The following is a 72,089-nucleotide window of genomic DNA, read 5'->3' as shown; positions in this document are numbered from 1 at the left end:
AATACTATATATTGCAATTAGCTAAAACTTTAAAACTAAGTCTGACCTCCAAATTCTGACTTCACTACATAGGTACGTTAAAACAAGAATGTCATTAGTCATAATACTGATTACACTGTAAATAAATTATATTTTGATGATATTTTTTTTTTTTTAATACCTATTCTAGTCAGTTAGGTTTTTTTGTTTTATATTATTCATATATTTCATTTTAATACGTTTTATGATTCAATAATGTGAACAATAGTTTTATATCATAGAATGTAGGCGTAATTATGAATTTGTATAAGGGAGTGGAGAGACATTTTTTTAAACACATAATACTATATACTAAATAAATTAAATAAATATAATAAATACAAAATTTAAAAGTACAGTGAATAATGGTAGCTGTGAATATAGGTAGGTACTATCTTATCAAAAATCCCAAAACCTAATAGATTTTGCTTTAAAATTGTACACAATTTAGTACCTTTACAAAATATGCAATATTATAATATACCCTAATACTAACCTACCTACATTTTTTTTAGATTTTTTTTGAAACATACATATTTCAACGATTTAAGACTTAAATCATTATTTTGAAAGTTATTTCCTTTATAAGTTGGCGAATTTACGTATTTTATAGAGTCTATAAAATTTATGAAAATGAAATGCTGTGAGCACTTTTACAATTTATTTGCTTATTAAAATTACTGTCAAAAAGTATTTGAGTACCATGCTAGTATTTAATAAATTGTTAAAAAATAATATTTAAAATATTCACCAAAAAATAATTTTTCTTATGTATTTTAAATTCAAGTATTTAATAATATTTATTTTTATCCATTTTTTCCTACATTTTATTAACCGACATATTATGGGTTTTTTTTTTATAAAACATTTCCTCTTCTTAATATCAGTCAAGGATTGTTTGAGGATTTTGGCAGTGGAATTTAAATTATTTATTTAATAGTATTTAAAAAATATTAATCATAAATCATATGTACTTTATAACTACCCAACCTTTTTTTTTATTGAAACATACGTATTTCAACAAGTTTAGAAAAATGGTGCAAAATAAATTTGCGGAAATCATTATTTTGGAATTTATATCAATCCAAAGTTTACAAATCTAAGTTTATACGCATACGCACAACACTGTACTTAACTACAAAACTCAGTTCCATAAATTACAGCTGCAAGCGCTGTATAAATTTGATAACCGTGATATACCAGGCGGCAGTGGCACCAAAATATTTATTAACCTATGACAATATTGTCATAGGTGATTTTAGTAGGTGAGGGATTACCTTTGTCATTCTATATTTATTTTATGAAAATTTGTTGAATAGACAACATAAAAACTATACTTGGTGTATGGTAAGGAATAGGTGGGTGTTAAAATTTTATGTGAAGGTGTCTAGGTAAAAATTTTTTTTATAAAGGTGATTTCCTTAGTGTTTCACCAATGATCCTTCTGCGTAATGATGAAAAATTATTTTAAAATTAATAAAAATTGAAATATAATTAATTATACATAGGTAATAATATATTTTTCTGCCGTGTAGATTTGTTTTTTTTTTTTTGTTTACAAGCCTGAAGTCTGTATACCTAAGTTTATCGAGACAGGCGAGACCGTTTTCGACCAAAAACGTACCCTTCCCTTTTCGGCCGATTCACTTTTCGACCAAATTTAAAAAACGTCGATTCCCTTTTCGACCAAAATCGTACCCTTCCCTTTTCGGCCGATTCACTTTTCGACCAAAACAAAAAGTTTTGTAATATGATATGTAGAATAAATAATTGATATATAATTTTTGTTAAATAGAATACCAATATATTAACATTTTTTTTTTTTATTACGATTATTACGATTTATTATATACGATCGGTGATCGTCGACTGTGATTGTTACTATCATAATATATAGTTATATCAGTATAATATGTAGTATGTACCTGCAAGACTGATTGTTATACGTATTGTAGAGAGTCACTATCTTTCTTAATATTATATTATACACATTACTATTAGACTTAATATTATTGATAAAAATTGTATATTATTATGTTATTGTTTTTATAAAATATTATGCACAGTGTGACATATTAACACAAAACTAATGTTAATAATATATAGGTATTCTTATATTTTATTTTACAACATTTTATGTAACTTAAACTTTAAATAATTTTTAAAATTATTATTGCCACAATTTTACAAAAATTATATACCAATTATTTTATTTATTTTACATATCATATTACAAAACTTTTTGTTCTGGTCGAAAAGTGAATCGGCCGAAGAGGGAAGGGTACGTTTTTGGTCGAAAACAGCTATGCACATCGAGACGGCACAATAAATAAAAATATAGTTTTCAGTGTTAAAACACACACGAATAAATTATTGTTGTTTTATTAATACAAAAACACTCACATAAAACTAAAAAATCTTTGTGGCAAGAGTACTCTTGTACTCTACCTATGAACCTCACGTTATAAAATTGTCTCAGACTATTGCTGAATAGCCCGAATAGCCCAACAAATTGAAAAATAAATGAAATTTCAAACATTTTAAAAATTAAATTTATTAGTTAAAATATATCATCATTTTTATTTTTATTCTGTCTTAAAAATGTACCAAAAAATAAATTAATAATCTCACCAAATTTAAATATATTAAAAGGATGAGAACCACTGGTTAGGTTAGGTACATAATATATATTATATGTAATATAATAATATGTTAGTTTATACACCAGTCTAACAGTAAATATTTCATACACTGACCGTTAATCTGTGGAATAAATAAAATAATATTGTTTGTAAAAATTATTGAATTATAAAATATATGAAAATGAAATGTATTATTTGTATTACAGAGAGCACTTATACAATTTGTTTGCTTATTAACAGTGTTGTATAACATACTTTTAAAAAGTATTTGAGTACCTGCCTAGTATTTAATAAACTATTAACAATATTCTCCAAAAAATAATTTTTCTTACGTTTTTCCTATTTAAGTTTTAAACATTATTTATTTTCACTATTAGTAAGTATATAGATTTTAATAACTGAATTATAGGTTTTTTTATTATCAAAGATCCGCACCAATCCACCTTTGAAATCATGCATCAAATGCTATTTGTGCTTAGTTTCTACACTAATCGAACAGTAACTTTACATACTTACTCCGACCGTTTATCTGTGGCAGGGGTGAAATTAAAGGTGGGTGAGAGAGTTTGATAGATTTCCCCAGAACCTTAATAACATCGTATACAAGAAAATAAGGCTTTCTTTTATAAACCGTGTAAGTAGCTACCTTCATTATACTATGATACGAACAAAATAAATTTAATATTTTGAATAAATTCACTTTATAAGTTATAACTTATTACCCAGCATTATTTTTTTTTTGAAACATATGTATTTCAACAAGTTAAGAACAATGGTGTAAAATTTATTTCCGGAAATTATTATTTTGGAATTCAAATCATTTCGAAGTTGCGATATTAAGTTTATACGCAAATGCACAACACTGAAATTTACTGCCACACTTATAGAGAAATTTGATTTCTTTACGTATTTTAACAAGTTAATAATGATAGCGAAATCACAATTTGCACATTCAGAGAGTCAAATTATTTCTATAACAAATTAAACTTTGACATTAAAAAAAAAAAAATTAACACATTTTTGACTTAATCAAAATATTATTTATTTGCACCTCATAAACAGTATTATGACTACCTTGTTCTAAATCTTATGATATTATATAGTTATAGTAGGTTTGATCATAATATTTTTATTAAATTATTTTTGGGGAATATTTTAAATACTATTTTTTATCAGCTTATTATATACTAGGTAGGTACTAAAATACTTTTTGATAGTATTTTTAATAAGCAAACAAATTGTATTAGTGCTCACTGTATTGACGTATAACTTTTAATTTTCATAAAATGTGTAGTTCAATAATTTTTACAAATAATATAGATGCTATAATTTTTATTCCACAGATCGGTCGGTGTAAGAAAGTATGATTATTGATCGGCCTATTCGATCTTTGTAAAAACTAACATATTATATAATATATTATATATCATCCTTTTAATATTTGCGTACCACCTGCACTGTTTGAAAATTGTTATGTAGGTATCACTAAATTTAAATTAATTCTATCACTAAACTTGAATTTAGAGTGAACTTGGGTTGAATTTTTATTTATTAGTAGCTACGAAATTATGATATTGTATTAGCATTTAATGCATACCAATAAATTATATAAATTATATATGCACGATTATTATTTATATTATTAAAAATATCAAATAAACAAAATAATATTTAGTCAATAATAATGCATTCAATTTAAAAGGAGACTTACTTATAGTGTACCACCATATGATTAAAAATTATATTAAAGCGTATGAAAATGAAATATAATTATATACAATAATACATTTTTCTGCTGTGTAGAATTTTATTTATTGTTGCTCGCTTTTGCGTTTATACGTGTAAATATGCGTGTGGACAATGTTTATACAACCATATACCATTTACAGTGTAAATAAATAAAATGTTGATGAAGTCAAAATTGTGTTTTTTTTTTTTTCAATACCTTATCTAGTTTAATGCCTTGTAGAAATAAGATGACTCGCTGATTGTGCACATTTTGATCATTATTTACTCGTTGAAATACTTATAGAAATAAAAAATCAAAACTCTCTATAAGCGTTGCAGTAAAGTAGAGTGTTATGCTTGTGCGTATACGTTAAAAATTAAAATCACAAACTTAATAATTATTTTATTAATAAATAATTATTTACACAAATGGTTTTGTACCATAATTGTTATGAACTCATTGAAATACATGTTTAAAATAAAAATTGTAATTGCATATCTGGAGCATTAGAGGAACCCCTATTCCAAATTTCAAGTCGCTATATATACCTACTATAATAGCTTACGCTGGGTAAACAACGGTAGTTATTGAGTAGGTACCTAGGTATATTTTGGTTTCAGGACAAGATAGTTTTTTCGCAAGTGTGAGTACCATGTAGGTAAATAGTTGTATAAACATATACCACACGTATATTTACACGTATAAACGCAAAATTGAGCAACAATAAATACAATTCTACATGGCAGATAAATATATTATTATATATAATAATATTTCATTTTCATACATCTTAATATAATTTTTCATCATTTGGTGGTACGCTATAAGTAAGTCTCCTTTTAAATTTAATGAATGATTATTGACATTAAATATTATTTGGTTTATTTGATATTGTGGTATCACCCGTATTAGACAATACGCGGTAAACCAACTATCGCCCTAATCTAGCCCTTAGATTATCTACGGTTCCTACGCTTTTTAATTGTTTAGATTTGCATAGTTCAATAAGTTCTGATTTTTTATGTGAATAAATATCTGTTAATTTAGTAATTTTCGAACCTAAGGCTATAAGCTCTTCGTCATTCATATCATATTAAGATTTAATTGAATTAAAGAAAAATTTTGTAATGAAAGAAGTTGATTTTTATTAATTTTATACTTAACAATAACTACTTAATTTTTGAATAATTTAAGAATTAAAATTAAAATATATTTTTTTTTTTGAAATAAACTAAATACAATTTTGAAGGGCGAACGAAAATTAAACTAATAAAAAATTATTTAAATTATTAAAAAAATAATCTACAATCCTAATATTAATATGTAAGTATATTACAAAACGTTGCTCACCTTGGCGTATATGTGTAGACGCACGGTTAGCAAAATTGTTTCCACGCGGCACAAACGTTGTCTTGTCGGTAAGACAAAAATCGAACGCGTATTTGTTAGTAAATCGGTATACACGCACACAATTGCGTTCTGGGTTTCTACTGTACCCAAAACTCTTATAACTGTTATTTTAACTTGTAAAGCACTAAAAATTTGCTCCCGGTTACACTACCAGAAATGTACAATTAGTCGCACTTCACTTGTACAAAAAACAACAAAAATTATATATTGGTGTACTCACGAGGTACAAGCGTTGCTTTTTCCGTAAGAAAAATTTATCGAACGCGTATGTGTTACTCACTCGGTATACACACGCACAAAATTGCGTTCTGGGTTACTACTGCACCCCAAATACACACAAAAACTATATTTTACTTTAACAGGTAAAAACACTAAACTTGCTCCGGGTTTTACTACCCAAAACGTATACAATTGTCGTACTTCACTTGTACAAAAAAAATTGGTGTGCCAAGGGAATTTTTCTCAGACCACACGTAAAAACTGTTGTACTTCTCGTACATAAACACTTCGAAAAATTAAACGTGCCAAGGTTGAGGTACCAGGGCACACGCACAAAAAAAATAAAAATGTCTCCGCCCCTGAATAAGAACCCCGTTGGGCGCCACTCTGTGGTATCACCCGTATTAGACAATACGCGGTAAACCAACTATCGCCTTACCCTCGTATTCTCTAGTTAATGACACTCTCTAAAGTTAATTAGAATGGCACTGTTAACTCGTTGAGGTGCTTGTCAATTCTTAGTTCGTTCCTATCTAGTTGGAATGACTCAAAGATTACATATACCTTGGCACTATTCAGTTTAATAAAACTTCATTGACACATAGTACGTATATCCCGGCGCTGTTCCTATAAAAGGTAAGAACGTAAGAATGACTAAAATAATGTTTAACTCGGGTTTTCAGGTCGGAAACACTTTTATTGTATTTAAAACAAACATAAATAAAACACTAAGCAAATTCAGATCGCCTAGCCCGTACTACGATCGGCGTTTCACACGCACGTCGTAGCTACGTTTTCGTCGAATCACTCAGCGACAACGGGGGGGGGGGGGGGGGTCTTGCCTGCGCGTACGGCGGTGTTATATAGAAAATATTATTGTCGCCTCAGCACATATTGCTTCGCTGGCCTGACCTATGTCAATAATTTACAATTTGAAATATTCCCACCTATATTACATATATATTAAATAATATTATTTTGACGACTGTCTGCAATATACGACAGTACCCGTTGTTTTTTGGAAAAAATGCCCTCATTTTTTAATGCTATTGCTACATAAAAATGTTTAGACCCACTATCTTTACGGATGTAACACGACCTGTGTTGTGCATATATATAGAGCCTTTGAAGTATGTAATACTCACTTGTACAGGCGCCTTCGTACAGTGCGTATACGGTGTGTGTGTACTGTCACAGTTAAATAGTCCAGTTGTACGTTATTATATACCTATTATACTTATACATAATCATATTGTATTATTACTATTATTGTCGTGTTATAATTCATTTATACTAATACTGAAGTCATTAGTCCGTCCAGCGTCACTTTCAACAATACCATTGAATTCAAATTTAACAGCCGCTTTTATAGTCACCTATTTGTTATCTAATGTACAGCAGAGTGACATCCACTTGTAATAACGTAGAAATAAGATAAATATAAATACGACTCCTGTCGATAGTTATATTAAAATAGTAAAATTACGTTATTACCTTCCTCCAGGTGTTCGGAGGGCTCTCGAGATCGTGTATTCGAGAATTAGATCAAATACACCGTACGATATAATTGTATGGAAAGAAGCACATAGAATGTATTAACTTCAATCAACGTAAAATATTATATTATATGCCTTACCTGATTCGCAGTTGTTTGTAGATAATATTGTAGGAGTTTTAGGTTTTAGATTATACAAAGTAATACTTCAAATACACAAATTGAATTAAAGAACGCACTGATTATTGCTCGCATAAGGAGTCCAGTTGTCGCTCGTTGAAATCGGTTTTTATGGGACTTGAGAGATTGTTACTCTAGTGGTTGGTGCTCATGCACTGGTTTAAGGGACGACGCGAGGATGCTGACCAGAGAGTGGTAGGCGGTTTTTTTAAAAAGTTAGAGTGAGCCTGGGAACTAGATTATTCTTTGGTGTCAGCATAAAATAAAGTCACACACATCCTACGTAATACCTTTATAAGTGCGTGCCTATATCTTAATTGTCGTTGTTAATGGTTTTATTTGATGCGACCAATTTCTACAAACAACAGTATGGTCGTTGTTTATTATTCTGTAAAATTTTAGTTTATTAAAATTTTGTGTGAGCATATCATTACACACTTGTCCACCCTTTTCTAAGTGTACAGTGGGTTTTCATATTTGAATGTACTTTAAGGATTCATTCATTTGTATCTATTTTCAATTTTACCATCTTTATCTGTCATGGAATTTACTGATTAATTTAAATATTTAATTCCTAAGATCAAAATATGTATGCCATTTATAAATGTAATAAATGTATCTTTATTAAATAAATACATTTTGTTATTAGTATATACTTTTTTTTAATCAAATATTTAAGATGTAATATTATAATGATATAAATATTTTTTGAATATTATAGTTAAGTGCAGTTGGACATTTTTTTATTACACATAAGTTGAAATTGCTAACGATAAGGACAAATGACAAGTGGGTAGGACACTTTTGTTTGATAGATGAACACTCAAAATGCCTGTATCCTGTCTACAACTGTTTTTGTCTTAAGGGATTTCCATACCGTGATGTTTTGTTTTTGTCTAACACACGTGCGACATAGTATTTTAGACGGATTCTTTGCCAAATATATCAATTAATCTAATAAAGTGATGAGAATTCTGAAAACAGATTTGAATTCGTCCTCAAGTCTACTTGAAATCGATTTTCAAACAATTTTGATTTTTTGATTTTAGTTTCTCCAAAAATTGAAATACAAAAATGTTTAAATACTCTTTTTTAATATGACGTTTTCTGAAATTTGGGGGGAAATATCAAAAATGTGAGAAAGTCGATTTCAACGATGAATTCAAATCAGTTTACAGAATTCTTATCGCTTCAATAGATCAATTATTGGTATGTTTGGCAAAAAACACGTCTAAAATACTATGTCGCGCGTGTGTTAGACAAAAACAAAAAATCACGGTATCGAACCCCCTTAAGTACTTATAAGAAGAAATCCAAAAAAATGTCAGGGGGGGCAAGCATTTTATACATCAATGTGAGCAAAAGTATTGGTTACCACATGCACACACAGCCAGAATAACTGTATATATATTTAATTTTTTTTTTGAAGGGGGGCTTTTGGTATACTTGATGGCTAAGCAAAACTAAAATGGCCTCTAAGATATTTTTGAACCGGGGCCTTAAAATTTTAATTGCAGCACTGTATAAAATTAAACTGTCTATTATATTTTTAGATTTGTTGGTTACACAATAACTTACTTACGTTGTAGCCTGTTTTAAATTTTCAATCTTTAAAATCTATAAAAATGTAACATTTTATAAACTTTTCACTACAAAACCATTTTTAAATGTTCAATTTGATAGGTAAATGTTGTCAAAAATCGAACTTTTAAGTTTAATTGCATATAAAAAAATTGTGCCAAAAACAAAAATCAATTTTGCGATATTCACGTTTTTTTTAAATTTTACATCGTTTTCCCGGTGCTTTTGAAAAATACTGGGAAATTTTTACTTTTGACCACCAACTCCCACTCCTAGAGCACCAACTAGATTCACTTTCCTATCAGAAAAGATGGTGTTGAAGAAAATCCTTACATTTTTACCGTCCTAAAAGGTTAGATATAAATTTTAAAAAAAAACATAATTTTTAAAACAAAATATGAAACTCAGAATCTAAAATTAACGAATAAATAAATAAATACTTAATAATTAAACAATAATTGTCTATCATTAATAACTATTTGTACCTGTTATATCAAAGTTATCAAATTTATATAGCGCTTGCATCTGTAATTTATAGAACTGAGTTTGGTAGTTAAGAGCAGTGTTGTGCATACGCATATAAACTTAGATTTGCAAACTTTGGATTGATATAAATTCCAAAATAATGATTTCCACTAATTTATTTTGCATAATTTTTCTAAACTCATTGAAATACGTAGGTTTCAACACAAATAAATTCAGGGTGGTTATAAAGTGAAATTATTCAAAATATTAAATTAATTTTGTTTGTAATAAAATATAATACAGACACTGGGTACTTACGTGGTTTTTTTTGTATGGTTTATAAAAGAAACTATACTTTTCTTGTATAAATGAATGTTATAAAAGCTCTGGGTGAGGGGATCTATCCACCCTAATGCACTCTTAATTACGCCCCTGCTACAGATAAACGGTAGGTGTAAGATCGCAAGGCTGGGCATTAACGAGTTAAACATTTAAAGTTAAGTTAAAAAGTTAATTTTATTTTAACTTTTTAACTTAACTAGTTACTTTTGGCATTTCATTAACTTAACTGTTAACTTACTAAATTTCTTTCTTAATTAACGTGAAATAAACGAGCTAATTTTTCATTTTAAGAAGTAAGTTAAGTTAATTTATTTTGTTTTTAATTTTATAATATTTCACTATTTCAGATTATTCCTTTTTCATATCAAAAGATATATGTTGTTAAATGTTCAAAGTTTAAAATGTATGTCATTCGAATCTAACTTATATGGAAATACTGTATGAAGTATTAACACTATATCCTATAATTTAGTTTTGGGTTGGAAAAAAAATCAAGTACGCTAGCGTTGTATAAACAAATTAACATTTTTTTAACTTAATAAAAAGTTAACAAAAAAATTGTATTAACTTAACTGAGTTAACCTATAGTTAAATTAACTTTTAACTTTTAACTTTTTGTTGTTGATGCATATTACCTTAACTTAACTGAGTTAAAAAAAATCGTTAACTTGCCCAGCCTTGTAAGAATGTAAGATTACTGTTCGATTAGTGTGGAAACTATGCAAATAGCATTGAATGTATGCTTTCGGGGGTGGATTGGGGAATTATTTCGACATAGTAATTATTGTCAATATATTGGCACACAGTCGTACAGATGATTTATGATTAATATTTTTTAAATACTAATATATAAATAATTTAAATTCCACTGTCAAAATCCTCAAACAAAGCTTTATTGATATTAAAAAGAGGAAATGTTTGATAAAAAAAAAACCAATAATATGTCGGCCAATAAAATGTAGGAACTAATAATTGATAAAAACAAACAGTATTAAATACTTAAATTAAAAATACATAAGAAAAATTATATTTTGGGGAATATTTTAAATATTATTTTTAAACAATTTATCAAATACTAGGATGGTTTTCAAATACTTTTTGACATTAATTTTAATAAGCAAACAAATTGTAAAAGTGCTCACAGTAATTCACATAAATATTTAATTTTCATACATTTCATAGTTACAAAAAAATGTGCTATTGGTACCGCTCATTTCCCTATCATTCTTAACTCTTTAAAATACGTAAATTCGGCAACTTTTGAAGGAAATAACTTTCAAAATAATGATTTAAGTCTTAAATCGTTGAAATATATCGTATTCGCCGCCGTATCGATCACTTCGTCTGTAGTTTCAGTTGGATTGCTATGCTGGTGGTCTTCGGGTCTTCGGGTCTTCGTTTCTTCGTTCTGTGCTAGGTATTAAAGGTATGAAGAGATGTTGAAGACTGTTACTTGGGGCCTAGTTATTGTCCCTAACGTTAGTTTGTGTGGCTTGTGCTAGCATACTGTCCGCTGATTGGTGGTCCTGAAAAGGACCGTTTTTATGTGGTCACGGCTACTCCGTTACAGTATATTATAAAACTATTGTACACATTATTGAATCATAAAATGTATTAAAATGAAATATATGAATAATATAAAAGAAGAAATCCTGACTGACTAGATTAGGTATTAAAAAAAAAATATCATAAAAATATAATTTATATACAGTGTAATCAGTATTATGACTAATCACATTCTTGTTTTAACGTACCTATGTAGTGAAGTCAGAATTTCGAGGTCAGGCTTAGTTTTAAAGTTTTAGCTAATTGCAATATATAGTATTTTCATACACACCTGACAGTATATAGTTTTTTTTAAAATTATTGAATTATAAAATGTATGAAAATGAAATATATGCTTACAATCCCAATAATACCTATTTATGTCGGTTAGTAAAATGTATATACTAATTGATAAAAATAAATAGTATTAATACTTAAATTTAAAATACATTAGAAAAAATTATTTTTTGAGGAATATTTTAAATACAATTTTTAAACAGTTTATTATATACCAGATATACTGTATAATAATAGGTTCTCAAATACTTTTTAATAATAATAATAATAAAATAATAGTGATAATAAAAGGGCGTTGGCCGCAGAAAGTAAACAATACAAGGTTTTAAGAATGAGAATATAAAACTATCTGAGGCAACAGGCCAAGGACAGATAATTTATATGACAAAAACACAAACAGAATAAATATAAAAAATACAATATGCATATCAGATCTGCTACTGGAAACGAAAGGTGTGGTGATGGTGGGTCGTGTGGCACAAACGGGATTAGTGCTCACTGTGACACCCATGGATAATATTATAATACATTTCATTTTAATACATTTTATAATTCAATCATTTTTACAAATAATATAGATACTATAATATTTTATTCAACAGATTAACAGTCGGTGTGGGAATGTAATGTTACTGTTTAACTGCAGTAAAGACCAACATATTATTGTATAATTATAATATAATTATATAGCAAAGTGGACTTTGTATACTTTGGCCGATGTTTTTGGGCAATGCATTAAATTACTATTTTGGCCGGGCAGGATTACACTTCGATCGGTCCAAGTACATTTTGCCTATAGTAAATTGGACATGGTAACTTGAGCTTTTATTTTAATCTTTGCTAAGTGAATTTTTTTTTTTATTGTGTTAAGCTAACGGCTTATCGGTTAATCGGTATAACCTTTTTGGTATTCTACAATAATTATTTTCTTAATCATTGAATCGTACAAAATGTGGGTTTTTAATACTGTTTAGTATAGCGCAGTGGATAGTCGTGTCGTGTTGTAGTGTTAGTAGGTATAGTGTTCGGCGTTCGCTAAATTAATGTATGGTATTTAAATTAAATTTATTAAAATGGAAGAGCAATATTTAAGGGTACAGCTATAGCATTTGACGTTTTTTTAAGAATATAATTAGATATCGAGTTTTCAGAAAAGGAATTGAAACTTTTAATACTATTTAATAGGTTAAGGACTTCAAGTGTTTCAATTGGTTTTAAAAATATAGTTTCAGAAATATAACAGTTTTTGTTTAGTGTATCAAAACTTATAGGTTGGAAATTGCTAATCTTAATATTATTAGAAATTACGCTGCCGACTTTAGAGAAGAAACTATTAAACTCGTGTGCTATGTTTTGCTTTCCAGTTATTTTTTCACCATCGTTATTTCTTAGATTGCTAACATTTGATTTTTTTGATTTATTAGTGTATGATACATCTTTAATTAAATTCCATATTTTTTAAGAATCTGAGCCCGCAAGATTTATAAGATTTTGATAGTAAAGGTTCCTGGCTAGCTTAATTGTATTATTTAACATGTTCCTATATTTAAAGTATTTACATTTAAGTAACGTATTGAATGGTTGTTTGAGTAATTTCTTATATAATTTTTCTCGATTTCTTATTGACGTAATTAACCCTTTAGTAATCCATTGTTTAATTTTTTTATTTTAAATTTACAATGCTTAATATTGGTTGAGAATGAATTAATAAACGAATTTAGCACCTGATTAAATTTTTCAAGCATATTATCTACACAATTATAATGATTTAGCCAATCCCAATTCTCGGTACTAATTAGCATATTAAGATGGTCAAAGTTAATAAGGATCCGTTCAGTATAATTAATACTATTGTTTTTTATCGATGAGAGGTGGTATCTCGTTAATAATAATAGTGCTAAAGTGATCAGTTATATTACATTTAAGGATATATGCAGTAAATGTACTACCATTTATGATAGCGTGATCAGCTATAGTCTTAGATTGTTTTACAAAAATATGGTCAATACATGTTTTAGAATTACTATTAACTCTAGTGAAATCGTTAAAGCTAACGGCTTATCGGTTAATCGGTATAACCTTTTTGGTATTCTACAATAATTATTTTCTTAATCATTGAATCGTACAAAATGTGAGTTTTTAATACTATTTAGTATAGCGCAGTGGATAGTCGTGTCGTGTTGTAGTGTTAGTAGGTATAGTGTTCAGCGTTCGCTAAATTAATGTATGGTATTTAAATTAAATTTATTAAAATGGAAGAACAATATTTAAAAAATCTAGAAAAACCGAGACATTCGCAGTCAAGTCAAGGGTCCGTCAAAAGGACCAATCAAGATGTGGAAAATATACTTGCCACTTGGTTACAAGACAACAAAACAAAACAATGGAGTGAAGGACTAAAATTTGTTCAATTCATAAAAAATCGAACCTTACATCATGGAATAAAATGCAGCCAATATGAAGCAATGTTTGGATGTAGTGCTAAAATTGGATTAAAATCATCGCTACTTCCAATATCAATCATTAATAAATTGAAAACCGAAGAAGATTTAGAGGCAGCTATTACGTCAATGAATACTGGAGATCATAGTGAATTTGATGAAGCATTGATTGAAGAAATTAATGAAGAAAAAAAAATAGATAATAGAATAAATAAAATAACTACTGTAAGAACAGAGTGGGTCGAAACTTCAAAATTCAAGCGAATCGAATGAAAGAATAATCCGAAAAAAGATTTTGTGAAAGAAAAGTGGGTGAAACCGTCAAAATCAAAATACCTGATGTAGACAGACCTCACAGCGACCTTCGTTGTATTCTCGGAGTTATCCTATCAGGTAAAACACGAATTTTACTATAAATTTAAGTATAATAAATATAATTTTAATATTTATATTTATTATTATAGTCCATGACGATAACTATAAGATAGGAACCACCGAAGGAAAGTTAGATGCAATGATAGATGTAATTGGCCTCAACAATGTTTAAACAAAAAATGTAAATGTAAGGCATCAGGGAAAAAATACAATTCAAAATGTCATTCTAATAATACTTGTAAAAATAAATAATTTTAGTCATGATATTTATGTATTGTTCAGTGTAATTGTGATCAAAAAGTAATAGTATTTAAAAAAATTAATATTAAGTCCGGGCAATGTAAACATTACCCTAAAGTCTACTTTGCCCGTAACATATATACTTATAATATACCAGTGGTTCTCATACTTTTAATATTCGCTTACCCATCTACACAGTATGAAAATTTTCATGTACCACTTGAACAAATAACGTTTTTTTTTGCTTCTCAAAACGGTATACGTTATTTTATATGTATGAAATTTTATTGTATTAGCTTATGAGAATATTACAAGCGTTTAATGCGTAAAAATAAAATTATTTAGGCACAATTATTATTATCAAATAAACCAAAAAATTTAATATTTAGAATATAAATGCTATACAGCTTTTAAAAAATAAAAAGACAATGAGTATGAAATATGATGAACTTAATAATACATAGTGAAACAGTAATAATTATAACAGATTATAATAATAATGCATTTCATCTTTTTTATGAAGGCGATTTTCTTAGTGTTCCACCAATGATCCTTCCGCGTTATGATGAAAAATTATATTACAATATAGTTAATTATATTAAAATGTATTAAAATGAAATAAAATTATATATAGGTAATAATATATTTTTCTGCCGTGTAGAATTGATTTTTTTTTTATTGTTCTGAAGCCTGAAGTCTGTATACCAAAGTTTACTCCGATGGAATAACAAATAAAAATGTGGTTTTCAGGGTTAAAGCACACACGAATAAATTATTGTTGTTTTATTAGTTTATTTTAAAAACACTCACCTTAAAGGCTTAAACTAAAAAATATTTGTAGCAAGAGTACTCTAGTACTCTACCTATGAACCACACAATATGTTTTCAACAGCGTTTCGCTCGATTGGTCGACATTTTTTTTCAACGGTTCCGCTCGACTAGTCGACGCTTTTTCCACCGTCTTCACGGAACCACGCTCCACCGTCAACACGTTCTTGATAGAACAAGACATTTCCGTGTGCGTCACAAATACAACGCTTCACCGATCCGGCGTTTTGACATTTCACCGTTGTGGTTGAGGAACATTTTTGGACACCCACGTCACTCCACCATGATGAGCTAAGTCCACCCACGAGGGTCCGAAGGACGGGCAATGCTGATGCTGGTCGACGTCGGTCAACTACACTCATCTGTCGTAATATGATTAAATGCACGATCTTGTTAGGCGTCGCAAGACGGGGGACCACATATAATTTTTTTGTTCCCCTCAACACGTGGTTCTGGCTGTAACAAGCCCGCACACCCAATCATCCCGGTAACCCTGTGAGGTCACACCATGAGTAATATGGTGTGTAGCCTCCAGTGGGCCGGGAAAAATGTACCCAAAATCTGTTTAATTTTTAAAACCTATTTTGCGTAAAAATTCCCGTTTTCCTTAATTTTTATGTTGTTTATCCTGTCATTTTTGAAAACTATTGAGGATTTTGAATTTTGATCTCCTCAATGCACCAACAATATTCACTTTCCCATCGAACAAGATACTGAAGTTAATATAGAAGCATTATTTCAACTAGGTAGGTACTTATCGTGTATACAGACACAAAAAAAAAAAATAAAAAAGTTGGTAAGAGGATGTCGCTATGCTTTTTGTCAATTGTGACCCACTGTATAATGGACGGTGATATATTTAAATTTAAATTATATACTATCATTGTTTAAGAAAAACGATTATGAGAGAAAACGGTCAGTCAGCCTATGATATTACCAAGTATGTTTGATGATATTATTGTGAATAAAGTAATTTTTGTATAACAATATAGTATAATCCTTGCATTACATTTTCACGCTTTTTTAACCAAAAATTAAAATTTTATTAATATTTATAGAAAAAAAAACTAAAAAAAAATGGAAACTGAAAATGTCCGTAAATAGCTCAAAACAATTCATATTATTTGGAAATTGTTACGGTGTATAGAAAATGTTTAATATTAACGTTCAGTGAAATTTTCATTTATCTACAGTCATTCGTTTTTTAATTACAACAAAATAAGAAAACCGTTACTAGAGAAATCAAGTGAATATCAAATGTTGTGAAAATATGAATTTCAAAAGCTCGTAAAAATGTAACTTGACTTTGAATTTAATTTGAATTTTTTTTGATAAGGGTATAAAAACTTGTGAGGAATATTGAAATACATTTTAAAATCTTAGATTAAACATACAAACATGTAAATTCTAAAATAATTATTTTCGCAAATGTTTTTGTACCATTATTGTTATTAACTCATTGAAATACATATATATTTAAAAAAAAATAGTTGACAATATTATAAATTATACAAAATTAATTTTAAAATTATTAAACATTTTGAATTTTGACCTCCTCAATGCATCAACAATACTCACTTTCCAATCGAACAAGATACTGAAGTTGAAAAGCAAAGCATTATTTCGACTACTTATCGTGTACACAGAAACAAAAATAAAAAAAAAAAGACACACATCAGTGTAAAAAATACATTCATCGTTCCACTTAGAATCTAAAATATTAAAAAAACTAGTAGCTATAGTTAGTACCATGATATGTATCTTAGATTGTTAATTTGTGTTTATAACTAACATAATAGTATTATATAACTGCGTGAGTTCATCGATCGATGTATTCAGTCACTCAATCGCAAATACCCAACACACAAATAAAATTATTAAAATTTAACACAAAACTAAAATCGTTCTTCATTTAAATATTTATTTCGTCCAAATACGAACATTAAATAACTATAAAAAGAAAACTATCTTTTATATTTTTTAGTTACTTATTAACAAACTTATGTGGTACCCTATTTAACCATTAGCTATAAAAGTTAAACATTTTATACATTTTAAACTACAAATTTTTAAATTTTCAATTTGATAAATGATGACAAAAATCGAATTTACAGATACTGAACAAGATACTGAAGTTAAAATCGTATCATCATATCGACTTCTTATCGTGTACGCAGACACAAAAATAAAATATCAAAAACTTGTTAAAATGATGTCACTCAGCTATACACTAGGTTACAAGTGGGTCGCTGTATAATGGACAGTGTTAAATTTGAATTTAATTATAATATAATATCATTGTATAAGAAAAACTAGAGATGTGAGTGGAGTAAATTTACCAGGTAATTTTTTACCGGTAAAAAAATTTACCGTAAATTTTACCAATTTTTTTTTACCGGTAAATTATTTTTTACCAAAAAAAAATGTTGTGTGACCTCTCTAATCAAATGAAATCGAAAACGCCTAGTCTAAATTGTAAAGAGATATATTTTTTATCAAATGTTAACAATACAATAATGAATAAAGTACTAATCACGGTTTAAGATAAATCTTAATATAGGTAATAAACAGGTTGGACCAAAGTAGGTAAACCGAAAAAGGAACTTCTGTGATATTATCATTTGTAATATTTATAATTTATATACTTGTTATTGTTTATATAGTTTGTTATATACTATAAAATCAATATTCTGCCACCCCTAATATATATTAGAACATTAAATATCAGTAGGTAATTAGGAAAGATTTTATAGGGAGATACCAAGAATGCAGATAATGTGATATTGATAATATACTATTATCAATACAAAAGTTAAGTCTAAATATAAATGTTTTGACTTAAAAAGAAATAAAGGTAATGTGAATTTTGATAGTTTAGTTTAGTTTAAATTATTTATTAATTGTAATATGAATAATTCAATATTCATATTTCATAAAATGTACTAATTACTAATGTCTAATACAGAACAATAGATATTTTAGATTCATTTTTTAAATTTTTTGTTAATTATTGTTATTATTAGAAAGAACTAGATTTAACAAGTAGGTATACAACATTAGTACCTAATACGAATCGTATTTAGTATTTACTAATGTCTAATAGTAAAAAATAACAATGGCTCTAAGATTTAGCTATTTTACCATTTTTACAACATTATTGGTAAATTTACCGTAAAATTTACCGGTAAATTTACCGATATTTTTTTTACGTAAATTCTCCATCTCTAAGAAAAACCATTCTGAGAGAAAACGGTCGGTCAGCATATGATATTACCAAGTATATTTTATGATATTATTGTGAATAAAGTAATTTATATATAACATATTTATGTGAAACCTTGTTTTAGAAATTAAGAGTTAAATTGCATATAAAAAAAATTGTGCCAATAACAAAAATCGATTTTTTGTAAATAATCCCATTTTTACTTAATTTTTAAAAACTGTGACTAAGGATTTTTAATATTTTTCAAATGCCATTGTAACAATATAGTATGAGCCTTATATTAAATGTTCAAGCTTTTTTACCCGACAAATAAAGTTTTATTGAAATTCATAGACCCAAAAAAAAAAAGTTCTACAGACATTAGAAAAAAAGACTAAGACAATTGGAAAATGAAAATGTTCCTAAACAGTTCAAAACAAATCAATATATTTTTAAAATTTTATCGTGTATAAAAATGCGAATATAAACAATCAGTGAAAATCACATATATATATATGTTCATTTGTTTTAGAGTTACACTAAAATCTAAAATCGATTTTGTGGAAAACCTATTTTGCGTAAAAATTACCAATTTTCCTTAATTTTTTTTTTTGATTTACCCAGTGCTTATGAAAAATACTGCGAAATTTTTACTTTTGACCACCAAACCAAATTTAAGAGTACCGCCTAGATTTACTTCCCGATCAGAAAAGATGGTGCTGCAGAAAATCTTAACATTTTTACTATTCTAAAAGATGATGACAGACACAAATAAAATTTTTAAAAAATCACACATTATTTTAAAAACAAAACATTAAAATCAGAATCTAAAATTAATAAATTAGTCATAAATAATTAAACAATAATTGTCTATCATTAAGAACTAGTTGTACTTATTATGGTTTTCAAATTTATTTAGAGCTCACTGTAATTTATAGAACTGAATAGATAACTGGTAGTTACCTCATCATAATAATATAATATGCAATACTGAATACTACAATCAAGGTAAATACAACTATTTAAGCACTCAAGCTGCTTAAGTTAAGCCCCCTCCTAGCTACAGCGCTGCTTGACTACATACATACATTAGAACAAGATAGTCATAATACTGATTACGAGGTGTAAATAAACAAAATTTTGATTAAGCGAAAATGTGTTAATTTTTTTTTATTGTTCTAGTTTAATTTGTTGTAGAAATAAGATGGCTCTCTGAATGTTCAAATTGTTAATTCGCAATCATTAAAATCTCGTTAAATTACGCAAAAATCAAAATTCTCTATAAACGTGGCAGTAAAGTACTGTGTTGTGCTTGCGCGTATGCGTATAAACCTAAATTCACAAACTTATAAACAAACATACAAACATATAAATTCTAAAATAATTTTATCCTCAAATGTTTTTGTACCATTATTGTTGTTAACTCATTGAAATACGTGTTTAAAAAACAATTTTTAAGTTTGAATTAGTCAGGATTTGTTGTATATTATTCATATATTTAATTTTGACACATTTTATAATTCGATAATTAATAAAAATTATTATTTTACAATCCATTTTCATACATTTTATTCAATAATTTGTATTAAATAATTTTTAATTTGTTTCATATCACAGAATAGTGTTGTAATTATGAAAGTGTATAAGGGAGGAAATAGAAATTTATTTTAAACTCATAACACTTATTACTAAATAAATAAAATTCTACACAATTTAATACCCTTACAAAATATACAATGATGGCACCGATGTTGACATTAACCGGCCGCTAAGTTTGACGGCGAGAATAATAATAGAAATAAAGTAAAAACTTACGATTCTAGTAACTTTATATGTCTACTTCAAGCATAATTATAATAGATAATAATGTGCTACAATTCAACCGTGTGCACAATATAATGTGAACGCTTTATTAGCGGATACACATACAAAAAAACAGAATCGATTAGTAAGCGGATACAAAAATTATTAATTAGGGTCACTTTAATAATATTAATTTATATATAACCTATTTAAATGGAACCTTGTCTTAAATTTTCAATCCTTAGCTATACCTAAAAGTTGAATATTTTATAAATGTTTAACTACAAAATAATTATTACATTATTAAATTTGATAAATTTTGTCAAAATTCGAACTTTAAAAGCTTATAAAAAAAAACTGTGCCAATGTATTTTTAATATTTTTCAACTGCTATTATAACGATATATCATACTTTTAATATTCGCTGATTATCTACACAGTTTGAAAATTTTCGTTTTTGCTTATGTAAACGGTATTTGTTATTTTACATGTATGAAATTTCATTTTCTTAGACTATGAGAATATTATAAGGATTTAATGCATGAAAATAAAATTATATAAGCACAATTATTAATAATATCAAATTAAGCATAAAACGTAATTTTTTATTAGAATAAAATGCTGAACAGCTATTAAAAAGACAATGAGTATGATATATGATGAACTTAATAATACATAGTAAAAAAGTAATAATTATAACAGATTATATTAATAATAATTAATTTAAGTAAATTATAAATTATAAATAATATAATAATATTTAATGTTATAATAATAATGCATCCATTTTTTTGTATAAAGGTGATTTTCTTAGTGTTCCACCAACAATCCTTCCTCGTAATAATGAAAAATTGTATTAAAATTTATGAAAATGAAATATAATTATATATAGGTAATAATATATTTTTCTGCCGTGTAGAATTGATTTTTTTTTATTTTTCTGAAGCCTGACGTCTGTATACTTTAAATGTTAAAAATTTGAAATTTATCTGAAAATGTGTATTTAAGTACTATCTGTCATTCGGTGAAAATCGCATTTCAATATAAGATCATAAAACTGAAATATTGAGTGGTACCTCTTAGCGTGAACACTCTGTATATTTGTAATTAAATATTAACAGTGTGCTCATAATTACACTATAATTAGCTTTTAAAAAACATATTTTGATCAATCAATTGCATATGATTGTAATGGGCGATTGTAAAATCGGTCTCTGTTTTTTTTATATAAAAATTATTTAGTTGAAAACTCGGCCCGGGTTTTTTTTTTTTTAAAGTAAAAATGATTAAAGTGTACCTATACTCGGCCCGAATAAAATATTCATATGATATATTTGAGAACTAATCAGCATTACCCAGAGGACACCATGGGCGGGCGATTTTCATTAACCACAAAAAAAGAATTTAATTTTCGTATTATTATTCATAGTATGAAATTCGTTATATAAATGTAAAATTGTGTAAAAATGTAAGTAATATGTTCGGTGTTAAGAATTAAAAGTAAAATATATTTGCAGATTAAATTATGTCGTGCTTAACTATTATATTTTATTGGGCAACATTTTTGGGTCCAGTTTAAAACCTACCTTTTTTATTAGGTATATTTAATTTCCGGGCCTAGTTAACGTTTTCTCGATAGTAGGTAAGCTATTTTGTATTAAGGACATCATTTTTTCTAGAATCCGTGATTTTTTTCAGAGGATTTTTATTTCGCAATTCGCTATCTGTATATTATAGTTCAGTGCATTTTCTGTAAAACTATGTATAATAAATAATAATCGTACCAATATACCGACATAAATCATTTTGTTTTAATGTAGTCCGTACTCTATGGATAATGGAAAATAGAAATTAACTTTATGATTATGTGTATGGATCAAAATATACACTTGGGCGGGAGCCCACCACGGTAACTCCCAGTATATTTTTGAATGTTATCTGAATATTATTTTTCATAACAATTTTAAGTACCTACATTAAAATAAGACGAATTATTCACAAATATCCTAAAAATTGCTCAAATATGCACTTTTCCTAGAATATGCAAAAATATGCTAATTCAAACTTTGTATGAATAAAACATTGAATTAAAAAAATTCTAAGAATCAGAATTTGAATAAATTTAATAATAAAGCAAAAGTGATCATTCTTAAAAAATCACACTGTATATTAAATAACTTTCTAAATTAATTACATTTTATCAACAATCTACAGATTTATTAAGATCTAGTACATCGGCTTCTTCTTTTTCAGTTGCAATAACCATTAAATCACATAACCAGCTGTTATTTCTCATAGTTAAACGTAGGTAATTTGTCACACTTCTCAATGTCGAAAAAAAGCGTTCATTGGAAACTATACTAACAGGCAATGTAAAATTTATCATTTAAGATGGAATTTTAGATAGAATTGCTGCTACAATTATTTTTTAGTTTTTGTACAAGTGAATTACAACAACGTGTCAATGTTTTTGTGCTAATAAAAGAACAGTAATTTATTCATTTGTTTTTGTGTGATTTAACCCTGAACACTACATTCTATTTGTTACGCCGTCTGTGTATACATAGATATACCTACGAGATCGATTTTTTTGGTAAACAACGGTAGTTTTTGAGTAGGTACCTAGGTATATTTTGGCTTAAGGAAAAGACAGTGTTTTCGCAAGTGAGATTACCATAATATAGGTTGAATGCATTATTATTGACATTAAATATTATTTCGTTTATTTGATATTAATAAGAATATAAATTATAATCCTGCATTAATAATTTTATTTGTTTATTTTATAATATTGTTTATTAAAAATACAATCAAAAAGTATTTGAGTAGCTACTGTGGTATCACCCGTATTAGACAATACGCGGTAAACCAACTATCGCCTTACCCTCGTATTCTCTAGTTAATGACACTCTCTAAAGTTAATTAGAATGGCACTGTTAACTCGTTGAGGTACGATGGTAGGCGCTTGTCAATTCTTAGTTCGTTCCTATCTAGTTGGAATGACTCAAAGATTACATATACCTTGGCACTATTCAGTTTAATAAAACTTCATTGACACATAGTACGTATATCCCGGCGCTGTTCCTATAAAAGGTAAGAACGTAAGAATGACTAAAATAATGTTTAACACGGGTTTTCAGGTCGGAAACACTTTTATTGTATTTAAAACAAACATAAATAAAACACTTAGCAAATTCAGATCACCTAGCCCGTACTACGATCGGCGTTTCACACGCACGTCGTAGCTACGTCCTCGCCGAATCACTCAGCGACAACAGGGGGGTCTTGCCTGCGCGTACGGCGGTGTTATATAGAAAATATTATTGTCGCCTCAGCACATTATTGCTTCACTGGCCTGACCTATGTCAATAATTTACAATTTGAAATATTCCCACCTATATTACATATATATAAAATAATATTATTTTGACGACTGTCTGCAATATACGACAGTCCCCGTTGTTTTTTGGAAAAAATGCCCTCATTTTTTAATGCTATTGCTACATAAAAATGTCTTATTACAAAATTAAATACTAAACTTATATAATTACTAGGTTACTGTCTCGGCCTATTCGCGTCGTTGACTATAAAATTATGCTTAAATGTTAATTTAATCATACTATTTAATAATTAATTATATAATGCGTGCCTAAAAAAAAAATAAATATGAATATAAGGTTATAAAAATGTATTGATTGGTCCTTTTGTGGAAAAATGTTTTCTTAGAGATTGTTCACAGTTTGAAGTATAATATTTTTATTTCGACAAATAGCAATAAATTTTCGTTGTTTTTCTATGGTATTTCATTCTTTGATTCTGTGGTAGTTAATTCTTCTTCTCTTCTTGTATTTCATAAGGTAAGTATTTGAATATTATCTTGCTTATTTTCGTTTTGTCGAATTTGATTTGTAATTTTTATTCTTATATCTATATTTCTGCTTTTCAAATTTCTGTTTGGACTGTGTCTTTTTCGTATCTTCGTATGGAACAATTTTATTTGCTGTTGTTTCTATAATTTTTGGTTTAATGCTCATTGTCTACTTTGAAAATATTATATTCGCCCTTTGTCTCAGAAGATTGTTGCTACTCGTTGACTCGTGAATTTTTGCTTATGCTGAAAATACATTCTATTCTTTTGTTTTTTACTATTGTAACATGTTTTTAATATTTTATTATTGTAAAAATGTAATTTTAAAACCTTAAATGTAATTTGTTTTATTATAATATTACAATAGTTTAGTTATTATAAAATCTGCTAATGTCTGCTATTGATTTTACTAATCTGGTGCTAAATTACATATTTGTTCTTAAAAGGGTATTACATATTATAAAATTCTGGAGGAATATTAAAGTTAGAAATATTAAATTTTTAAGGTAGTTAAATTAAATTTGTTCGTTGATTTAAAACCATTATACAATGCATACATATATATATATTATATAACGATAACGTGGGTGACAGCCGGCTTGAGAAGTTGACTTAAAGTGGTAGTGTATACAGTGGATTGGCCTTTCGGCCATCGGTGGCCCATGGCGGTGTCCTCATCATATAGTCGTACACAACAACCGAAAAGAAAATTCAGTGTCGTGAAAACGAATAAAAGATGATACTAAACATGAGGTTGGTGAGGTTGCGTGAAAAATTTTCGTCGTGGACAGTGTTGCAATTTGCAGGTCCGGGACGTAATGGAGAATGATGGTTGATGATGAATCCGTAGAAATCGAATGAAAGAACGTTGGCGGCCGGAGCGGTCTGCTGGTCTCCGACGGTGGCTTGTTGAGTGGTAGGTAAAAGGTATTACATGTTATAAAATATTGAGGAAAGTTAAATTTGTACAGTTATATTAAATCTTGTGTTTTTGTTTAAAGTAATATTCAGAAAAATTATTCAAGGGACTTGATAAAATTTATAAGATTTTCGAAACCTTCCCGGATTTCTTTAATTAATTACGGTGGTTGAAATGTCGATTTGTCTGTTTTAAATTTAATTTCACATGGTTCTACTTGTGCGCATCCTAAGTCTAAAGGGTCTGAGGTGAATAAACGCTTGAATTTGTTTATTAGTGTTTGTGTCTTTATACGTTGTTTATAGCTAAGTTCGTTAGGTATTTGTATTATTGTACCTTGTTTATCCGTTACTTCTGTTATTTTTGTTACTATTATTTTTTCTTTATTAATAATTTTATTGTCTGAATTAATATTTTTTATTTCGTATTTATCGCGTTTAATCGTATTTAATTCAGTGGCAATTGCTATAACCATGTTTCTTGGTATATTACTATAGGTATTGGAGAAATTGTATAATATGACTTCGTCATCATTATTTAATAATGTAGTTTCTAAAGTTATTTTTTTATTATTTTGTAGGCGCTCAGTTGGTTTTATTATATATTGTATTTGCTTGTCTTGCATTTTTGTGGACACTTTTAATTTTGACCTAGTCTTTGGAGCTATGGTAATATTTTCGTTAGATATAATTTTAATTTTATTTTTATTAATGTTGGTTGCACTTGTGATGCTTTCAGTTGTATAAATGTTTAAGTTGTGATTTACATTATGTTCGTACCATATTTCGTCCATTTTTATAGAATTATTATCGATTTGTATGTTTTTATTTTTAAAATCGACTATTAGGTTGTATCTAATATTAAAATCGTTTCCTAATAGTAATTTACAATTTAGTCCTTCAACGACGTATACTTTGATTTGATATTGGCGTGTGTTGATTGTAATTATTAATTCTGTTGTTCCTATTTGTATCAGTTCGTTGTTGCCAGCGCCTGTTATAGTTATTTGTTCTTTGGGTTTAGTGACTTGTTTATTTTTTATTAGGGAATAATCTATACATGATATATTTGAGCCTGTGTCTATAATTGCATTTTGATCGTTACCGTCTAATTTTATTTTTATGGATAGCACTCTTTGTTTTCGTTCAGTATCTGAATCTACGCTTATATTTTGATTGTTGATTTTGATTTCATTTTTGTGTTGAATTAGCTGGTTTTTGGTTTCTATGGCTTTCTCGTCTTCTTGTATAGGCCGGTTCCGATATTCCCTTATGTAGTTTCCGCATATTTCGCAAAACATAACGTTTCCCCCCTCGCTCCAATACTGTTCTCTGTCATCTTGGTCGTCTAGTATGTCCTTGGATGTGGACAAATATTCGCAGTCTTGACAAAATTTCGAGTACCATATTGTGGATTTGTCTGTTTTAAAATTATTGTTGGTTTTATTTTTCTCTATAGTGTTTTGTTGGGATAATTTTAAGCGATCGAAACATTCGTGTAAGAAATGGTCTACATTTTCTTCTATAGTATTAAAGTTGGGAAAAACTGTGTTTATTGTTATGTTATTGAATTGACGAGGGTTATATGTTTCTGTTATGATTCCTGGTGTCCAATGGCAATTTTTATTGAATATCCCTATATTTTTCCTATTTAATTTCCAGTAAATTATGGCATTTGTATATTCGGAATTTTCGTGTATTAAATATAAGTTGAAATTGAATTGGTCACAGATAAACGCTAGATCGTCATCTTTAAGATAGTAGCCAGATTTGCAATTAGGAATGCCGAGCATATTTAATAATTCTACTGTCTTTCTATATATACCATGTTGTTTAAGACATATTCGTAGTGCGTGGGCACCACAGTCACCGTCTCCGGGTACATTTTCCGTTTTTATGAATGAACCCGCGATTTGTGAGATTTCATTTTTTAATTTATCGTTGATTGTGTTATTGAAATTTTTCCCTAACGTGATTATATTACTAGTTTGTGAACCATTGTTTTTAAAATATTTATTTTGTTTTTCATCGTCATTGTTTGGTAGTAGGCATATTAAAATTTTTATTTGCGTGTCTTGAAAAATAAACTTAATCATAGTAGAAATAACTTTCCAATTCTTTTTGTCTCGTCCAGTGCAGATTTTGGGTAAAGCTAAAGTAGTAATATTATTCTCAATACAAAATTTCCTAGTGTTAGCTAGTGTTCTAAAAATGTTAGTGTACGCTGGTTTGTCGTAATATTCATTTTTTGTTATTAGATATAGAACCCATTGTCTTCCGTTTTTCAAATAAGCAATTTCGGTTATTTTTTTTCTTTGGTCTATTAAATTTTGAACGTTGTTAAATTTATTTCTAAATTGTAATGCGATCCCCTTCGACATAGTAAGGCATTGACTTGTGCAATGGCCGATTGCGATATCATTTCGTAATGATAAAATATTTACCGTCTGTTCACTGTAATCGCATAGGAAGTCGGTTCTATCATTATTGCTGAGTAGGAATTTTTGAAATTCGTTTAGTGGGTTCAAACTACTTATTGTTACGATGTTTTCTACAGCTTTTTCGTCATCGTCGTTTACTTCATTAGTTATTAGTTTATTTGAATTTTTTGATTTGTACCAATTTTCTACAAAATGAATATAATTATTTTTTTCATTTTTTTTTCTCTGTTAAATTTAGAGGTGTCGATTTTTAAATTAATATTATTTGTTCCCCGAGGTAGATATTCCGATTTTTCTCTTAACTCGGGTGCTATTCGTTTTTTGAAAAATTGCAATCGTTTGCATAATGTCCTTTTTCATTGCATTTGTAGCATATTATGTTTTCTCTTCCATTAAATTTTTCCGGTGTTGAGTATCTTTCTCTGCTGTTGTCCCTACTGTGCTGTTTTCTATTTGCGTCATCTCCACGATTTCTGTTGTTATATCTATTTCTGCTTGTATCTCTGGACCTGTCGTAGGAGTTTTTCCTATCCCTTGAATAAGACCTATCTCTATTATTGCTAATTTCTCTGCTGTTATCTCTGTATTTATGGTTATTATATCTATCTTTACTATTTTCTCTGAACTTATAGTCGTTGTACCTATCGGGATAAGGACTTTTTTCCCTATAATTGTTCCTGCCTTTGTAATCTGATTTGTGTGGATGTGGACTTTTGTCTCTGTTGCGTGATCTATCTTCAAAATTTACTGTCTTGTCGTATTTTTTTAAATTGTTCATTTCGGTACATAGTTGATCAATTTTGTTTTTGTAATAACTGTCTATTCCTTCTAATTTTGTATTTAAACGTTTAATTTCTTGGTTGCTGTCTTTTGTTTCGGTATTTAATTGCATTACTTGTTTGTTCAAAATTTCTGTGTATTCGCTAAGTCCTGGGCTTCTTGAATTAATTCTAAATTGCATAAGTTCATATTTTTTTAAATTTTCTTTTAACTTTTTTAAGTTACTGTTGTCGTGAAGTGAAATTGCGTGTAATATAGGTTCCCTTATACCTTTTAGAATGTAAACACAAATATCTTCCTCTTTCATATCATTGTCTACTTGACTACATAAATATTCTATTTCCGTAACAAAACTAGAAATTGACTCTAAGTCGTTTTGTTTCCTATTTTCTAATTTGTCTTTCAGTATTATAGAGTATCCTATTGGTTGAAATTCGTTTATGAACTCGCTTTTTAGATTTTCCCATGACCAGTTTCTTCCTTTGTTTTCCAAGTTTTGTAAAAAATTGTTGGCAGTATCTTTCAGAAATATTGATAAGAATTTCATTTTTTCATTGTCGTCCCAATTGTTTATTTGTGCTGCTTTTTCGTACTGCCTAAGAAATGTTTTGATGTCTCCTTGTCCGGAAAAACTATCTGGTTTAACTATCATTTTTTCCATTTTGTGTTTTGGATTTTTATTTTTTAAATTATTTTGTTTTTCAGGTGTGTTTTCTATTACGAATTGTGAGTTGCTAAAGAAGGTGGTATTTAAGTTCGATTCAGTTTTAATTGGACTTTCGATATCTTCGTATATGTGTTCTTTTTTTGTTGGTTCGTTAGGATTTAAGTTTATTAAATTATAATAATTATTGTCAGAGGTTTGCTCTAAATTATTTTGATATAAGGTATTACTAGTGTCTAAAATTTTGTCTGCCTGAATTATTAATTTATTTGCGTTAATTTCTAAATCGTTAGTTATATTTTTAATGTCGTTAGTAATTGTTTCAGGACTTGAATCGCTTAAGTTACTTTGTATGAGTAAATCTTTAATGTCGATTTTATCTTTTATTGAATTTTCTTGAACTTCGTGTTTTTGTAATTCGCTTAAGGTTTCTTCAATGTCGTCTAATTCTGTGATCCCTTTATAATATTTTGATAATCTAGCCCTTAGATTATCTACGGTTCCTACGCTTTTTAATTGTTTAGATTTGCATAGTTCAATAAGTTCTGGTTTTTTATGTGAATAAATATCTGTTAATTTAGTAATTTTCAAACCTAAGGCTATAATCTCTTCGTCATTCATATCATATTAAGATTTAATTGAATTAAAGAAAAATTTTGTAATGAAAGAAGTTGATTTTTATTAATATATTTATACTTAACAATAACTACTTAATTTTTGAATAATTTAAGAATTAAAATTAAAATATATTTTTTTTTTTTAAATAAACTAAATACAATTTTGAAGGGCGAACGAAAATTAAACTAATAATAAATTATTTAAATTATTAAAAAACTAATCTACAATTCTAATATTAATATGTAAGTATATTACAAAACGTTGCTCACCTTGGCGTAAATGTGTAGACGCACGGTTAGCAAAATTGTTTCCACGCGGCACAAACGTTGTCTTGTCGGTAAGACAAAAATCGAAAGCGTATTTGTTAGTTAATCAGTATACACGCACACAATTGCGTTCTGGGTTTCTACTGTACCCAAAACTCTGATAACTGTTATTTTAACTTGTAAAGCACTAAAACTTTGCTCCCGGTTACACTACCAGAAATGAACAATTAGTCGCACTTCACTTGTACAAAAAAAAACAAAAATTATATATTGGTGTACTCACGAGGTACAAGCGTTGCTTTCCGTAAGAAAAATTTATCGATTGCGTATGTGTTACTCACTCGGTATACACACGCACAAAATTGCGTTCTGGGTTACTACTGCACCCCAAAACACACACAAAAAGTATATTTTACTTTAACAGGTAAAAACACTAAACTTGCTCCGGGTTTTACTACCCAAAACGTACACAATTGTCGTACTTCACTTGTACAAAAAAAATTGGTGTGCCAAGGGAATTTTTCTCAGACCACACGTAAAAACTGTTGTACTTCTCGTACATAAACACTTCGAAAAATTAAACGTGCCAAGGTTGAGGTACCAGGGCACACGCACAAAAAAAAAAAAATGTCTCCGCCCGTGAATAAGAACCCCGTTGGGCACCACTCTGTGGTATCACCCGTATTAGACAATACGCGGTAAACCAACTATCGCCTTACCCTCGTATTCTCTAGTTAATGACACTCTCTAAAGTTAATTAGAATGGCACTGTTAACTCGTTGAGGTACGATGGTAGGCGCTTGTCAATTCTTAGTTCGTTCCTATCTAGTTGGAATGACTCAAAGATTACATATACCTTGGCACTATATTATTTTTCATAACAATTTTAAGTACCTACATTAAAATAAGACGAATTATTCACAAATATCCTAAAAATTGCTCAAATATGCACTTTTCCTAGAATATGCAAAAATATGCTAATTCAAACTTTGTATGAATAAAACATTGAATTAAAAAAATTCTAAGAATCAGAATTTGAATAAATTTAATAATAAAGCAAAAGTGATCATTCTTAAAAAATCACACTGTATATTAAATAACTTTCTAAATTAATTACATTTTATCAACAATCTACAGATTTATTAAGATCTAGTACATCGGCTTCTTCTTTTTCAGTTGCAATAACCATTAAATCACATAACCAGCTGTTATTTCTCATAGTTAAACGTAGGTAATTTGTCACACTTCTCAATGTCGAAAAAAAGCGTTCATTGGAAACTATACTAACAGGCAATGTAAAATTTATCATTTAAGATGGAATTTTAGATAGAATTGCTGCTACAATTATTTTTTAGTTTTTGTACAAGTGAATTACAACAACGTGTCAATGTTTTTGTGCTAATAAAAGAACAGTAATTTATTCATTTGTTTTTGTGTGATTTAACCCTGAACACTACATTCTATTTGTTACGCCGTCTGTGTATACATAGATATACCTACGAGATCGATTTTTTTGGTAAACAACGGTAGTTTTTGAGTAGGTACCTAGGTATATTTTGGCTTAAGGAAAAGACAGTGTTTTCGCAAGTGAGATTACCATAATATAGGTTGAATGCATTATTATTGACATTAAATATTATTTCGTTTATTTGATATTAATAAGAATATAAATTATAATCCTGCATTAATAATTTTATTTGTTTATTTTATAATATTGTTTATTAAAAATACAATCAAAAAGTATTTGAGTAGCTACTGTGGTATCACCCGTATTAGACAATACGCGGTAAACCAACTATCGCCTTACCCTCGTATTCTCTAGTTAATGACACTCTCTAAAGTTAATTAGAATGGCACTGTTAACTCGTTGAGGTACGATGGTAGGCGCTTGTCAATTCTTAGTTCGTTCCTATCTAGTTGGAATGACTCAAAGATTACATATACCTTGGCACTATTCAGTTTAATAAAACTTCATTGACACATAGTACGTATATCCCGGCGCTGTTCCTATAAAAGGTAAGAACGTAAGAATGACTAAAATAATGTTTAACACGGGTTTTCAGGTCGGAAACACTTTTATTGTATTTAAAACAAACATAAATAAAACACTTAGCAAATTCAGATCACCTAGCCCGTACTACGATCGGCGTTTCACACGCACGTCGTAGCTACGTCCTCGCCGAATCACTCAGCGACAACAGGGGGGTCTTGCCTGCGCGTACGGCGGTGTTATATAGAAAATATTATTGTCGCCTCAGCACATTATTGCTTCACTGGCCTGACCTATGTCAATAATTTACAATTTGAAATATTCCCACCTATATTACATATATATTAAATAATATTATTTTGACGACTGTCTGCAATATACGACACTACCTAGTATTTAATAAGCTGATAAAAAAAAGTATTTCAAATATTCCCCAAAAATAATTTAATGAAAATATTATGAACAAACCTAACAACCTAACCTAACCTAACAAATATATTATGAAGGCTAATTAATCTACTATAACTATATAATATCATAAGATTTAGGTGCAAATAAATAATATTTTGATTAAGTCAAAAATGTGTTACTTTTTTTTTTTTAATGTCCAAGTTTAATTTGTTGTATAAATAATATGACTCTCTAAATGTGATTTCGCTATCATTATTAACTCGTTAAAATACGTAAAGAAATCTAATTTATCTATAAGCGTGGCAGTAAAGTTCAATGTTGTGCGTTTACGTATAAACATAAAATGGCAACTTCGGAATGATTTAAATTCAAAAATAATTATTTCCGAAAATATATTTTGCACCATTGTTCTTAACCTGTTGAAATACATATGTTTCAAAAAAAATAATGATGGGTTATAAGTTATAACTTATAAAGTGAATTTATTCAAAATATTAAATTTATTTTGTTTGTATCATAATATAATGAAGGTAGCTGCTTACGCAGTTTATAAAAGAAAGTATTATTTTCTTGTACAAAAATGTTATTAAGGTTCTGGGGGAATCTATTAACCCTCATCCACCTTTCATTTCACCCCTGCCACAGATAAACGGTCGGAGTAAGTATGTAAGGTTACTGTTCGATTAGTGTAGAAACTAAGCACAGATAGCATTATTTCGATGTATGCTTTGAAAGGCGAATTGGTGCGGATGTTTGATAATAAAAAAAAACTCATAATTCGGTTATTAAAATCTAGGTACCTACTAATAGTGAAAATAAATAGTATTTAAAACTTAAATAGGAAATACGTAAGAAAAATTATTTTTTGGAGACAATTTATAATAGTTTATTAATTATAGGCAGATACCAACTCAAATACTTTCTAAAAGTATTTAATACAACACTTGTTAAGCAAACAAATTGTACTAGTGCTCTCTAGGTAATACAAATAATACATTTCATTTTCATACATTTTATAATTCAATAATTTTTAATAAAAATATTATTTTATTTATTCCACAGATTAACAGTCAGTGTAAGAATATTATGTTTACTGTTCGACTGGTGTATAAACTAACATATTATTATATTATATATATATATATATACTATATACCAGCGGTTCTCATCCTTTTAAAATAATTAAATTTGGTGAGATTATTTACGACAGATTATTTATTTATTTTAGGTACATTTTTAAGATAGAATGAAAATAAAAATTATGATATATTTTAAGTAATAAATTAAATGTTTAAAATGTTTTCAATTTCATTTATTTTTACAATTTGTTGGACTATTTTTGATTTTCACTGAATGACAGATAGTACTCAAATACACATTTTCAGATAAATTTCAAATTTTTAACATTTTAGGTATACAGACTTCAGACTTCAGAACAATAAAAAAAAAATCAATTCTACACGGCAGAAAAATATATTATTACCTATGTATAATTATATTTCAATTTTCATAAATGTTAATATAATTTTTCATCATTACGCTGAAGGATCATTGGTGGAACACTAAGGAAATCACCTTTATAAAAAAAATGGAATGCATTATTATTAACATAAAATATTATTTATAATTTACTTAAATTATTAATTATTATTTTAATCTGTTATAATTATTACTGTTTCAATATGTATTCTTCAGTTCATCATATAACATACTCAATATCTTTTTAATAGCTGTTTGGCATTTAGTAGTATATATTTGCCAATCCTCGGGCAACTCGTCGTCTTTTGCTTGTCCTATTGTGTTTATCGTCGTTTCTCGTCGGCTACGTGGTGGGCAGCCGGGCAGGTGAACCGACGAGTGCATGCGCGTATGTAAATAAAATACATTGTCTACGTTACCGACTAGAAACGACGATGAACACAAGAGGTCGAGCAAAAGACGAGCAATAGACGAGGACGAGGTGTCCCAGGATTGGCAAATATATGGACAAATAGTATTAATAATATTCAACCACTGTACGAAAGGGCAATACAACTAATGTAGGTAATATGAATACGGGACACGGGCACCACCTATTTAAAGGTTATAAAATAATATATTAATATTATATATAATAGGGGCGTTATATAGGTAAGCTTGAAACTACTATGCAATAGGCACGCAGATAAGCTCTTACTCTATTACCTCAAATATTTCTTCCATGAAAACTATGACCTATTACGATAAATTCATGCTTGGTACATACATACACAATTTCAATTATTTTATATCATATTTTATAAAATAATAATTTATTATTTTACACATTTTTTTTTTTTGTAATGATTTTGGTTTTAATTACAAGCCTAAGGAGGGGCTAAAAAGTAAAACCTCATAGGGGTGCTAAGCCCCCCCCCCCCCTAGTTACGCTGATGACTTCGGGTATCCCCTACTTAGAGCGATAACAAATACCATGTGTTTGCTTAAAAAGAGTGACACGTTATTGTATAAAAATACTTTTAAATATTATTTAAGTACTTATTATACAGTATACATAGTATTTAATAAACTGTTACAAATTAGTATGTAAATATTCCTCAAAAATAATTTTTCTAATGTATTTGAAATTTCAGTATCAAATACTATTTATTTATATCAATTAGTATCTACATTTTACTAACGGACATATATTATGCCATTATGGGTATTGTAAGCATATATTTCATTTTCATACATTTTATAATTCAATAATTTAATAAAAATTATATACTGCCAGGCGTGTATGAAAATTCTATATATTTCAATTAGTAAAAAAATTAAGTCTGACCTCTAAATTCTGACTTCGTCATTGTATTTTTATGCTTCACTACATAGGTACGGTAAAACAAGAATGTCGTTAGTCATAATATTGATAGCACTGTGTCAATAGATAATATTTTGATGACTATACTAAATACTAAATGAATATAATAAATACAAAATTTTATAGGAAAGTATTGAGTGGTAGCCGTGAATATAGGTAGGTACTGTCTTATCAAAAATCCTAATGACTATTAGATTTTGATTTAAAATTATACACAATTTAGTACCTATACAAAATATACAATATTATAATATATTTGGCATAAATGCACTTTATGTTACCCACCTAACTAGCATTTTTTTAGATTTTTTTGAATCATACATACTTCAACGAGTTAAGACTTAAGAACAATTGTGCAAAAAACAATTTTGCTGAAATCATTATTTTGAAAGTTATTTCCTTCGAAAGTTGGCGAATTTGCGTATTTTAACTAGTTAAGAATGATAGGAAAATGAGAAATAGCAAATTTTTTTGTAAAAATTAATGACCTATAAAATGTATGAAAATGAAATGTTTCATGTGTATTATAGTGACCACTAATACTTTTTAAAAATACTTTCAAAAAGTATTTGAGTAGCTACCTAGTAATACACTGTCAAATAATAATATTTAAAATGTTTCCCAAAAAATAATTTTTCTTATGTATTTTAAATTCAAGTATTTAATACTATTAGTTTTTATTAAATATTTACAATATTTACCATGCCGAAATAACTCCCCAATCCACCCCTGAAAGCATGCATTTAATAATATTTGCATAGTTTCCACACTAATCGAACAGTAATCTTACATTCTTACACATAACGTTTATCTGTAGCAGGGGCATAATTAAGAGTGCGATAGGGTGGATAGATTCCCTCGCCCAGAGCCTTAGGGCTGCCTAGAGACAGGATACAGGCATATCAGCAAATCTGTTTTCAGAATTCTCATCACTTTATTAGATTAATTGATATATTTGGCAAAGAATCCGTCAAAAATCCTATGTCGCACGTGTGTTAGACAAAAACAGAACATCACGGTATGGAATCCCCTTAAGACAAAAACAGTTGTAGACAGGATACAGGCATTTTGAGAGTTCATGTATCCAACAAAAGTGTCCTACCCACTTGTCATTTTTCTTTAGTAATTGCAACTTATGTGTAATAAAAAAATGTCCAACTGAACTTGATTATAATATTCAAATAATATATCATTATAATATTGTATCTTAAATATTTGATTTAACAATAGTAAATAGTTATAACAAAATTTATTTATTAATAATAAAGCATTTATTACATTTATAAATGGCATACATATTTTGATCTTAGGAATTAAATATTTAAATCAATCAGTAAATTCCATGACAGATAAAGATGGTAAAATTGAAAGTAGATACAAATGAATGAATCCTTAAAGTACATTCAAATAGGAAAAACCATTGTACAATAAGACAAAGGTGGACAAGTGTGTAATGATATGCTCACACACCATTTTAATAAACTAAAATTTTACAGAATAATAAACAACGACCAGACTGTTGTTTGTAGAAATCGGTCGCATCAAATAAAACCATGAACAACGACAATTAAGATATCGGCACGAAACTTATAAAGGTATTACGTAGGATGTGTGGGACTTTATTTTATGCTGACGCCAAAGTTCCCAGGCTCACGATAACTTTTTGATAAAACCACCTACCACTCTCTGGTCAGCATCCTCGCGTCGTCCCTTAAACCAGTGCATGATCACCAACCACCAGAGTAACAACCTCTCAAGTCCCAAAAAACCGATTTCAACGAGCGACAACTGGACTCCTTATGTGAGCAATAATCAGTGCGTTCTTCAATTCAATTTGTGTATTTGCAGTATTACTTTGTTTTATCTAAAACCTAAAACTCCTACAATATTATCTACAAACAACTGCGAATCAGGTAAGGCATATAATATAATATTTTACGTTGATTGAAGTTAATACATTCAATGTGCTTTTTTCCATACAATTATATTGTACGGTGTATATGATCTAATTCTCGAATACACAATCTCGAGAGCCCTCCGAACACCTGGAGGAATGTTATAGCGTAATTTTACTATTTTAATATAACTATCGACAGGAGTCATATTTATATTTATCTTATTTCTACGTTATTACAAGTGGATGTCACTCTGCACTACATAAGATAACAAATGGGCGACTATAAAAGCTGCTGTTAAATTTGAATTCAATGTTATTGTTGAAAGTGACGCTGGACGGACTAATGACTTCAGTATTAGTATAAATGAATAATAACACGACAGTATGATTATGTATAAGTATAATATATAATAAAGTACAACTGGACTATTTAAGTGTGACAGTACACAGTACACACACATCGTACTTCAAAGGCTCTATATATATTAAGAACCGAGGCCGTGTTACATCGGTAAAGAGAGTGAATCGTATACTCGTATACATATATACTAAATTGTACACACGTGTCAAGGTTATGTCACATGTTATAAAATTGACACAGACTATTGCCGAATAGCCCGAATAGCCCAACAAATTGTAAAAAGAAATGAGATTGCAAACATTTTAAACGTATAATTTATTACTTAAAATATATAGTTATTTTTATTTTTATTCTATCTAAAAAATGTACTACCTAACCTAACCTACCTATGTTCACAGCTACCACTCACCACTGTACTGCCACCCTTATAGAGAGTTTTGAATTTTGATATCTTTACAGTCGAACAGTTAAATTACATTCTTACACCGACTTTTTTTCTGTGGAATAAAATTGTATAGGTATATATTTTTTTTTTCAAAATTATTGAATTATAAAATGTATGAAAATGAAATATATTATTTGTATTACAGTGATCACCAATAAAATTTAAGTTTTATTAATTGTGTTGTATAAAATACTTTTAAAAAGTATTTGAGTACCTGCCTAGTATTCAATAAACTATTAAAAATATTCCCCAAAAAATAATTTTTCTATTGAATTTCTAATTTAAGTTTTAAATACTATTTATTTTCATAAGCACCGGGAAAATCAAAAAAAAAATTAAGGAAAAACAGGAATTTTTATGCAAAATAGGGTGTTCACAAAATCGATTTTAGATTTTGGTGTAACTCTAAAACAAATGAACATATATAATATATGCAATTTTCCCTGATTGTTTATATTCGCATTTTCTGTATCTAAAATATTTTGATTTGTTTTGAACTGTTTAGGAACCTTTTTAGTTTCCAATTTTATTAGTCTTTTATTCTAATGTCTGTAGAACTTTTTTTTTATACCGGCGGTTCTCATACTTTTAATATTCGCTTACCACCTACACAGTTTGAACATTTTCATGTACCACTTGAACAAATAACGTTTTTTCTTTTGCTTTTCAAAACTGTATACGTTATTTTAGATGTATGAAATTATATTGTATTAGCTTATGAGAATATTATAAGCATTTAATGCGTAAAAATAAAATTATATAGGCACAATTATTATTAATATCAAATAAAACAAAAATTTTAATATTTAGAATATAAACGCCATACAGCTTATTCGAATAGAATTTTTTTTTTAAACAATTTATGTATAAAAAGTTTTTTTCTTGATACAAAATTGGCGTATGAAATTTAATATTTACGAGAAATTGTTTCGACAAAATCTAAACTAAATACAACTTAAGTTAACAATTGTTGAAACTTAGTAATATCCAGTATTGTTAAATATCTGTTTGCTCACGGATATAATAGTAAAAAGGTGGTAAAAATTTTCACCCTTTTTTACACAACAAATAAAATATTATTGATTTATGTGGAAAAAAAAACTAAGAAAATTGAAAACTGACAATGTCCGTAAACAGCCCAAATTGAGTCAACATATATTCAAAATTTCATGGTGTATAGAAAATACTGCGAATTGTTTTTGAACAAGTGAAGTACGACAATCTGTGGTATTTTTGTACTAATAAAAGAACAATAATTAATTCGTGTGTTTTTATGTGATTTAACCCTGACATCTACATTTTTATTTGTTGTGCTGTCTAAGTAAACTTAGGTATACGAGTAAGATTTTTTTTGTTAAACAACGGTAGTTATTTAGTACCTACCTAGGTAAATTTTTGTCTAACAGACGAAAGTACGAGACAGTGCTTTCGCAAGTGTGAGTACCCTGTAGGTAAAAAAAAAAAAAACAACACACATATTAACATGTATAAATGCAACAGCGGGCCACAATAAATTAAATTCAATTCGGTCAGTTCCCTACCATCCTAGTACCATACTATCATAGTAGTATCATAGTACCACCCTCCAGCTAATGGGCTCAGTTGCTGGGCTTATGACCAATACAATTTAAAAATAAAAATATTGTACACGGCAGAAAAATATATTATTACCTATATATAATTATATTTCAGTTTCAAAAATGTAAATATAAATTTTCATCATTACGCGGAAGGTTCATGATATGGCTCATTGAAAAGCAAAAAAAACGTTATTTGTTCAAGTGTTACATGAAAATGTTCAAACTGTGTAGGTGGTAAGCAAATATTAAAAGTGTGAAAACCGCTGGTATATTATATAGTATAATATAATATGCTAGTTTTTACACCATTCGAACAGTAACATTACATTCTCGCACCGACCGTTAATCTGTTAATCCGTTAATCTGTGGAATAAAATTATAGTATCTATATTATTAGTAAAAATTATTGAACTATAAAATTTATTAAAATGAAATGTATTATATTATTATCGATGTGTATTACAGTGAGGAATAATACAATGTGTTTGCTTATTAACAGTCAAACATTATTGTATAAAAATACTTTTAAAAAGTAACCTAAATTTAATAAACTGTTAAAAATTAGTATTAAAAATATTCTTTAAAAAATAATATTTTGATTTATTTTAAATTTACGAATTAAATAATATTTGTTTTTATCAATTAGTACGTAAATTTTACTAACCGACATATATCATGTGCATTGTGTGCATATATTGCATTTTTATACATTGTATAGATCAATGGTTTTAAAAAAATATTATGCTTCCAGGTGCAAGGGCGTCAGCAGGAATTTGTCAAGGGGAGGGCAAAACATATTCCTTTTTACATTTTTTGTCTCACTATCCTATTAGTTATAAAGTATTATTGTGACATATTTTCTTTCATATAGACAAGGAATGTAAAAATATTTATGAATTAAACGTACATAGTTAGTTAAAACTTAATCTTACAGCATTCATATTAATTAAATTATTTTAAATAATCAAATACATTATTTTTAATAGATAAAATGATACGGTTGGTTTTATAATTTTAGGTAATTTATAAAATTAAATATTTCTAGCCCATTTAGTCATTGACTTAAAAAAGTTGTAGCTTTTGTAGGTATGCCGTCTATGAACATTTAATTTTTTTATAAAAAAAATAAAAAAACATTGTTGACACTGCTGTATTGACTTGGTCCCATCACTACATCTCATAATCTATAATATCAACCTTCTTAGTTTTGACTCTGAATCAAGTGTAATAAAAATCAATCTGTAAAAAAAAAAAAATGATTTTGTTTTTAATTTAAAAAAAGTTTATTTTGCGATATTTTATATTACAACTATAATAATTGAGTTTGGGATTATAATGCGTACATAAAACTTTTTGAAGATTTTGAATTTAACGTCATTTTTCTATTTAAAGATTTTTAGAACATTTTGAAGTATTTCTAAATTTAAATTTTAAATTGTATTTTTAAATTTACACTTGTTTTTATATGATTTTTATAATAAATATATGACCTTAACTCTAAAGCTATAGGTACAGAAATAAAATAGTTAATTTTCAGCTTAAATAATTAGTCTAAATGATAATTTCTGTCTGTAAAACGTTTCTACAATCATATAAAAGTTTAAAATGTACATAAGAATTTATATCTTTGATATTTAAGATAAAAATAATTTAGTGCACTATTTAGAATTGTTAGGGCAAATTTTAGTTTTTAGAACATTAAAATCATCAATAATAATATATGATAATCAACCCAGAAAAATCCAATTGAGAGGCAACTGCCAAACAACTCCCCAAACAACGAAATCCATTCTCCAGTTTTGGAAATTTACCTCGTTAAATGAAAATCTAGCAAAAAAAAACTTTTTTTATCTGTGAAAAATTAAATAATTTTTAAAAAAAAAATTTTAATGTCATGTTTAATATCTACTTGATAATCCATTTTTAATGAGTTATCAACTAACTTTATAGCTATCATAGTTTAGAAGAAAAGTTAAAAAATAAAAATGTTGGGACTGTTCACGCCGACGTTTTTATGGATTTAAGTAATTATACCGCTTGTGAGTGATATTAAATCTCTCTCATTAATATTTTATATTAAAACTAGCTAAATTACCCACCTACTCATCAATACTGATATACATTTTTAGTATTTTCCTATATAACCCAAATTCTAGAAGTTTTCAAAATACAGACTTTTTTCATTTCAATTACCATACTTACTTGATAAAAAATCAGAAAAGTAAAAATATTATTTTACATTCCATTTTCATACATTTTATAATTCAATAATTTTTACAATAGTTTTATATCACAGAATAGTGCCGTAATTATGAATTTGTATAAGGGAGTGGATGGAAATTTTTTTAAACACAAAATACTAAAAACTAAATAAATATAATAAATACAAAATATTATAATATAATTGGCTTTATATTACCCAGCTACCTAGCATTTTTTTTAGATTATTTTGAAACATTCATATTTCAACAAATTAAGACTTAAGAACAATTTTGCAAAACGCAATTTGCTGAAATCATTATTTCGAAAGTTATTTCCTTAAAAGTTGGCGAATTTACGTATTTTTTTAAGTTAAGAATTCATTCAAAGTGGAAGGATGTTATTGATTTTAATATTGTCCGAGCGAGTGACCACGCAGGGTGTGTATGAAAACACAATATACTTCAATTAACTAAAACTTTAAAAGTTTAAAACTAAGTCTGACCTCCGAATTCTGACTTCACTGACGTATTTTCATGCTTAACTGCCCGTAGGGACACTCAGTGATGCCCGAGAACGATTTATGTTTCTGACTATGTCACCACTAACCCATAATATTGCACTAGAAAGGCAATCATATTATGTGCCCTCGCCTGCTGCTTGACTGGTAGGCAATTCTATCGTAACAGCGAGGATAGGAAAGACCTACCGAAGGAATGATGATGGTGCAGGCTAGTTATGGGGAGGGGGTCTCTGTGGTTGACTCGGTTTGGTGCAAGTACCACAGAGCTCACAAAAACATGGGATAATACTTAAACTATCTTAACACTTCTGACGTCTTGATATGTGGTGGAGTGACGCTGTAGGTAGAAGTCGACCTGGAAGACCTGGGCGGCCTCTCAAACAACGTATGTACCTACGTTGCTGGTGGACTTACGCGGCAACTACTAATGGTACCGACGTTGACATTAACCGGCCGCCAAGTTTGACGGCAAGAATATTAATAGAAATAAAGTAAAGACATACGATTTCAGTGTACTTCAAGCAAAATAATAACAGATAATAATGTGCTATAATGCAAGCGGATACAAAAATTAATAATTAGGGTCGCTTTAATAACGGACCAACGAAAAAAAGTGCAAAAACAGGCAACAGATTTGTCGATGCTGGTAGACAATACACAGCCAATAATAATAAAAATAATAGTGATCATAAAAGGGCGTTGGCCGCAGAAAGTAAACAATACAAGGTTTTAAGATCGAGAATATAAAACTATCTGAGGCAACCGGCCGACCAGTGCTCGAAATGGAAAGTTTTACGAAGCGGAACGCTCAAAAAATTAATATGCGGATTATGATATTGTTTTAATAATTTTAATTCGTGTTTACTTTACAATACAATATAATTAGTTAAATAGATACAAATAATATGAGTAATTTCAAGATTAAAAAATGTGGGTAAGTGGATGTCACTCTGCTGTACAGTAGGTTACAAGTGGGTCACTGTAATGGATGGTGTTAAATTTGAATTGAATGATATAATATTATTGTATAAGAAAAATGATTCTAAAAGAAAACGTTGAGTAAGTTTATGACATTAGTATATTACCAAGTATATTTAATGATATTATTGTGAATAAAGTAATTTATATATAACCTATTTAAATGGAACCTTGTCTTAAATTTCCAATCCTTAGCTATAAAAGTTGAACATTTTATACATTTTTAACAACAAAATAATTATTACTTTATTAAATTTGATAAATGTTGTCAAAATTCGAACCTTAAATGCTTATAAAAAAAAATTGTGGCAATGTATTTTTAATATTTTTTAACTGCTATAATAACGATATACGAGTATCAGGACCCTTTTCATTCCACCAATGATCCTTCCACGTAATGATGATATTACATTTTACGAAAATTAAATAAATTTATAAATAGGTAATAATTTATTTTTCTGCCGCGCAGAATTGATTTTTTTTTTATTGGTCTGAAGCCTGAAGTCTGTACACCTATGTTTAATTATACGGCACAACTAATAAAAATGTAGTTTTCAGGGTTAAATCACACAAGAATAAATTATTATTGTTTTATAGGCAATAAAACACTCACATAAAAAAAAAAATTTTCAAAAAAGTAATGTTGGGTAATAACTTATAGAGTGAATTTATTAAAAATTTTAATTATCAGTTATGAAAACTACAGAAAAATTTTTACTTTTGACTCTCAACCTCAATTTAAGAGTACCAACTAGAATCACTTCCCTATCAGAAATAATGGTGTTGAAGAAAATCTTAACATTTCTACTGTCTTAAAATGTGATGCAAAACACAAATAACCATTTAAAAAAAAACACATTATCTTAAAAACAAAATATTAAACTCAGAATCTAAAATTAATAAATAAATACTAAATAATTAAACCATAATTGTCTATCATAAGGAACTAGTTGTACCTGTTATATCACTGTTATCAAATTTATATAGCACTTTCAGCTGTAATTTATAGAACTGAGTTTTGTGGTTATGTACAGTGTTGTGCGAATGCGTATAAACTTAATATCGCAACTTTAGAATGATATAAATTCCAAAATAATTATTCCCGGAAATATATTTTACACCATTGTTCTTAACTAGTTGAAATACATATGTTTCAAAATCATAATGCTGGGTAATAAGTTATAAAGTGATTTTATAAAAAATATTAAATTAATTTTGTTTGTATTATAATATTATGAAGGTAAATACTTACATGGTTTATAAAAGAAAGTCTAATTTTGTTGTACACACATTTTATAAAGGTTTTGGGTGAAATCCCCTGCCACAGAGAAACGGTCGGTGTAAGCAAAGGTGGTTGAAAAGTTAAAGTTAAGTTAAAAAGTTAATTTTATTTTTAATTTTTAATTTAAATAGTTACTTTTGGCTTTTTATTAACTTAACTGTTAACTTACTACATTTCTTTCTTAATCAACGTTAATTTAACGAGTTAATTTTTCTTTTTAAGAAGTAAGTTAAGTTAATTTATTTTGCTTTTAATTTTATAATATTTCACTATTTCAGTCTATTTCGTTTTCATGTAAAAAAATATGTATCGTAAATTGTTTAAAGTTAAATATTTATATCATTCGAATCTAACTTATATGGAAATACTGTATGAAGTATTAACACTATATCCTATAATTAAGTTTTGGGTTGGAAAAATATTAAGTACGCTAGCGTTGTATAAATAAATTAACTTAATTTAACTGAGTTAAAAAAAGTCATAGACTTTAGTAAATGGTAAAACTTATTAGATTTTGCTATAAAATTCTAAACAATTTAGTGCTAAAACAAATTATACAATATAAGCGGTTGACGGACATTTTCAGTTTCCAATTTTTTTAGTTTTTTAGTTTTTTTGTTCTATACTTAAATATCAAAAAAATTTTTTGGGTAAAAAAGTTTAAAAATTTAATAGAAGGCTCATAATATATTGTTTTAAAGACAGATGAAAAATATTAAAAATCCATTGTTTCTATTTAAATCTAAAATTTAAAAACGTAATATTGTATTGTACTCATCAGTTTTTTTTAACTTAATAAAAAAAAAAAATGTCTGCAAGCAAATCAAATAAAATTTTTATGATCGTTTTAAGTTCATATTTTTACAGATTGGATATTCACTCGATTTCTCATGTAGTTTTGTAATTTAATTGTAATAAAACGAATTTCTGTAGTTTCACTGAATGTTCATATTTTGATTTTGTATACACCATAACATTTTGACTCTTTTTGAGCTGTTTACGGACATTGTCAGTTTTAATTTTTTTTTAGTATTGTTTTCATTAATTGTTAATAAAATTTTATTTATTTGGTATAAATGCGTGAAAATGTAATACAAGGCTCCTGATAAATTGAAAAATATTAAAAATACATAGGCACAATTTTTATATAAGTATTTATGGTTCAAATTTTAAGATAGTTTTTTCGCAAGTATGAGTACCATGTAGGTAAATGGTTGTATAAACATATACCACACGTATATTTACACGTATAAATGCAAAATCGAGCAACAATAAATAAAATTCTACACGGCAGATAAATATATTATTAAATATAATTATATTTCATTTTCATACATTTTATTATAATTTTTCATAATTTAGTGGTACGCTATAAGTAAGTCTCCTTTTAAATTTAATGAATGATTATTGACATTAAATATTATTTGGTTTATTTAATATTAATAAGAATATAAATAATAATCGTGCATTTATAATATTTTATGAGTATATTTTATAATATTGCTTATTAAAAATACAATCAAAAAGTATTTGAGTACCTACCTAGTATTTAATAAACTAATAAAAATAGTATTTAAAATATTCCCCAAAAAATAATTTTATAAAAATACTATGAACAAACCTAAAAATTTAACCTAACCTAGCCTAACAAAATATATTATGAAGGTTAAGTAATCTACTATAACCATATAATATCAAAAGATTTAGAACAAGATAGTCATAATACTATATAATAATATAATATAGTATTATAATATAATGAATGTACTTACACGGTTTATAAAAGAAAGTGTAATTTTCTTGTATACTTATGTTGTTGAAAAATACAATTAATATTAGTAGTCAACCTTGACACGTGTGTACAATTTAGTATCAATTTATACGAGTATACGACCCATCTTTACGGATGTAACACGACCTCGGTTGTGCATATATATAGAGCCTTTGAAGTATGTAGTACTCATTTGTACAGACACCGTCGTATAGTGCGTATACGGTGTGTGTCTACTATCACAGTTAAATAGTCCAGTTGTACGTTATTATATATTATACTTATATATAATCATATTGTATTATTGTCGTGTTATTATTCATTTATACTAATACTGAAGTCATTAGTCCGTCCAGCGTCACTTTCAACAATAACATTGAATTCAAATTTAACAGCAGCTTTTATAGTCGCCCATTTGTTATCTTATGTAGTGCAGAGTGACATCCACTTGTAATAACGTAGAAATAAGATAAATATAAATATGACTCCTGTCGATAGTTATATTAAAATAGTAAAATTACGCTATAACATTCCTCCAGGTGTTCGGAGGGCTCTCGAGATTGTGTATTCGAGAATTAGATCATATACACCGTACAATATAATTGTATGGAAAAAAGCACATTGAATGTATTAACTTCAATCAACGTAAAATATTATATTATATGCCTTACCTGATTCGCAGTTGTTTGTAGATAATATTGTAGGAGTTTTAGGTTTTAGATAAAACAAAGTAATACTGCAAATACACAAATTGAATTGAAGAACGCACTGATTATTGCTCACATAAGGAGTCCAGTTGTCGCTCGTTGAAATCGGTTTTTTGGGACTTGAGAGGTTGTTACTCTGGTGGTTGGTGATCATGCACTGGTTTAAGGGACGACGCGAGGATGCTGACCAGAGAGTGGTAGGTGGTTTTATCAAAAAGTTATCGTGAGCCTGGGAACTAGATTATTCTTTGGCGTCAGCATAAAATAAAGTCACACACATTCTACGTAATACCTTTATAAGTGCGTGCCTGTATCTTAATTGTAGTTGTTAATGGTTTTATTTGATGCGACCCATTTCTACAAACAACAGTCTGGTCGTTGTTTATTATTCTGTAAAATTTTAGTTTATAGTCTTAAGGGGATTCCATACCGTGATGTTCTGTTTTTGTCTAACACACGTGCGACATAGTATTTTAGACGTGTTTTTTGCCAAACATATCAATTATTGATCAATTGAAATGACGAGCATTCGGAAAAAAGATTTGAATTCGTCGTCAAGTCTACTTGAAATTGATTTTCAAACAATTTTAATTTTTTGATTTTAACTTCTCCAAAAATTGAAATACAAAAATGTTTAAATACTCTTTTTTAATATGACGTTTTCTGGAATTTAGGGGATAATATCAAAAATGTGAGAAAGTTGATTTCATGTAGACTTGACGATGAATTCAAATCAGTTTACAGAATTCTTATCGCTTCAACAGATCAATTGGTATGTTTGGCAAAAAACACGTCTAAAATACTATGTCGCGCGTGTGTTAGACAAAAACAGAAAATCACTGTATTGCACCCCCTTAAGTACTTATAATAAGTAATCCATAAAAATTTCAGGGGGGCAAGCATTTTATACATCAATGTGAGCAAAAGTCTTGGTTACCACATGCACACACAGCCAGAATAACTGTACTTGGTGGCTAAGCCAAACCAAAATGGCCTCTATGATATTTTTGAACCGGGTCCTTAAAATTGTAATTGCAGCACTGTATAAAATTAAACCGTCTATTATATTTTTAGATTTGTTGGTTATAAAATAACCTACTTACGTTATAGCCTGTTTTAAATTTTCAATCTTTAGGTATAAAAATGTAACATTTTATAAACTTTTCACTACAAAACCATTTTTAAATGTTCAATTTGATAGGTAAATGTTGTCAAAAATCGAACTTTTAAATTTAATTGCATATAAAAAAAATTGTGCCAAAAACAAAAATCAATTTGGCAATATTCGCGTTTTTTTTTTTTTAATTTTACACCGTTTTCCCCGGTACTTTTGAAGAATACTGGGAAATTTTTACTTTTGACCACCAACTCCCACTCCTAGAGCACCAACTAGATTAACTTTCCTATCAGAAAAGATCGTGTTGAAGAAAATCTTTAAATTTTTACCATCCTAAAATGTGATGACAGACACAGATATAAATTTTAAAAAAAAACATAATTTTTAAAACAAAACACGAAACTCAGAATCTAAAATTAACGAATAAATAAATAAATACTTAATAATTAAACAATAATTGTCTATTATTAATAACTATTTGTACCTGTTATATCAAAGTTATCAAAGTTATATAAATTCCAAAATAATGATTTCCACTAATTTATTTTGCATAATTTTTCTAAACTCATTGAAATACGTATGTTTCAACACAAATAAATGCTGGATAGTTATAAAGTGAATTTGTTCAAAATATTAAATTAATTTTGTTTGTAATAAAATATAATATAGACACTAGGTACGTACGTGGTTTTTTTTGTATGGTTTATAAAAGAAACTATACTTTTCTTGTATAAACGAATGTTATAAAAGCTCTGGGTGAGGGGATCTATCCACCCTAATGCACTCTTAATTACGCCCCTGCTACAGATAAACGGTAGGTGTAAGAATGTAAGATTACTGTTCGATTGTGTGGAAACTATGCAAATAGCATTGAATGTATGCTTTCGGGGGTGGATTGGGGAATTATTTCGACATGGTAATTATTGTCAATATATTGGCACACAGTCGTACAGATGATTTATGATTAATATTTTTTAAATACTAATATATAAATAATTTAAATTCCACTGTCAAAATCCTCAAACAAAGCTTTATTGATATTAAAAAGAAGAAATGTTTGATAAAAAAAAAACCAATAATATGTCGGCCAATAAAATGTAGGAACTAATAATTTGTTAAAAACAAACAGTATTAAATACTTAAATTTAAAATACATAAGAAAAATTATATTTTGGGGAATATTTTAAATATTATTTTTAAACAGTTTATTAAATACTAAGTAGCTACTCAAATACTTTTTGAAAGTATTTTTAATAAAATTGTGTTAGTGCTCACTGTAATACACATAAAACATTTAATTTTCATAAATTTTATAGTTCAATAATTTTTACAAAAAAATGTGCTATTAGTACCGCTCATTTCCCTATCATTCTTAAATCGTTAAAATACGTAAATTCGCCAACTTTTGAAGGAAATAACTTTCAAAATAATGATTTCAGCCAATTGTTTTTTGCACAATCCCTTGGTTGCCTGACACATCACTCCCGCGTAGACATCAAATCGTACTCAACAGATTACGAATTGGCCATACACGTTACACTCATGAACATCTAATGAGCAAAAAGGATCAACCAATATGCACCTCATGCAACACCGTGACCACTTTCAAACACCTTCTAACAGAATGCCTCCTCACAAAAGACACCAGAGACAAACTCATGCTCCCAAGCAACCTTTGTGAAATACTAGCACAAAACACGGAAAGAACATCTTCACTCCTAGAACTTCTCAAAGAAACAAACCTTCTGCAAAAAATATAACACAAATTCTAACATACCACATACAATTCACATTTTTATATATTATTAGTATCATATTAATTATCTTATATACGTTTTTTTTTTCTTTTTCTTTTTTTTTTATTTTTCTCTTCTGTATGCTCTAGTATCATTAAGTAAGCTATAATTAAACTGTAACATGTATATCTTAAACGCCAATAACCCTGGCAGTTGAGGCGTATTTCTAAATAAAAAAAAAAAAAAAAAATTTATTTAGTAGGTATTTAGTATTATGTGTTTAAAAAAAATTTCTCTCCACTCCCTTATACAAATTCATAATTACGCCACTATTCTGTGATATAAAACTAAACAATAAATCTTGACTGACTAGATTATGTATTAAAAAAAAAAAAACAATATTTACTTCATCAAAATATTATTTATTTACAGTGTAATTAGTATTATGACTAATGACATTCTTGTTTTAACGTACCTATGTAGTGAAGCATAAAAATACGATGGTGAAGTCAGAATTTGGAGATCAGACTTAGTTTTAACGTTTTAGCTCATTGAATTGTATAGTATTTTCATACACACCAGGCATATAGTTTTTTTTAAATTATTGAATTATAAAATGTATGAAAATGAAATATACGACAGGTACAAGGTACACGCGCGCGTCGGCCGGACGCACGCCACACAGCTCGACGGGCACTGTTACCATTCGGGCGTTAGCTAGGTCGGGTTTTCAGTTTGGCCGTCCTCGTCGCCCACGGAATGAGATTGAAGGATCCGTTATCCAGAGTACTCACAACGACTCTTTTCCCACTAGCATCGACACCGGGGCAGTTCTTACTTTGACGCGATGCGACCTTTTTTGAGTGGTACGGTTTTCTTTTGCCGGGTGCCGTGTCCGTACCGAATGCTCGGGTTTGAGTGCTTGACGGTAGGTGTCCCCCAGCCGGACTTCCACCTTGCACGTGTTCGCACACGAGTTGGTCGGGCCCGTGTGCTCTCAGTCAGGTTCGTGCTAGAAGCACCAGCGCGCTGACGGAGGTCCGCGTATGCTTCCCTCGTCATGCTCTGGCGCTTCTCGCCCAAGCCCACTGGTTTGTCGCAGGTGGTATAATTCCCCCACTTGGGTAGATGGTTCCCGTGCGGAAAAGTAAGGTGTAGTGTTTGAAACAACAGAAAATAGTTTAAATAGTAATTGTGAAACATGTGGAACCTCTGCAAGTACCTAAGTAATTAATCCTGTAAATATTAGTAACTACTACCTAGGTTCCTAACTTGTAATAATTTTAATTATTTTTATTGAAAACTGTCACAAATCAACCTATTTGACCATGCATTGTACAAATTATAGCAGCAAACTATCTTTCTCAGCATAACAATGCGTAAAAACTCGATTGTATACCTAAGTTTACTCAGACGGCACAACAAGCAAAAATAATGTTTTCAGGGGTAAATCACACACGAATAAAAAATTGTTGTTTTATTAGTACAAAAACACTCACATACAACTAAAGAAGTCCAAGGCGACAACAAGTGATAAGGACATGAATAAAAATTGTCCACTCAAATATAACCCACGTTCACTTAATGATAAGAGAACCGAGACCAACCTGCGAACTCTGAAACAATTCCATTATATTCATAAAACACGTTCTCCTAGAATGCCCAATTCTAACTGAAGAAAGAAAAATTATTCCATATATAACATAAAGATATTTTAAGTATAGAATATTTTAACTGTTTCATCATATTCCTTAAAATAACCAATCTATACAATAAAATTTAAATATTTACTAAAAATATGTTTTATTATTACTTAAACTGTAAAAAGAAATGAGATTGCAAACATTTTAAATGTTTAATTTATTACTTAAAATATATCATTATTTTCATTTTAATTCTGTCTCTAATCAGTCGTAAATAATCTCACCAAATTTAAATATATTAAAATGATGAGAACCACTGGTATATAGTATATATAATATAATATTATGTTAGTTTATACACCAGTCGAACAGTAAATATTACATTCTTACACAGACTGTTAATCTGTGGAATAAAATTATATATTTTTAATAAACTATGAAAAATATTCTCCAAAAATAATTTTTCTTATGTATTTAAAATTTAAGTTTTAAATACTATTTATTTTCACGACTAGTAGGTACCTAGATTTTAATAACTGTTATATTATGGGTTTTTTTTACTATCGAAAATCCATCCCAATCCGCCTTTGAAAGCATGTATCAAATGCTATGTGTGCATAGTTTCTAAACTAAACGAACCCTAATCCTACATACTTACACCGACCGTTTATCTGTGGCACGGGTGAAATTAAGGGTGGGTGAGGGTGAATAGATCCCACCAGAACCTTTATAACATTTGTTGAGAGTAACGCTGGACGGACAAATTACTTCAGTATTAGTATAAATGAATAATAACACGACAATATGATTATGTATAAGTATAATATATAATAACGTACAACTAATAGTCCTATTTCACTGTAACAGTACACATACATCGTATACGCACTGCACGACGGCACCTGTGCAAGTGAGTATTACATACTTCAAAGGCTCTATATATAATATATATGCACAACCGAGGTCGTGTTATATCCGTAAAGATGGGTCGTATACTCGTATAAATTGATACTAAATTGTACACACGTGTCAAGGTTGACTGCTAATGTCAATTATATTTTTCAACAACATTTGTATACAAGAAAATTAGACTTTCTTTTATAAACCGTGTAAGACCTACATTCATTATATTATATTATTATATAGTATTATGACTATCTTGTTCTAAATCTTTTGAGATTATATGGTTATAGTAGATTACTTAACCTTCATAATATATTTTGTTAGGCTAGGTTAGGTTAAATTTTTAGGTTTGTTCATTGTATTCTTATAAAATTATTTTTTAGGGAATATTTTAAATACTATTTTTTTATTAGTTTATTAAATACTAGGTAGGTACTCAAATACTTTTTTATTGTATTTTTAATAAGCAATATTATAAAATATACACATAAAATATTATAAATGCACGATTATTATTTATATTCTCATTAATATCAAATAAACCAAATAATATTTAATGTCAATAATCATTCATTAAATTTAAAAGGAGACTTACTTATAGCGTACCACCAAATAATGAAAAATTATATTGAAATGTATGAAAATGAAATATAATTATATATAACAATATATTTATCTGCCGTGTAGAATTTTATTTATTGTTGCTCAATTTTGCATTTATACGTGTAAATATACGTGTGGTATATTATGTGTATACAACCATTTACCTACATGGTACTCACACTTGCGAAAAAACTATTTTCTCCTTAAGCCAAAGTATACCTAGGTACCTACTTAATAACTATCTATGTATACTCAGACAACGCAACAAATAGAATGTAGGGTTTCAGGGTTAAATCACAGTATCACACAAGAATTCATGAATAAAGTACTGTTCTTTTATTAGCACAAAATCATTGACAGGTTGTCGTAATTCACTTGTGCAAAAACTTAAAAATAATTAGAGCAACGAACACTAACATCAATTCTATCTAATATTCCGACTGCTTTTGATCTTAATAAATCTGTAGATTGTAGATAGTTTTGCTAGGTTAATTAAAATGAAGAAGATTTTCGTAATTGTGATATATATTTCTTACAATTTAGTAATTTTAATGTAAAATGTAATTAATTTATAAAGTTATACAATATACAGTGGGATTTTTTTATTATGATTACTTTTCCTGTTTCTTAGAATATTTAATATTCAAAGTTCTAATAGATAGAACTTCAAAACTCTGACCGATCGCCAAAGTCTGACTTCACCATCGTTTTTAGCATGCTTACATATATAAGTTTTGATAAAAACGGTGTCCGGTAAAACATAAATATAGGTAAGTACCGCTCATTTCCCTAAAATGTAATAAATAGTATTAAATACTTAAATTTAAAATACATAAGAAAAATTATTTATAATTTACTTTATTCACAATAATATCATCGAATATACTTAGTAATATTATATGCTGATCAAGCAAGTCTTCGCTCAAAATCGTTTTACTTATACAATGATATTATAACATTGAATTCAAATTTAACACCATTTTTTATAGTCATCCACTTGTAACCTAATGTATAGCAGAGTGACACCGACTTGTCCACCTTATGTTAGGTTAGGTTAGGATTTGTCCACCACGTTATGTGCAAGAATGTAAGATTACTGTTCGAGTAGTGTGGAAACTATGCAAATAGCATTAAATGCATGCTTTCAGGGGTGGATTGGGGAATTATTTCGGCATGGTAAATATTGAAAATATTTAATAAAAACAAATAGTATTAAATACTTTAATTTAAAATACGTAAGATAAATATTGTTTTGGGAAACATTTTAAATATTATTTTTAACAGTTTATTACTAGGTACCTACTCAAATACTTTTTGAAAGTATTTTTAATAAGCAAAATTGTATAAGTACTCACAATAATACACATAAAACGTTTCATTTTCATACATTTTATAGTTCATTAATTTTTACAAAAAAATTTGCTATTGCTCATTTCCCTATCATTCTTAACTAATTAAAATATGCAAATTCGACATTTGTTGAAGGAAATAAATTTCAAAATAATGATTTCAGAAAGTTGTTTTTTACACAATTGTTCTTAAGTCTTAACTCGTTGAAATATGTATGTATCAAAAAAATCTAAAAAAAATTATAGGTAGGTTAGTATTAGGGTATATTATAATATTGTATATTTTGTAAAGGTACTTAATTGTGTATAATTGTAAAGAAAAATCTAATAGGTTTTAGGATTTTTGATAAAATAGTACCTACCTATATTCACAGCTACCACTAAATACTGTGATTTAAAATTTTGTATTTATTATATTCATTTAGTATTTAGTATAGTTATCAAAATAGTATCTATAGACACAGTGTAATCAGTATTATGACTAATGATATTCTTGTATTACCGTACCTATGTAGTGAAGCATAAAAATACATACGATGGTGAAGCCTGAATTTGGAGGTCAGACTTAGTATTGAAGTTATAACTAATTGAAATATAGAGAACTTTTATACACTCCTGGCAAAGTACACTTTTCTGATAGGAAAGTGAATGTAATTGGTACTTTGGGGGTGTCAAAAGTAAAAATTTTCCAGTAGTTTTCAAAAGTGACGTGAAAATCAAAAGAAAAATTAAGGAAAAACGGGAACTTTTACCCAAAATCTGTTTTTGATCAAAATCGATTTTGAATATTGGTGCAAGTTTTGATTAAACGACCGTAGGTACATGAAATGTTGACTGAGTGTTTATATTAACATTTACTATACACCATAACAATTTCCAAATATTTTGAACTGTTTGCTGACATTATCAGTTTTCAATTTTTTTAGTTTTTTTTTATAAATATCAATAAAATTGTATAAGTCAGAATTTAGAAGTCAGACTTAATGTTTTTACTTATTGATTGATTGATTGATTTTTTACTTATGTTTACAATGCCCATAACAGCATAATATATGTCGGTTAGTAAAATGTAGATACTAATTGATAAAAATAAATAGTATTTAATACTTAAATTTCAAATACATTAGAAATTTATTTTTTGAGGAATATTTTAAATACTAATTTTTAACAATTTATTAAATACTATGTATACTGTATAATAAGTACTTAAATACTATTTAAAAGTATTTTTATACAATGTCGTGTCACTGTTTTTAAGCAAACACATGGTATTTGTAATCGTTCTATATAGGGGATACCCGAAGGCATCGGCGTAACTAGGGGGGGGGGCTTAGCACCTCCGTACTTATATTTAGCCCCCCTATGAGGTTTTACTTTTTAGCCCCTCCTTAGGCTTGTAGTTAAAACCCAAATCGTTACAAAAAAAAAAATGTGTAAAATAATAAATTAATTTATTATTAAATATGATATAAAGTAATTGAAATTGTGTATGTATGTACCAATTACGAATTTATCGTAATTGGTCATAATTTTCATGGAAGAAATGTGTTTATGTATTTGAGGTAATGAGTAACAGCTTATCTGCGTATTGCATATTAGTTTTAAGCTAACCTATAATAACGCCCCTATTATATATAATACCAATATATTATTTTTTAACCTTTAAATAGGTGTCGCGTATTCGTATTACCTATATTAGTTGTATTGTCCTTTCGTACAGTGGTTGAATATTATAGTAGTATATATTTGCCAATCCAGGGACAACTCCACCTCGTCTTTTGCTCCTCTTTTGCTCGTCCTCTTGTGTTCATCGTCATTTCTAGTCGGTAACCTAGCCGATGTATTTTATTTACATACGCGCATGTAGTCGTCGGTTCACCTGCCCGCCACGTAGCCGACGAGAAACGACGACGAACACAACTCATCCTCGTCGTTTGCTCGTCTTTTGCTCATCCTATTGTGTTCATCGTCGTTTCTCGTCGGCTACGTGGCGGGCAGGTAAATCGACGAGTGCATGCGCGTATGTAAATAAAATATATCGGCTACGTTACTATTCATTTTTGTATCCGCCAACTAAATGATCGTTTTTTTTTGTATATGTATCAACTAATAAAGCGATCAAATTATATTGCCACTTTTATTATGCATACTATTGCTTTATAGCATATTATTATTTTTATTGTTGTTTTTGAAGTACACAAATAATGTCACTGGAATCGTAAGTCTTTACTTTATTTCTATTATTATTCTCGCTGTCAAACTTGGCGGCCGGTTAATGTCAACGTCAGTGCCATCAGTAGTTGCCGCGTAAATCCACCAGCGACGTAGGTACCTACGTTGTGTGAGAGGCCGCCCGGGTCTTCCAGGTCGACTTCTGCCTATAGCGTGACTTCATCACATCTCAAGACGTCAGTAGTGTTAAGTTAGCTTAAGTATAATCCCATGTTTTTGTGAGCTCTGTGGTCATTGCACCAAACCGATTCGACCACTGAGACCCCCTCCCCATAACTAGCCAGCACCATCAGAATTCCTTCGATATGTCTTTCCTATCCTCGCTGTTGTCTTCGTCGTGCGTATAATTGACTACCAGTCAAGGGGCGAGTCATCAGGCGAGGGCACATATGGTTCAGGCACTTAAGGTTCTGGGGAAATCTATCAAACCCTCACCCACCTTTAATTTCACCCCTGCTGCAGATAAACGGTCGGAGTAAGTATGTAAAGTAACTGTTCGATTAGTGTAGAAACTAAGCACAAATAGCATTCGATGCATGCTTTCAAAGGTGGATTGGTGCGGATGTTTGATAATAAAAATAACCTATAATTCAGTTATTAAAATCTATATACTTACTAATAGTGAAAATAAATAGTATTTACAACTTAAATAGGAAAAACGTAAGAAAAATTATTTTTTGGAGAATATTGTTAATAGTTTATTAAATACTAGGCAGGTAATCAAATACTTTTTAAAAGTATGTTACACAACACTGTTAATAAGCAAACAAATTGTATAAGTGCTCTCGGTAATACAAATAATACAGTTCATTTTCATATATTTTATAATTCAATAATTTTTACAAACAATATTATTTCATTTATTCCACAGATTAACAGTCAGTGTATGAAATGTTTACTGTTAGACTGGTGTATAAACTAACATATTATTATATTACATATAATATATATTATGTACCTAACCTAACCAGTGGTTCTCATCCTTTTAATATATTTAAATTTGGTGAGATTATTAATTTATTTTTTGGTACATTTTTAAGACAGAATAAAAATAAAAATGATGATATAAAACAACAATAATTTATTCGTGTGTGTTTTAACACTGAAAACTATATTTTTATTTGTTGTGCCGTCTCGATGGGCATAGCTGTTTTCGACCAAAAACGTACCCTTCCCTTTTCGGCCGATTCACTTTTCGACCAAAACAAAAAGTTTTGTAATATGATATGTAAAATAAATAAAATAATTGGTATATAATTTTTGTAAAATTGTGGCAATAATAATTTTAAAAATTATTTTAAGTATAAGTTACATAAAATGTTGTAAAATAAAATATAAGAATACCTATATATTATTAACATTAGTTTTGTGTTAATATGTCACACTGTGCATAATATTTTATAAAAACAATAACATAATAATATACAATTTTTATCGATAATTATTAAGTCTAATAGTAATGTGTATAATATAATATTAAGAAAGATAGTGACTCTCTACAATACGTATAACGTTCAGTCTTGCAGGTACATACTACATATTATACTGATATAACTATATATTATGGTAGTAACAATCACAGTCGACGACCACCGATCGTATATAATAAATCGTAATAATCGTAATAAAAAAAAAAATGTTAATATATGGGTATTCTATTTTCCAAAAATTATATATCAATTATTTATTCTACAAATCATATTACAAAACTTTTTGTTTTGGTCGAAAAGTGAATCGGCCGAAAAGGGAAGGGTACGATTTTGGTCGAAAAGGGAATCGACGTTTTTTAAATTTGGTCGAAAAGTGAATCGGCCGAAAAGGGAAGGGTACGTTTTTGGTCGAAAACGGTCTCGCCTGTCTCGATAAACTTAGGTATACAGACTTCAGGCTTGTAAACAAAAAAAAAAAAACAAATCTACACGGCAGAAAAATATATTATTACCTATGTATAATTAATTATATTTCAATTTTTATTAATTTTAAAATAATTTTTCATCATTACGCAGAAGGATCATTGGTGAAACACTAAGGAAATCACCTTTATAAAAAAAATTTTAACCTAGACACCTCCACATAAAATTTTAACACCCACCTATTCCTTACCATACACCAAGTATAGTTTTTATGTTGTCTATTCAACAAATTTTCATAAAATAAATATAGAATGACAAAGGTAATCCCTCACCTACTAAAATCACCTATGACAATTGTCATAGGTTAATAAATATTTTGGTGCCACTGCCGCCTGGTATATCACGGTTATCAAATTTATATAGCGCTTGCAGCTGTAATTTATGGAACTGAGTTTTGTAGTTAAGTACAGTGTTGTGCGTATGCGTATAAACTTAGATTTGTAAACTTTGGATTGATATAAATTCCAAAATAATGATTTCCGCAAATTTATTTTGCACCATTTTTCTAAACTTGTTGAAATACGTATGTTTCAATAAAAAAAAAGGTTGGGTAGTTATAAAGTACATATGATTTATGATTAATATTTTTTAAATACTATTAAATAAATAATTTAAATTCCACTGCCAAAATCCTCAAACAATCCTTGACTGATATTAAGAAGAGGAAATGTTTTATAAAAAAAAAACCCATAATATGTCGGTTAATAAAATGTAGGAAATAATGGATAAAAACAAATAGTATTAAATACTTGAATTTAAAATACATAAGAAAAATTATTTTTTGGTGAATATTTTAAATATTATTTTTTAACAATTTATTAAATACTAGCATGGTACTCAAATACTTTTTGACAGTAATTTTAATAAGCAAACAAATTCTAAAAGTGCTCACAGCATTTCATTTTCATAAATTTTATAGACTCTATAAAATACGTAAATTCGCCAACTTATAAAGGAAATAACTTTCAAAATAATGATTTAAGTCTTAAATCGTTGAAATATGTATGTTTCAAAAAAAATCTAAAAAAAATGATAGGTAGGTTAGTATTAGGGTATATTATAATATTGCATATTTTGTAAAGGTACTAAATTGTGTACAATTTTAAAGCAAAATCTAATAGGTTTTGGGATTTTTGATAAGATAGTACCTACCCATATTCACAGCTACCATTATTCACTGTACTTTTAAATTTTGTATTTATTATATTTATTTAATTTATTTAGTATATAGTATTATGTGTTTAAAAAAATGTCTCTCCACTCCCTTATACAAATTCATAATTACGCCTACATTCTATGATATAAAACTATTGTTCACAATATTGAATCATAAAACGTATTAAAATGAAATATATGAATAATATAAAACAAAAAAACCTAACTGACTAGAATAGGTATTAAAAAAAAAAATATCATCAAAATATAATTTATTTACAATGTAATCAGTATTATGACTAATGACATTCTTGTTTTAACGTACCTATGTAGTGAAGTCAGAATTTGGAGGTCAGACTTAGTTTTAAAGTTTTAGCTAATTGCAATATATAGTATTTTCATACACACCTGGCAGTATATAGTTTTTTTTTTAAATTATTTAATTATAAAATATACCATGATGAGCTAAGTCCACCCACGAGGGCCGTCCGGCAATGCTGATGCTGGTCTACGTCGGTCAACTACACTCATCTCTCGTAATATGATTAAATGCACGATCTTATTAGGCATCGCGGGACCACGTATATTTTTTTTGTTCCCCTCAATACGTGGTCCTGGCTGTAACATGCCCGCACAGCCAATCTTCCCGGTAACCCTGTGAGGATACACCATGAGTTATATGGTGTGTAGCCTCCAGTGGGCCGGGAAAAATGTGCCCAAAATCTGTTTAATTTTTAAAACCTATTTTGCGTAAAAATTCCCGTTTTTCCTTAATTTTTATGTTGTTTTTCCTGTCATTTTTGAAAACTATTAAGGATTTTGAATTTTGATCTCCTCAATGCACCAACAATATTCACTTTCCCATCGAACATGATACTGAAGTTAAAATAGAAGCATTATTTCAACTACTTATCGTGTATACAGACACAAAATAAAAAATAAAAAGTTGGTAAGAGGATGTCGCTATATGCTGTACAGCAGGTTACAATTGTGACCCACTGTATAATGGACGGTGTTAAATTTAACTTACGATTTAAATTATATCATTGTTTAAGAAAAACGATCAGTCAGCCTATGATATTACCAAGTATGTTTGATGATATTATTGTGAATAAAGTAATTTATGTATAACAATATAGTATAAGCCTTGCATTAAATTTTCACGTTTTTTTAACCTACAATTTTTATTAATATTTATAGAAAGAAAAACTAAAAAAATGGAAACTGAAAATTTCCGTAAATCGCTCAAAATACTTCAAACTATTTGGAAATTATTATGGTGTATAGAAAATGCTTATATATATTCAGTCAAAATTTCAAATTGTCAATGTCCGTAAACAGCTCTAAAAGAGTCAATTTATTTGGAAATTATTACGGTGTATAGAAAATGTATAATATTAATATTAAGTGAAATTTTCATTTATCTACAGTCATTCGTATTACAACAAAAAAAGAAAACCGTTACTAGAGAAATCAAGTGAATATCAAATGTTGTGAAAATATGAATTTCAAAAGCTCGTAAAAATGTAACTTGACTTTGAATTTAATTTGAATTTTTTTTGATAAGGGTATAAAAATTTGTGAGGAATATCGTAATACATTTTAAAATCTTAGATTAAACATACAAAGATGTAAATTCTGAAATAATTATTTCCGCAAATGTTTTTGTACCATTATTGTTATTAACTCATTGAAATACATATGTTTAAAAAAAAAATTGTTGACAATAATATAAAATATACAAAATTAATTTTTAAATTTAAAATTTTGAATTTTGACCTCTTCAATCAGTGTTGCGCAAAGATAACTAAAAATTTATCTAGATAAAGATAAAAGATAATTGGATACAATTTATCTAGATAAAGATAGAAGATAGTTAAAATCTAAATTATCTAGATAAAGATAAAAGATAAAACACTATTTATCTGGATAAAAAAAAAGATAAAATTATTTTAATATACCCGTCCCCCTCCAAAAAAAAAATCCTAGATCTGCCATTGACCATTGTGTACATTTATGTATAGAAAATAAGTAATAAATAATAAGTACTTAGTTTTAAAAAAAATACATTCTTTGTACCTAGGTTTATTATAATTTTATAAAACAATTCATTAATATATTTTAAAATAATAGTAATTAATTATTAAACATAAAAATTTAATTTGTTATACAAATAATGGTTAACACATAATTATATTCTAAAATATATAAAATAGTAAATATACATCATAATAAAATATTGAAAAAAAAACATTGTACCTTCAGTATAAAATGAAAAAAACACTGTACATTTATGAATGGGAAATAAGTAATAATTACCTAATAAGTAATTAGTTTTAATTAAGTACATTATCTTTGTAGTTATATTATAATTTTTTAAAACATAACATTACAATTGAAATAATACTATATAGTTAATACATATGATAGTAAAATATTGGAAAAAAAAAACATAAACTTCATGAAATATAAAAAAAATCATGATATATTTTACATATTAACATTGTTAACAATTATTAAATTCTTTCATTAAGCATTAAGCACCTACAACACAATAACATTTCAAAAGTCTTATCCTGAAGCCTGTTTCTTCTCGGGGTTAAGATTTGAGATCCACTACTAAATAGCCTTTCTACTGGTGCTGAAGACGGGAGAGTTGTATTATATTTAAAAAAGACCTTTTTGACAACTGGGAATGTGTTTAACATGTCAAGGTCTTTATTTTTAGAATCTAAATAAGATAGTGCTTGTACAGTTACTTCATTAGTACTATTTAAATTTAACTGTACACAGTGTACATTATCAGAAGCCGAACGATCAAGTGAATATTTACTTTGTGTTAAAATACCATAAAATTCTTCATCACTACCAGCAGAATCATTTTCAACGGAATTAGAATCTGAATTGGTTAATGAGTTTATGAAATTGCATTCAGACAAAAATAAATTTTTACAGAAAGTTAAATATCGACCAGGTATCCATGAAAGTTTAAACCTAGGATGAGATATTGAAGCAATGATATATGGCTTACCTTTTATGTTTTCTAAATCAAATATAAAATAAAATCTTTTTTCTAGGCTTTTAATAATTGATAACGCTAAATGTCTGCAATATATTAAATTTGTCTGTTGAATTAATAAAAGTCTTAACGATATTATAGTAGGTGCGACATATCCTAGAAAACAAGATTTTTCAGCTTGTAATTTGTCAAGTGCAATGGCAAGCGGTTCCATAACTGCACAGTATTCTTCTAAAAATACCCAATTTTTTTTTGTTAGTTGTTCAAGTTTCAATTCAGTAAATAAAGATTTTACTGTTTCTTTATGTGCAATTATTTTTTTTACAGCGTCAAATGAGGAATTCCACCTAGTTACAATAGGTATAGGAAATTTGCAATCGCAGATATCATATACCTTGTCTGAGGCCACTGTACTATGACTTAAAAGATTCCAAAAACTACGTAATTTATTAAAAGCATTTTTAGAAGTTAATTTATAAGACTGATCAGAAATTTTGTCTACATCAACAGTTGCAATCAAGCTAAGAGTATGTGCAGAACATGTTATATGATCTGGTAAGCATATTTCATCACTTTCCATATCTTCAGAATTCAAAAACAATGTGGAGAAATCTACAGTATCAAAATCTGTACTAGAATTATCAATTTCTACCCCAGTATTAGGATCATCACATATAGATTCATCAGCAAACCAGTTATCATTACCAATGTTTGAAAACTCCACACCAATAGATTTTAAAGAGTATGTTCTGAATGCCTTGCCAAAATTGCTAGCGTTATCTGTTACGGTATGTGATATTTTAGAGTTCTGGATATTATATGTATGAGTTATTTCATTCATTATCTCTGTTATATTTAAAAATGTATGACTTCCTTTAATCCTTCTACAACCAAGAATGTATGAATGTCTAATGTAGGTATGCTCATCAATAAAATGACCAGTCATACCCAAATAACTTTTGTTATTGCAAGACCAAATATCAGCCGTTGTACATATAAAATTTTGTTTAGCTATTAAATCAGTTAACATGGTTATGTATGATGTGTACTTATTATTTAACTCATTAGACATGACTCTACGATCTGGTAATGAAGTTGTATCGCCAAGGCCGCATAATCCTTTTATGAGGCGTTTGAATGCTGGTTTTTCGCAAGTCACTAATGGCCTCATTTCTTCCACAATATATGCAAAGGTTAAGTCAGTAATCTGAAAAATGAAATAATAAATTACTTACAAAGTTACAAACAATACAAAAAAAATTTAAAAAAAAGCAAAATATAGGTAAACTTAATTGTTCTGTATATAGTATAATATTTACATTTAAAAAAAATAAATCTATAATAACTTTAGGTATTAATTTACCACAATTTGATCTACTTTTCAGTCATAAAACATGATATACTATATATTATTATCTTTAGGTTTTTACCATGAATTAATTATTTGTGTCAGAGTATTTAACCATTAATATACATCTATAATTTCAAAATATTTATTGAACAGTAATATATTAATCTATATTTATATTTTTTTACACTACTCGATAAGAAAATGTACCACATATTACCTCAATTATCTTTCAATTTCCAACACCGCGGTGGCACGGTTATAAAAACTGTTAACTAAATCGGTAATTTTTTATTTAAATAAATAAAATTTTTTTTTTTTTAATATTTAAAAATCTTTTTTCATTACATTATTAAACACAAATAATATTTGAACAATTTCTATTTCAAATTACTCTGTATAAGAATGTATAAATTAAAATATCAATAAATAGGTATTAAAACAATTATGGAACTACCAAGTGACTTGAAAGGTACACAAATTATCATTAAGTAAAATCAAATAGTTCAGTGTAAATCATACATATAAAATAAATACTCACTTTTTGTTTTGATATTTTATTTGTATGCGATAATGGCAAGGTTTCTTGTTTTTTTATGGATTGTACATTTTTCTTTACAGTTTTAGCTGCTTTGACTTTTCCCATCAAATGTAAATGTTTAAACTATAACAGTAAATTTATAATAATACATATTATTAAATAATAATACGCAGTCGGGCAAAATTATATCTTGATAATTATTCAAATAAATATGTACCTATTTGAATAAAAAATTATCAACATATTATAATACCTAACCAATTATAATTAAAAAAAATTCAGACATTCAGGGCAAATAATTATTAATAGAGCCTAACAGGTGTTTTAGGTACCTATTGAAATCTATCATTGTTATTAATTGAACTAAAAGTGTGTAGGTACCTCGGTAGGTACTAACTACTATAGGTACCTATGTAGTATGTACCTACCCTGCAATTGGACATATTTTAGGTCTTGATAATAATTAATTTATTTTATTTAAGTACCTACTTTGATGTGACTTAAAAAATTTCCAGTAGAACCCTTATGACCATGCACGATTTTAGGACAATTTTGGCACTGTGCGGATATTTTATTTTTTTCATTGTCTTCTTCATTTATTATTTTGAAAAACTTGCCATTAAATATGTAACATTTTGATTTTTCTATTGTTTCCAAATTGTGTACAGGATCGTCTTCACACACAATGTTTTGTTTTTTTGTGCTTCGATTGATGAATTTTTCCATTATGTTAAAATTATAAATCAAACCAAAACTGAGGAAACTAAACAGTAAACACAATACTAAACAAAAATTATCGGTAACCAACTTTGTCGCACGGCACACTCACACCGTCATTCGTCGTCTGTGGTCTGAGACCATATGATATAATTAAGAATATGGTAATAATAATTGTTGTTTTAGTAGAAATGGTATTAATGTATATTTATGATTTATCAACAATTTCAAAACTAGTATACGTATTTAATAATAAACAGTGTACACTAATGTAGATATAGACGTATATTGAATTTGTACCCACTGTCTGACTGTTATAGAAATATTCAAATATAGAATATAAGGTACTTATAACTATTATAGCTTTATATGATATAATATATTATGGATTTATTAATATAAAACCATACAATAACATTTATAATATCATTATATAACTATACCATTTTGGGAAATCTGCATTCATTTATGTTACCTATATTTAGAAATTTAAAATTGAACACACAAGATTATAAGAATATAATATACAATATACATCAGTTATATGCGAGAGCTATTCAAAATGTCATTGATGTGTTATTGTGCCTGTTTGTGTAGGTAGTGTGTACTGTGTAGAGTGTAGACGTGTAGTGTGGTCTTGTACTCTTGTGCACATATTAATTATTATTATCCCCAATAATAAATTATGGACTTTGGATTATGGTGTACCTACACGGCAGTCGACAGACGACGAGTCGACGACACAACGTTGCAACATAGTATTCGGCCGTAGCCCGTATAAATCGGGATAATTAGAATTTAGAAATAACATAAAAGTGGCATGGAAAATTATTACCTATTACTTTGTTATTGTTCTGTATTTGTGCAAGGATGATTTATTAATTTAATAGGAATTTAATATTTTAAGACTTTCAAGTTCAATTTTTCGAATTTTTTGAATAAATATATTTATTTATCTAGATGAATTACGTTAGATAACTCAATAATTCATCTAAGATAATTCATCAGATAACTAATTTTGTTTATTATCTAGATAAGATAAAAGATAATTAATTATTTATCTAGATAAATTATTTAGATAATTTATCTAGATAATGCTCAACACTGTCTTCAATGCATCAACAATACTCACTTTCCAATCGAACAAGATACTGAAGTTGAATAGCAAAGCATTATTTCGACTACTTATCATGTACGCAGACACAAAAATAAAAAATAAAAGACACACATCAGTGTAAAAAATACATTCATCGTTCCACTTAAAATCTAAAATATTAAAAAAACTAGTTGCTATAGTTAGTACCATGATATGGATCTTAGATTGTTAATTTGTGGTTATATTTTATTTTAATGTGCTTGAAATTCTAAGGAAAAATAATATTTAGATAACATTCAAAAATATTTCTCAAAAATATCCTTGGGTATGTAACATATGCCTGAGGCTAAAATATAATTTTTTTCATACTACAGACTGTACATTAAACTGGGAGTTACGGTGGTCCCCTCCCCCCAAAGTATATATTTTGATCCATACATATAAACATAAAGTAGTTCATTTCTATTTGTCCTTATCCATAGAGTACAGACTACATTACAACAAAATGATTTATGTGGGTATATTGGTACGATTATTATTTATTATACATAATTTTACAGTAAAATGTAAATGCAGTAAATGCACTGAATTGTAAATACAGACGGTGAATCGCAAAATAAAAATCCCCGGAAAAAAATCACGGATTCTAGGAAAAATGAACTCCAAAATACAACATTGCTTACTATAGAGAGAACGTAAACTAGGTCCGGAAATTTAATATAGCTAATAAAAAAGGTCGGTTGTAAACTTGGCCCGATAAATTTGACCAAGAAAATAAAATAGGTAAGCATGACATAGTTTAATATGCAAATACATTTTACTTATAACTTTTAACATATTCCTTACATTTTTACACAATTTAACATTTATATAACGAATTTCATACTATGAATAGTAATACGAAAATGAACATGATTTTTGGTGTTAATGAGAATCGTCTACCCATAGTATCCTCTGGGTAATGCCAAATGGTTCTCAAAAATATCATATGTATATTTTTATTCGGACCTAGTTTGGTACACGTCAATCATTTTACCTGAAAAAAAAACACGAGGCGACATTACACCAAAATAATTTTTACCTAAAAAAACACAGGCTAATTATTAAAATTGATAAATTTGATAAATTTTGTCAAAATTGGTAAGCTTGAAGCTAATATGCAATAAGCAGATAACCTATTACTCTATAACCTTAAACACATAAACACATTTATTCCGCAAAAACCTTGACCAATTACGATAAATTCGTACATACACAATTTCAATTATTTTATATCATATTTAATAATATAATAGTTTCTTATTAATTTCTCATGTTAAACATTTTTTTTTTTTTTGTAACGATTAATTATAATAATATATTACTATTATTATTATTATAATTATTACAATATTATTTTTTAACTAAAAGTTTATAAAATGTTAAATTTTTATAGCTAAAGATTGAAAAATTAAAACAGGCTACAACGTAAGTAGGTTATTTTATAACCAAAAAATCTAAAAATATAATAGACAGTTTTATTTTATAGTTATTTTATGTTTAAAATTGTACGGGATTACATACTAAGTAACTTATAGTAGTTTATACCTATACCTAGTTCTTATCTATATGAGTAAACTAAAAATAAAAGGAATAAAGTTTTGGAGAGGTATTGTCTTATCGAACTTACTATATTGTAAAACTCCGGAAGTAGCTCTAGCAAATATTTGAGCCCCCCTCCCCGAAAAAAATCCTGGCTACGGCACTATAACAGTTAAGCATGAAAATACGTCAGTGAAGTCAGAATTTGGAGGTCAGACTTAGTTTTAAACTTTTAAAGTTTTAGTTAATTGAAGTATATTGTGTTTTCATACACACCCTGCGTGGTCACTCGCTCGGACAATATTAAAATCAATAACATCCTTCCACTTTGAATGAATTCTTAACTTAAAAAAATACGTAAATTCGCCAACTTTTAAGGAAATAACTTTCGAAATAATGATTTCAGCAAATTGCGTTTTGCAAAATTGTTCTTAAGTCTTAATTTGTTGAAATATGAATCTTTCAAAATAATCTAAAAAAAATGCTAGGTAGCTGGGTAATATAAAGCCATTTATATTATAATATTTTGTATTTATTATATTTATTTAGTTTTTAGTATTTTGTGTTTAAAAAAATGTCTATCCACTCCCTTATACAAATTCATAATTACGGCACTATTCTGTGACATAAAACTATTGTAAAAATTATTGAATTATAGAATGTATGAAAATGGAACGTAAAATAATATTTTTACTTTTCTGATTTTTTATCAAGTAAGTATGGGAATTGAAATGAAAAAAGTCTGTATTTTGAAAACTTCTAGAATTTGGGTTATATAGGAAAATACTAAAAATGTATATCAGTATTGATGAGTAGGTGGGTAATTTAGTTAGTTTTAATATAAAATATTAATGAGAGAGATTTAATATCGCTCACAAGCGGTATAATTACTTAAATCCATAAAAACGTCGGCGTGAACAGTCCCAACATTTTTATTTTTTAACTTTTCTTCTAAACTATGATAGCTATAAAGTTAGTTGATAACTCATTAAAAATGGATTATCAAGTAAATATTAAACATGAAATTAAAATTTTTTTTTTTTAAATTATTTAATTTTTCACAGATAAAAAAAGTTTTTTTTTTGCTAGATTTTCATTTAACGAGGTAAATTTCCAAAACTGGAGAATGGATTTCGTTGTTTGGGGAGTTGTTTGGCAGTTGCCTCTCTAATGGATTTTTCTGGGTTGATTATCATATATTATTATTGATGATTTTAATGTTCTAAAAACTAAAATTTGCCCTAACAATTCTAAATAGTGCACTAAATTATTTTTATCTTAAATATCAAAGATATAAATTCTTATGTACATTTTAAACTTTTATATGATTGTAGAAACGTTTTACAGACAGAAATTATCATTTAGACTAATTATTTAATCTGAAAATTAACTATTTTATTTCTGCACCTATAGCTTTAGAGTTAAGGTCATATATTTATTATAAAAATCATATAAAAACAAGTGTAAATTTAAAAATACAATTTAAAATTTAAATTTAGAAATACTTCAAAATGTTCTAAAAATCTTTAAATGGAAAAATGACGTTAAATTCAAAATCTTCAAAAAGTTTTATGTACGCATTATAATCCCAAACTCAATTATTATAGTTGTAATATAAAATATCGCAAAATAAACTTTTTTTAAATTAAAAACAAAATCATTTTTTTTTTTTTTACAGATTGATTTTTATTACACTTGATTCAGAGTCAAAACTAAGAAGGTTGATATTATAGATTATGAGATGTAGTGATGGGACCAAGTCAATACAGCAGTGTCAACAATGTTTTTTTATTTTTTTTATAAAAAAATTAAATGTTCATAGACGGCATACCTACAAAAGCTACAACTTTTTTAAGTCAATGACTAAATGGGCTAGAAATATTTAATTTTATAAATTACCTAAAATTATAAAACCAACCGTATCATTTTATCTATTAAAAATAATGTATTTGATTATTTAAAATAATTTAATTAAAATGAATGCTGTAAGATTAAGTTTTAACTAACTATGTACGTTTAATTCATAAATATTTTTACATTCCTTGTCTATATGAAAGAAAATATGTCACAATAATACTTTATAACTAATAGGATAGTGAGACAAAAAATGTAAAAAGGAATATGTTTTGCCCTCCCCTTGACAAATTCCTGCTGACGCCCTTGCACCTGGAAGCATAATATTTTTTTAAAACCATTGATCTATACAATGTATAAAAATGCAATATATGCACACAATGCACATGATATATGTCGGTTAGTAAAATTTACGTACTAATTGATAAAAACAAATATTATTTAATTCGTAAATTTAAAATAAATCAAAATATTATTTTTTAAAGAATATTTTTAATACTAATTTTTAACAGTTTATTAAATTTAGGTTTACTGTATAATAGGTACTCAAATACTTTTTAAAAGTATTTTTATACAATAATGTTTGACTGTTAATAAGCAAACACATTGTATTATTCCTCACTGTAATACACATCGATAATAATATAATACATTTCATTTTAATAAATTTTATAGTTCAATAATTTTTACTAATAATATAGATACTATAATTTTATTCCACAGATTAACGGATTAACAGATTAACGGTCGGTGCGAGAATGTAATGTTACTGTTCGAATGGTGTAAAAACTAGCATATTATATTATACTATATAATATACCAGCGGTTTTCACACTTTTAATATTTGCTTACCACCTACACAGTTTGAACATTTTCATGTAACACTTGAACAAATAACGTTTTTTTTGCTTTTCAATGAGCCATATCATGAACCTTCCGCGTAATGATGAAAATTTATATTTACATTTTTGAAACTGAAATATAATTATATATAGGTAATAATATATTTTTCTGCCGTGTACAATATTTTTATTTTTAAATTGTATTGGTCATAAGCCCAGCAACTGAGCCCATTAGCTGGAGGGTGGTACTATGATACTACTATGATAGTATGGTACTAGGATGGTAGGGAACTGACCGAATTGTATTTAATTTATTGTGGCCCGCTTTTGCATTTATACATGTTAATATGTGTGTCGTTTTTTTTTTTATTACCTACAGGGTACTCACACTTGCGAAAGCACTGTCTCGTACTTTCGTCTGTTAGACAAAAATTTACCTAGGTAGGTACTAAACAACTACCGTTGTTTAACAAAAAAAATCTTACTCGTATACCTAAGTTTACTTAGACAGCACAACAAATAAAAATGTAGATGTCAGGGTTAAATCACATAAAAACACACGAATTAATTATTGTTCTTTTATTAGTACAAAAAGACCACAGATTGTCGTACTTCACTTGTTCAAAAACAATTCGCAGTATTTTCTATACACCATGAAATTTTGAATATATGTTGACTCAATTTGGGCTGTTTACGGACATTGTCAGTTTTCAATTTTTTTAGTTTTTTTTTTCCACATAAATCAATAATATTTTATTTGTTGTGTAAAAAAGTGTGAAAATTTTTACCATCTTTTTACTATTATATCTGTGAGCAAACAGATATTTAACAATACTGGATATTACTAAGTTTCAACAATTGTTAACTTAAGTTGCATTTAGTTTAGATTTTGTCGAAACAATTTCTCGTAAATATTAAATTTCATACACCAATTTTGTATCAAGAAAAAAACTTTTTATACATAAATTGTTTAAAAAAAAAAATTCTATTCGAAAAAGCTGTATGGCGTTTATATTCTAAATATAAAAATTTTTGTTTTATTTGATATTAATAATAATTGTACCTATATAATTTTATTTTTACGCAT

General features: G+C 27.9%; 3 protein-coding genes across 4 annotated transcripts; 1 reads left to right on the top strand and 2 right to left on the bottom strand.

The window, feature by feature from the left end:
* The first annotated feature begins 13,731 nt into the window (after positions 1–13,731).
* LOC132947500 (SCAN domain-containing protein 3-like) lies at positions 13,732–14,911 on the top strand. Its single transcript, XM_061017840.1, has 4 exons — positions 13,732–13,759; positions 14,183–14,600; positions 14,669–14,757; positions 14,829–14,911. The coding sequence occupies exons 1-4, from the start codon at positions 13,732–13,734 to the stop codon at positions 14,909–14,911; spliced, it is 618 nt and encodes a 205-aa protein (XP_060873823.1).
* Positions 14,912–25,759: 10,848 nt separating this feature from the next.
* LOC132947421 (uncharacterized protein DDB_G0283697-like) lies at positions 25,760–28,817 on the bottom strand. Its single transcript, XM_061017738.1, has 4 exons — positions 28,478–28,817; positions 28,043–28,176; positions 26,704–27,409; positions 25,760–25,842 (listed from the first exon to the last, which is right to left on the bottom strand). Exons 1-4 carry the CDS (start codon positions 28,815–28,817, stop codon positions 25,760–25,762), a joined length of 1,263 nt encoding a protein of 420 aa, XP_060873721.1.
* Positions 28,818–61,806: 32,989 nt separating this feature from the next.
* Positions 61,807–65,860, bottom strand: LOC132935306 (uncharacterized). 2 transcript variants are annotated; one of them, XM_061001807.1, is made up of 3 exons: positions 65,402–65,860; positions 64,913–65,035; positions 61,807–64,230 (listed from the first exon to the last, which is right to left on the bottom strand). In XM_061001807.1, the coding sequence occupies exons 1-3, from the start codon at positions 65,636–65,638 to the stop codon at positions 62,521–62,523; spliced, it is 2,070 nt and encodes a 689-aa protein (XP_060857790.1). In that variant the 5' UTR covers positions 65,639–65,860; the 3' UTR covers positions 61,807–62,520. The 2 variants fall into 2 exon arrangements, with proteins under 2 accessions (XP_060857790.1, XP_060857791.1); XM_061001808.1 differs by having other exon boundaries at positions 65,398–65,537.
* Between the last annotated feature and the right edge of the window lie 6,229 nt (positions 65,861–72,089).

The sequence above is a fragment of the Metopolophium dirhodum genome, chromosome 1 (assembly GCF_019925205.1).
Source record: "Metopolophium dirhodum isolate CAU chromosome 1, ASM1992520v1, whole genome shotgun sequence".
NCBI classification, from domain to species: Eukaryota; Metazoa; Arthropoda; class Insecta; order Hemiptera; family Aphididae; genus Metopolophium; species Metopolophium dirhodum.
The sequence above is the reverse complement of the archived record's forward strand: the minus strand, read 5'-3'. Positions and strand labels throughout refer to the sequence as shown.

Bases quoted from the DNA above. Each gene is read 5' to 3' on its own strand.
- LOC132947500 (XM_061017840.1), top strand. From the start codon at position 13,732: ATGGTCAAAGTTAATAAGGATCCGTTCA. The intron at 14,601-14,668 runs GTGGGTCGAAAC...ATTTTGTGAAAG, and splicing joins ATAACTACTGTAAGAACAGA to AAAAGTGGGTGAAACCGTCA. The intron at 14,758-14,828 runs GTAAAACACGAA...TTATTATTATAG, and splicing joins TCTCGGAGTTATCCTATCAG to TCCATGACGATAACTATAAG.
- LOC132947421 (XM_061017738.1), bottom strand. From the start codon at position 28,817: ATGAACAATTTAAAAAAATACGACAAGACAGTAAATTTTGAAGATAGA. The intron at 28,177-28,477 runs GTAGGGACAACA...TAACTAATGAAG, and splicing joins CGCAAATAGAAAACAGCACA to TAAACGACGATGACGAAAAA. The intron at 27,410-28,042 runs GTAAATATTTTA...ATATATAGAAAG, and splicing joins GCGATTACAGTGAACAGACG to ACAGTAGAATTATTAAATAT.
- LOC132935306 (XM_061001807.1), bottom strand. From the start codon at position 65,638: ATGGAAAAATTCATCAATCGAAGCACAAAAAAACAAAACATTGTGTGT. The intron at 65,036-65,401 runs GTAGGTACTTAA...TTACTGTTATAG, and splicing joins ATTTTTTAAGTCACATCAAA to TTTAAACATTTACATTTGAT. The intron at 64,231-64,912 runs GTGAGTATTTAT...TTCATTTTTCAG, and splicing joins ATAAAATATCAAAACAAAAA to ATTACTGACTTAACCTTTGC.